General features: G+C 39.3%; 1 protein-coding gene and 1 pseudogene across 3 annotated transcripts; both read left to right on the top strand.

Moving 5' to 3' along the window:
- The first annotated feature begins 19,163 nt into the window (after positions 1–19,163).
- YTHDF3 (YTH N6-methyladenosine RNA binding protein F3) lies at positions 19,164–62,092 on the top strand. 3 transcript variants are annotated; one of them, XM_049782101.1, is made up of 6 exons: positions 19,164–19,201; positions 19,706–19,730; positions 23,563–23,708; positions 25,987–26,072; positions 37,872–39,470; positions 59,906–62,092. In XM_049782101.1, the coding sequence occupies exons 3-6, from the start codon at positions 23,651–23,653 to the stop codon at positions 59,927–59,929; spliced, it is 1,767 nt and encodes a 588-aa protein (XP_049638058.1). In that variant the 5' UTR covers positions 19,164–19,201; positions 19,706–19,730; positions 23,563–23,650; the 3' UTR covers positions 59,930–62,092. The 3 variants fall into 3 exon arrangements, with proteins under 3 accessions (XP_049638058.1, XP_049638059.1, XP_049638060.1); XM_049782102.1 differs by lacking the exon at positions 23,563–23,708; XM_049782103.1 differs by lacking the exons at positions 19,164–19,201; positions 19,706–19,730; positions 23,563–23,708; positions 25,987–26,072 and adding an exon at positions 34,183–34,207.
- Positions 37,200–37,337, top strand: LOC126021365 (uncharacterized; annotated as a pseudogene).
- Positions 62,093–72,089: the final 9,997 nt, after the last annotated feature.

The raw sequence follows: 72,089 nt of genomic DNA, 5'->3' as shown, positions 1-72,089 counted from the left end.
AATTCTTTCAAACTTTCCAAGAGGAACTACTACCAATCCTGGCAAGACTCTTTCATGAAATTGAACAAACAGAAACACTTCCAAATAGCTTTTATGAAGCCAACATCACCTTGATACCTAAACCAGACAGAGATGCTACAAAAAAAGAAAATTACAGACCAATATCGCTGATGAATGCAGATGCAAAGATCCTCAACAAAATCCTGGAAAATAGGATTCAATGCCTCATTAAGAAGATCATCCACTATGATCAAGTAGGTTTCATCCCAGGAATGCAAGGTTGGTTTAACATCCGTAAATCTATCAACATCATACACAACATCAATAACAAGAAAAATAAAAACCACATGATCATATCAATAGATGCAGAGAAAGCATTTGATAAGGTCCAACACCCATTCTTGATCAAAACTCTCAGCAAGATGGGAATGGAAGGAACCTTTCTCAATCTAGTTGAAGCCATCTACCACAAGCCAACGGCAAATATTATCCTCAATGGAGAAAAACTAAAAGCCTTCCCTCTAAATTCTGGTACAAGACAAGGCTGTCCTCTCTCACCACTCCTATTCAACATAGCACTGGAAGTACTTGCTATAGCGATTAGGCAAGAAAAAGATATCAAGGGAATCCAGATAGGAAAGGAAGAAGTCAAGCTCTCACTGTTTGCAGATGACATGATACTCTACTTAGAAAACCCTAAAGACTCTACCAAAAAGCTTCTAGAAACAATAGACTCATATAGCAAGGTGGCAGGCTACAAAATTAACACACAAAAATCAATGGCCTTTCTATACACCAACAGTAATAAGGAAGAAATGGACATTAAGAAAACAACCCCCATTCACAATAGTGCCACACAAACTCAAATATCTTGGAATCAACTTGACTAAAAATGTGAAGGACCTATACAGAGAAAACTATAAAACTCTGCTCCAAGAAATAAGAGAGGACACGCGGAAATGGAAATGCATACCCTGCTCGTGGATTGGCAGGATTAACATCATCAAAATGGCAATACTCCCCAAGGCATTATACAGATTTAATGCTATCCCTCTAAAGATACCCATGACATTCTTCAAAGAAGTGGATCAGACACTTTTGAAATTCATTTGGAACAATAAACACCCTCGAATAGCTAAAGCAATTATTGGGAAAAAGAATATGGGAGGAATTACTTTCCCCAACTTTAAACTGTACTACAAAGCAATAGTTATCAAAACAGCATGGTATTGGAATAAGGACAGGCCCTCAGATCAGTGGAATCGGCTTGAATACTCAGAAAATTTTCCCCAGACATACAATCAACTAATTTTTGATAAAGGAGCAGGAAACCCTAAATGGAGCAGGGAAAGCCTCTTCAACAAGTGGTGTTGGCACAATTGTATAGCCACTTGCAAAAAATTGAACTTAGACCCCCAGCTGTCATCATGTACGAATGTAAAATCCAAATGGATTAAAGACCTCGATATCAGCCCCAAAACCATAAGATATATAGAACAGCACATAGGTAAGACACTCCAGGACATTACAGGCATCTTCAAGGAGGAAACTGCACTCTCCAAGCAAGTGAAAGCAGAGATTAACAGATGGGAATATATTAAGCTGAGAAGCTTCTGCACCTCAAAGGAAATAGTGCCCAGGATACAAGAGCCACCCACTGAGTGGGAGAAACTATTCACCCAATACCCATCAGATAAGGGGCTAATCTCCAAAATATACAAGGCACTGACAGAACTTTACAAGAAAAAAACATCTAATCCCATCAAAAAATGGGGAGAAGAAATGAACAAACACTTTGACAAAAAAGAAATACAAATGGCCAAAAGACACATGAAAAAGTGCTCCACATCACTAATCATCAGGGAGATGCAAATCAAAACAACGATGAGATACCACCTCACACCACAGAGAATGGCACACATCACAAAGAATGAGAATAAACAGTGTTGGCGGGGATGTGGAGAGAAAGGAACTCTTATCCACTGCTGGTGGGAATGCCGTCTAGTTCAACCTTTATGGAAAGCGATATGGAGATTCCTCCAAAAACTTGAAATCGAGCTCCCATATGATCCAGCTATACCACTCCTAGGAATATACCCTAAGAACACAAAAATACAGTACAAAAACCCCTTCCTTACACCCATATTCATTGCAGCACTATTTACCATAGCAAGACTCTGGAAACAACCAAGATGCCCTTCAACAGATGAATGGCTTAAGAAACTGTGGTACATATACACAATGGAATATTATGCAGCTGTCAGGAGAGATGAAGTCATGAAATTTTCTTATACATGGATGTACACGGAATCTATTATGCTGAGTGAAATAAGCCAGAGAGAGAGAGAAAAACACAGAATGGTCTCACTCATCTATGGGTTTTAAGAAAAATGAAAGACATTCTTGCAATAATAATTTTTAGACACAAAAGAGAAAAGAGATGGAAGTTCCAGCTCACCACAGGAAGCTCACCACAAAGAGTGATGAGTTTAACTAGAGAAATAACTACATTCTGAACTTTCCTAATAATGAGAATGTATGAGGGAAATGGAGAGCCTGTTTAGAGTACAGGCAGGGGTTAGGTGGGGAGGAGGGAGACTTGGGACATTGGTGGTGGGAATGTTGCACTGGTGATGGGTGGCGTTCTTTACATGACTGAAACCCAAACACAATCATGTATGAAATCAAGGTGTATAAATAAAAAAAAAATGAAGTCACGAAATTTGCCAAAAAAAAGAAAGAAAGAAAGAAAGAAAGAAAGGAAAGAAAGAAAGAAAGAAAGAAAGAAAGAAAGAAGAAAGAAAGAAAAAAGAAAGAAAGAAAGAAAGAAAGAAAGAAAGAAAGAAAGAAAGAAAGAAAGAAAAAAAAAAGAAAGAAAGAAAGAAAGAAGAAAGAAAGAAAGAAAAAGAAAAAAGGAAGGAAGGAAGGAACAAAGGAAGAAAGGAAGGAAGGAAGGAAAGAAGGAAAAAAGAAAATGTGCATATGCTAAAGTTAACTCCAAGGTATTTGAGTTTGTGAGTTTTTTTAATGTTCTATTCTTCTTTATCATTACTTGTGTATAAGAAGGCCATTGACTTTTGCATCTTAATTTTGTAGCCTGCCACTTTAGCACATAAAAAGTAAGAACAATTATCATAAAACATTATGGGACAAAAGCTTTGCATATGGCCAATTCTGGTCACACATATAGTTCCCCAAACATTATTGGGTGTAGCCATGAGTGTTACAGCATTAAAATTGCCAAATTATCCTGGACCTAATGGGCCCTGCATAGTGTCATATTCTTACAGTTGGCCCTTTAATTGAATTGTTGGCACTGTTGGCTGAGAATTGCTGGGAGAAGACCTGGGTCTCTTGAGCACTGCTTGAAATGTCATCCCCTAAAAATAAGTAAAATGCATTATTAAATTAGAATAGAAATGTTTCTGATCTCTAAAGTACACTACTATATATAGGAGAAGAAAGACAAACTAAGACATGAGCCAGAGAGATAATACAGTAGGACGGGCACTTGCCTCACATGCAGATGGTCATCTGTGTGTACTTTGGATTGATCCCTGAACATAAACAGGTATGGCACACACACACACACACACACACACACACACACACACACGATACAGAGTAAGAAAAAAATGATTTTAGATCACATCTGGTTTAAAAAAAAAAAGGAGCTTGTATCCTAAATACATTCAGAATTAGAACCCAGCACTACCAGGAGTAATTCATGAGTGCAGAGCCAGAGTACTCCTTAAGTACCACTGGGTGTAGCCCCCAAACAAAGATATATAATATCATTAATTGCTTAATTAAATCCATAATGATAATAATAATGAACACTGCCACAATGAGGAATCTTTAAACTGATATAGAATGACCAAAATTAAATGGCCTCACAGTAACAAGTGCTGTCAATTATACAGGGCAATGTCAGATTCTGTTAATCAGAATGCAAATACCACTACTACTACATATTCCTACATATTTATCAAGAGAAATGAATGCCATTAAAATCTATGAGAGAATATTATTCTTAGTGGTCAAAACTTAAAGGAAAAAAAAAACAGAAAATAAGTAATCCTAAATGCCCATCAATTGTTAAGTAAATAAACAAATTTTGGCACATTCTTGGAATGCCAAACACATATTTTATATTAAATATAATGCAAGTTCATTCATCATAAAATATACATCAAAATAGGTGAATATTTTGTGTTAAATATACTAATGAGTGAGTAATATAAAATGAATTATCAGAAGAACTGGATCAAAAGGCTTATGTATAGTAATTTTTAAAGTTTTTTTTTGTTTGTTTGTTTTGGCCACACCTAATGACACTCAGGGGTTACTCCTGGCTATGCGCTCAGAAATCGCTCCTCACTTGGGGGACCATATGAGTGAGATACCTTGGGATCAAACCATGGTCCATCCTAGGCTTTCGCCAGCAAGGCAGACTCCTTACCGCTTCACTCCACCTCTTCAGCCCCAGTTTTTAAAGATTTTTAAAATATTTTTATTCAATATTAAATTTCTCTACAGTATTTTATTTTAGTTCTTTAAAATTTATTTATTTATTTGGTTTTTGGGCCACAGTTGGTGGGCACTCAAGGGTGACTTCTGGTTCCATACTCAGAAATTGCTCCTGGCAGGCTCAGAGGACTATATGGGATGCTGGAAATTGAACACTGGTCCATTCTGGGTCGTTGGGTGCAAGACAAACATCCTACTGCTGTGGTAATAGCTTCAGCCCCAAATTTTGAAAGATATTGTAAAATGTCATCTTTAGAGATTGAGCCAATTTAGATTTCAATCAGCACTTGTGAATATGTCTAATTTTCTATAAAATCAGCAAAAAATTAAAAAGGTTTTTGAATTATCCTAACCTATAAAGTAACTGTCACACTATAAATTTTGTACCTATAAAGTAACTGTCACACTATAAATTTTGTATTTCTCTTTCTTTCTTTCTTTCTTTCTTTCTTTCTTTCTTTCTTCTTTCTTCTTTCTTTCTTTCTTTCTTTCTTTCTTCTTTCTTTCTTCTTTCTTCCTTCTTCCTTCCTTCCTTCCTTCCTTCCTTCCTTCCTTCCTTCCTTCCTTCCTTCCTTCCTTCCTTCCTCCTTCCTTCCTTCCTTCCTTCGGTCCTTCCTTCCTTCCTTCCTTTCTTTCTTTCTTTCTTTCTTTCTTTCTTTCTTTCTTTCTTTTATTGTTTTTGTTTTTGGATCACACCCGGCAGTGCTCAAGGGCCAGAAGGTGCTCAAGGGCCACTTCTGGCTCTATGCTCAGAAATCGCCCCAGCAGGCTCGGGGGACCATATGGGATGGCAGGATTCGAACCACTGTCTTCTTCATGTAAGGCAAACACCTTATCTCCATGCTATCTCTCCAGCCCCGCGCATTTCTCTTTCTATAGAAGTTCTGATGTATTTAACAATTTGGTCATCTTGTCTGTTACCTGAAGCATTCATGTATTATTACTAAAATGCCCCAAACTGCCTCACTTTTCACCTTTCTGCCACTGCAGATAGCCCCCTGTGCTTGCAAAACCCTCACCCCAAAGTTTACTTGGTAAACACTTATTTATCCTTCAAAAAAAAATTTTTTTTTTGGTTTTTGGGTTACACCCGGCAATGCTCAGGGGTTATGCCTGGCTCCATGCTCAGAAATCACTCCAGGCAGGCTCTGAGGACCATATGGGATGCTGAGATTCAAACCACCAACCTTCTGTATGCAAGGCAAATGCCTTACCTCCAAGCGATCTCTTCGGCCCCTATCCTTCAAAGATTTTTGGTTGTGAAAATTTCCTTGAATCTCTTTGCTTGAGATAATGTTGAGTAATATCTCTTACTTTGTATCTACAACTCTATATTTCAAAATGAATTCCAGTAATTTGTCTTCTCCAATTTAAGTGGGCTTTGGAGAATTGTAAAAGGTCTATCATTAGTTCCCCGGATAAGGACTGCAACTCATTCAACTCTTTTCCCTCAGAAAGTAGTACGGTATAAGATACAAAACTATAGTGAATGAGTACTAAACAGAAAGATGTGATCTCTGTAGAAATACATATGTATCAATAAATAAATATAAATAAGAGAAATGTTCTGATAAAAATGTTTAAAAATATAATTCTGTATCTAGGGCTGGTACAGTATAAGGTAAGGTGTGACCTGACAAGAGTTCAATTCCCGGACCACATATGGTTCCCCAGCCCTGCCAGAAAAGATTACTGAATCTGAGAATCACAAGTAAGCCCTGAACATTACCAAGTATGGACCAGAAATAAAAGGGTCCCGAGTGGTGGCACAGGGCGTAGGGAGCTTGCCTTGCACATGGCCAACTAGAGTTTGATCCCTGCACAGAATATGGTTCTTAGAACTTTCTAGGATAGATCCCTGAGCAGAGAACTTGGAATAAATCCTGAATACTACTGAATATGGCCCCAAAATTAACAAATAAAAAAAGAAAGAAACAAAAACAAAAAGTTGTATTTAAAACTTTTTCCCTGACAACTCACATCTTAACTTCTTCTTACAACACTGGTAATCACAAAGCCTCACATATTCAAGACAAAAATTCTTTCCTGATATGAACTACATCCTTATAGATAATTTTTTTTGTTGGGGCTAGAGGGGATAGCAGTGCTCAAGTGTCACTCCTAGTGATATGAGTAGGGACAGTTTTGGGGGTATCGAACTCACACAAAGCATATGCTTCAGTTCTTTCAGTCATCTTCCCAGCATGACATATACATTTTAACCAATAAAATGAATAACCAGTAAAATGAGAGTCAAGCATCTCTTACAAAATATTTTGAAATACTGTTATGTAAGAAATTCACTATTTTCTCTGACAAATAAAGGCATGGCAAATAGTTTTGGTGATATAATAAAACATGATCAGAGGCCTGAGAGAATATGTAGCAAATGTATAACTTTGAGATTTATCTCAATTTACCTCAACTTTACCTCATGCTAAGAGATTTAAAATGAGAGCAGGTGTCTGGAATGTGCCTTTTAGAGGTTCAGCATGCATTATTAGTTTGAACAGCTTTGTTTATAGGGCCCTGCAGAAAGGGCCCTGTAGAAAGCTTGCATTGTTATCAGAGCGATATCTCAATGGGGTGGTGATGTCTGGTTTGTATACAGTAGGCTCAGGTGTCATTCCTGTCACTGCATGGTCCTCAGTACACTATTGAGAGTAACTACTGAAAATGTTCCAGAACTGCTCGGTGTGACAAGAAAGAAAGGAAGGAAGGAAGGAAGGAAGGAAGGAAGGAAGGAAGGAAGGAAGGAAGGAAGGAAGGAAGGAAGGAAGGAAGGAAGGAAGGAAGGAAGGAAGGAAGGAGGGTGGGAGGGAGGGAGGAGGTAGGGAGGGAGGGAAGGAAGGAAAAAAAGAAAGAAAGAAAGAGAGAGAGGAAGGAGAAGAAAGGAAGGAAAGGAAGGAAGGAAGAAAAAAGAAAGAAAAGGGAAGGAAGAAAAAAAGAAAGAATGAAAGGAAGAAAAAGGAAGGAAGGAAGGAAGAAAGAAAAAGAAGAAAGAATGAAAGGAAGGAAGAAAAAAGGAAGAAAGATAAATAAAAGAAGAAAGAGAAAGAAAGAAAGAAAGAAAGAAAGAAAAAAAAAAAAAAAAAAAAAAAAAGAGAAAGAAAAAAGAACAAAGAAAGAAAGAAAGAAAAAAGAAAGAAAAAAAGAAAGAAAGAAGAAAGGAAGAAAGAAAGAAAAAAGGAAGGCAGAAAGAAAGAAAAGAAAGAAAGAAAGAAATGGAAGAAAGAAGAAAAAAGAAAGAAAGAAAGAAAGAAAGAAAGAAAGAAAGAAAGAAAGAAAAGAAAGAAAGAAAGAGAAAGAAAGAAAAAGAGGAAGGAAGGAAGGAAGGAAAAGAGGAAGGAAGGAAGGAAGGAAGGAAGGAAGGAAGAGGAAGGAAGGAAGAAGGAAGGAAGGAAGGAAGGAAGGAGAGGAGGGAATGAGGGATGGAGTTCTTACATGATTCCCTCACTTATGTGACAGATTCAGGTAAAAAGGCCCACATTGTTTACTCATCAAAGAATATTGTGTTTGAAACTATATATACTAATATCTCATATTCTCAGGGACATATCTTCATATCCTCCATGATCAGCACTTTTGCAAAACTTGTATATAATAAATTAATAAAGAAAAAGCATTTCTTTACATTTTCTTGTTGTGGTTTCTGTTTTTCTGTAATGCCAGGAAATGATAAAATAACAAAACCATTTTTGCAGATGGAGGGGAGCTTCTAGGTGATATTCAGGAGACCAGGGCCATTGCCAGCAATACTTAGCCCACAAGGACACATTCCAGTGCTAAGGCCTGAGAATGTAGGGCTGATTGGGACTCTACTCCTGGGGACACCCAGAGGCACTTGTCTAAACCCAGTAATGATGGGGAAGTCAAAAGTAAGCCCTGATAATTTCCAGTTTTGGCCATAAACAGTTATCACACTTTTAAAAAAAGAAACATTTAAAATATAATGTTTTCCAAAAAAATATTTAAAATTTAAAATTCAGTTCTATTTATGATCATAAAATGCTATGAAATACAATATTATACAAGCCATGTCTCTAAGCCCTCCAGAGAATTTCATCTTGACATATGCAAAGCTATAAATAATGATGAGAAATAGGTGTAAGATATAGGAATGAAACAGTTTTACTGGCACCAGAGTGATAGCACAGGAGTAGGGCGTTTGCCTTGCATACGGCAGACCCAGTACCAACCAAGGCTCAATCTCTGACTTCTCATCTCGTCAGTCCCTCGAGCCTGCCAGGAGTGATTACTAAGCACAGAGCCAGGAGTAACCCCTGAGCATTACTGGGTATGGCTTCCCCAAAAAACAAAATAAATAAAAAAAAAAGAAGCAGTTTTACTCCCAAAAAATAGTCATTAGAAGTTGATATAGAATATTATGATAGGATGTTATTTACTGTATATACTCGAGTATAAGCCAAGTTTTTGGCACAAAAATTTGTGCTGAAAAGCCTGAACTTGGCTTATACTTGGGTCATGCAGGTTATTTGATATGGTGTGCACACCAAATCAAATACACAGAGTCTCCAGTCATTTGCCGTCTCTGAAGGGGCCGGTGATTCAGCTCAGTCCACAAGTCGTGGCTGAACTGAACTGTATGCCACTGAACTATTTAACTCACAATATTCGCACTTTGTATGAGACCAACAGCAGTGACGATATCTGCGAACTCCGTGATGATGACAATGTCTATGCTGATTCGCTTACATCAGATACAGCTGAAGATCTATTAGGACATACAGATGATGATGATGAGGAATTAAGTTTTGAAAGATTTTAACCTTTGTGATTTAGCCTCATTATCTGTTAAGCTACAGTTTTCTGCACTTTAGGGCATTTTAAATTTTAGTTATTATTATTACTAGTTTACAGTCTTTCTTTAGCAATACATATTAAAAAACATTTATCTTACTGATTCCTCATTTGTTGTAATTGTTTATGGTATGTGTTTTTATTTTTGAATTTACCAGTGGCTGCTATATTTTCCACCTCGGCTTATACTCGAGTCACTAAGTTTCCTCAATTTTAGGGTGAAATTAGGGGGGTCGGCTTATACTTGGATCGGCTTATACTCGAGTATATAGGTACTTTATTTTGAGGTGTCAGAGATTAAATCCAAGACCTCACAATACTTTGAGGAGCAAAGACTTTCTCCTAAGCTACATAATTTAATTTAAAATAGAATGTTGGGGGCCCGGAGAGATAGCACAGCGGCGTTTGCCTTGCAAGCAGCCGATCCAGGACCAAAGGTGGTTGGTTCAAATCCCGGTGTCCCATATGGTTCCCCGTGCCTGCCAGGGGCGATTTCTGAGCATGGAGCCAGGAGTAACCCCTGAGGGCCGCTGGGTGTGACCCAAAAACAAAAAAACAAAAAAACAAAAACAAACAAAAAAAATAGAATGTTGGGCTTGGGAGATAGTTCAGAGGTGGGAGTACTTGCTTAGCATTCAGAAGTCCCAAATTCTGTGGTTGGAGTCACAGTATAGCTAGTAGGACATTTGCCTTGCATGCTGCCAATCTGAGTTCAATCTCAAGCCTCACCAGTAGCTATCCTTGTGCACAAACCTGAGATTAAACACTGAATACTGCTAGGTGTGGCCCCTAGAAGCATCTACCAGTACAAGACCCTGGATCGGCACCAACTAGTCTGGACTTTCCTCTCTATACCTATAAAAGTTCTGGAAATTGGAGTTGAGACAGACCCCATTCTAACAGAAAATTCCTACAGAGGACGAGAGTCTCAAGATCACTTTATGGCTCAAACTGTTTTTGAGGATAAAATTTCCAAGGACTTTGAAGAAAGACTATAGGTTAGACAAATTACTGTGCCTGGAAATCGCAAATGGCACTAAGGCAGGATGCTTCGTGGGTAGGGATACCATGATTTTAGACCAAAAGTTTATTTTTATTATGTTTTTTCATACTTTTGCTGCACCTATGCAATATATTGCACTGGATTTCCTGAATCCATTCTTGTACCTCTTCACTGTGTGAATTATTTCCTGTGGATATCTTTTGGTTTTTGGGCCACACCCGGCAGTGCTCAGGGGTCACTCCTGGCTGTCTGCTCAGAAATAGCTCCTGGCAGGCATGGGGGACCATATGGGACACCGGAATTTGAACCAACCACCTTTGGTCCTAGATCTGCTGCTTGCAAGGCAAACGCCGCTGTGCTATCTCTCCGGGCCCTTTCACAGTAATATTTTAGGTACATATTGACATTGAATCAGGGGAATTCCCACCATCAAAGTTGTACTCCCGCCACCCCTGTTCCCAGCATGCATCCCATATCCCCCTCCCTTACCCCCCAGGCTGCTAGTATAAGTGGTCCCTTCTTTGTCTAGCTTGTTGTAGATTGGGTATCGATTCTGTTGTTGTTGGCTTTGGATTTGGTGTTTAAGTTCAATTATTTTTATTACTACTTAGTGATCATACAACTGTTTGGTCTTGGTACCCTCCATTATTTCCCCCTCAATTTGGGAGGCGGAACAAGACGGCTCAAGTTATGTAAATCTATTTGAAGAAAAGAAAACAATCAAATCAGATAAAAATCAAACAAGCAAAAAATGGGCGGAGTCCTCCTAGAAGCTATAAATATCAATTTGAGAGAAGAAAGGGAAAAAAGGGAGAGAAACACAACAACAATCAAAAAGAAAAATCAAACAAAAAAAATCCAAAAAGCACTACAGCAATAAAGACAACATCACACAATAACCATGGTCCTGAAATAAAAAACAAAACAAAACACAAAAAAAATGAAAACAACAACACCAATAACAAAACCAAAAAATTTATTTTGTGCTGCCTTTTTTTTTTTTTTTCCTGCATAGGCACAGTAAATATTGGGGAAATTAGAAAGGGAATTCCCTTAGCCTAAGAGATACAGGGTTTCTCCACCCTTGAAGTAAATTGTCATGGGAATAACTATAGACTCCATACATGTTCATTTACTCTTCTCTAGGTCCTTTTGTGGTGTATGGGAAACTTCTGCTCCATCATGGATGATGAAATCAGACCTCTGTATCTAGAGCAGAACTGAATTTTTATGACTTAATGTCTATTTCCAAAGCAGTCTTCTACCAGATGCATAAAACTATTTCCTTTCTCTTTCTCTTTAAGGCTCACATAAAACCAGGATATTGAGATGAAGGTTATTTATCTTCAGTGTCATCTGTTTCTTCAGTTGAGATGCCAATTTCCCTTTTGGACATTTGGGGTTCATCCAAAGTAGTTTACTGTGGTGACTTGTTTCTTCTGTGATGCCTTTGAGCTGATGTTTCTCTTCTCAATCTATCTCCATCTACTCTTGGGCCTACAGGACCTAATTTTTCCACCTTTTGTACTGCAATGGACACACCAGGCAGTCACTTCCTGTGGGTCCTGCTTTCTCCTGGAGTCTTCCTCAGGCAAGATACAGAGATTCTGGATGGTTCAATCTTTCCCTCCAGGACTGCTGCTACCTCCTGTCAAACTACTGAGACAAAGTTTTCTCTAGGACCTTCCCATATATCTCATCTGAAATATCTTGGATATTCTTGTTTGTCCAGTATGTAGAGGCAGAACGAGAGAGTATATGGAGTTATAGCTTTAACACAAAAGAGGGAGACTTGGTCAATGCTATTACCCCACTCTTTAGTGCACTTAGTTTCTCCTTGATAAAATTAGATTTTTTTTTTAAAGTGAAGCAAGGTAGTTTTGATTGAACAAAAATTTTTGCTAAGAAAAGATGTGAGAGGAGAGATAAAAGGGAAATAAATGGTCAAGAGAGAACAAGGAGAATTTCTCCAGAGTGGAAACAGCAAGCAAGGAAATAATTGCAAGGGAGATACGTGTTCAAGGGAAAACATGCGTTTACAGTGCAAACCAAGGGTGTCTTCTTTTTTTGTTTTGTTTTTCTTTGTGCTACAGCTGGGGGTATGCAGGGTTTTTCTAGCTCTGTATATCCCTTCTGACAGGTTCAGGGGAACAAATGTGGGGCCAGGGATAGAACCTAAGTTGGCCCATTAAAAGGCAAGTGCCCTTTGTGCTGTATTATTCCTCTGGGCCATCAGAACCCTGTGATGCTCAGGGGTTGCTCCTGGCTATGTGCTCAGAAATCGCTTCTGGCACGTTCATAGGACCATATGGGATGCTGGGGATTGAACCCAGGTCCACCCTGGGTCGGTCACACACACACACACACACACACACACACACACACACACACACACACACACAAACACACACACACACACACGACAAAACAAAAGAGCAAAGTTGTTGCTTAATTATGAAGAAAGGACCAAGAGGGCAAAAGAAAATGTTGAAAAAAGAGAATGTGGATTAATTTGGGTAAAGAATTCGGATGAAGGGGCTGGAGGGATAGCACATTGGTAGGGCATTTGCCTTGCACATGGCTGACCCAGGGTGGGCCCACCTTTCTTTCTCTAGGCTGCCTTTTTATTATTATTATTGTTGTTGTTGTTGTTGTTGTTGTTGTTATTGTTATTATTATTATTTAGTGAAGCAATATATTTTTTATTGACACTTACTTTGAAATAAGTAAGAGGAGAGAAAGGGAAAAGTGTTCAAGAGAGAATATAAATTTGGGGCTGGAGTGATAGCAGAGCGGGTAGGATGTTTGCCTTGCATGTAGCAGACCTAGCAACCCACATGGTCTTCCATGAGTAACTCCTGAGTACTGCCAGGTGTGGTATAAGAAAAGAGAATAAACTTCTCCAGAGCTGAAATAATCAAAGAAACTTAGAGGCAAGCAAGAAAAATATATATTCAGTGGGTGGGGGCAACAGCACAGCCGGGAGGGCTTTTGCCTAACATGCAACCAACATGTTTGATCCCTACATCCCATATGGTCCCCCAAGCCTGCCAGGAGTGATTTCTAAGCACAGAGCCATGAGAAACCCCTGAGCACTTCTGGATGTGGCCCAAAAGCAATATATGTATATATATATGTGTATATATATATATATGTATATATATATATATATATATATATATTCAGAGGAGAATACGGACTAGAAGAGCAAGCCTCTACATTCCATTTATAAAAGAAAGATACTGGGGCCGGCGAGGTGGCGCTAGAGGTAAGGTGTCTGCCTTGCAAGTGCTAGCCAAGGAAGGACCTTGGTTCGATCCCCCGGTGTCCCATATGGTCCCCTCAAGCCAGAGGCGATTTCTGAGCCCTTAGCCAGGAGTAACCCCTGAGCATCAAACGGGTGTGGCCCGAAAAACACACACACACACACACACACACACACACACACACAAAGGAAGATACTAAGTGTTAAATAGTTTAACTTCACATAAACAGTAGGTGGTTTAGTGAGATATTTTTGGCTTTGTTTTCCGGCTGTACAGGTCAGAACTTAGGGGTCACACCTGGTGGTGCTTGGAAGGTCATGTGAGGTGATAGAGTGTCAATCTGGAGTCATCCATATACAAGGCAAACTCTTATCTTCTGTACCATCTCCTGACTCCTGTATTTCCTCATATAAGGATACCAGTCACATTATATTAAGAGTCTATCACAATCCTATATTATCTTAACTAATTACATTGGTCATGGCTCTATTTTTGTTTTTAAATGGTAAGAGAACTTCTAATTTTATATCATTTTATTGTTAATATGTTTGCCTTCATAGCTTAAAGTATTTATATTACCATTTTTTTGTTCTTTTTTTTCTTTTTATCTTACTTACCTTGCCTTACCACACTGTTCATGATAGGATTCTTTGCATAAAATGTTCTAGCACTCTGTTCTCCACCAGAATGACCTGTCCACCATTATCTCAGGGTCCCTCTCACTCAATCACACACACACACACACACATACACACACACCCACCCACCCACCCACCCACACACACACATACACACACACCTCCTGCCAGAGTAAACTCAGTTCTGTATATCAGTTCTCAGCATTCAAAGACTGTTATTGCCTTTGGCCATTTGTTATTGTTTATAATAATAACAAGAGAATAGAAAAGAGAGGGATTGGAGAGAAAGAGAGAGGGACAGAGGAGAGAGAGGAGGGAGAGAGTGAGGAGAGAAATAGGGAGAGAGAAAGAAAGGGAGGGAGAGAGAGAGAGAGAGAGAGAGAGAGAGAGAGAGAGAGAGAGAGAGAGAGAGAGAGAGAAAGTCTGCAGACCAGCAGGCTCCACCTCAGTCTTTTCCCTGGGGCCCCCTCATGGCTCTATTTCTAAATAAGGTCACATTCAGAGATACTACTGGTAGGCCTTAATACATATTTTTTTTTTTTTTTACTTATTTTGGCTTTTGGACCAAACCTCACAGAGCTCAGGGGTTACTCCTGGCTCTGCTCTCAGGAATCATTCCTGGTAGTTCTGTGGGACCATATGAGTTGCTGGAGATCAAATCAGGCCAGAGGAATTGCAAAGTAAAATGTCTTATCCATTGTACTATCTTCCTGGGCCCTTTAATCTATATATATATATATATATTTTTTTTTTTTTTTTGTGGTTTTTGGGTCACACCCGGCAGTGCTCAGGGGTTACTCCTGGCTCCATGCTCAGAAATTGCTCCTGGCAGGCACGGGGGACCATATGGGACGCCGGGATTCGAACCGATGACCTTCTGCATGAAAGGCAAAAGCCTTACCTCCATGCTATCTCTCTAGCCCCTAATCTATATTTTTTAAGGGACAAATTCAACCCAGGATAAATAAGTATTCCTAATTAATTTAAGATTAAATTTTTATAAGTACAGTCATTATTTTATACACAGTGGATTAGTATCTCCTAAGGAATATCCTCACAAATGTGACTCTTTTTGGGTGTGTGTGTGTGTGGAAGGGGGCCATATTCAGTGGTGCTCAGGACTTACTCCTGGACCCTGTAATTTTATTGTTTAATTTTTGTTTATTTAGGGGCCACATCTAGACTTACTCCTTGCTCTGCATTCAGAAATCACTACACAAACAGGGAATCACATATAGTGATCCCTCATTTTTCGCGATGAATGGGGACCAGAATCTTTAGAGAAAGCTGAAAAGTCGCCTAGTTGAATTTACACCTAGGAATTTTCGTGTATGCCGGTATGAGAATGTTTTAAATATATAAACAGTATTTATACTTTACATTTAAGACAAAAATCACAACAATATACGCATTTACTCAACTTATCTCTTTATTTGACATGCAGAAATCCTTCTCTCATGCACATCAACATGAAACAACGCTCCTTTCCGCAATGTGGCTGCTGACAAGGTTGCATTTTTCATTTTTATTTTTTGATGAATATTTTGGAAAAACCTGTGAAGCACTGAAGTCGCAAAATATGAAGCACGAAGTGGCGAAAGGGAACACTATAGGATGCCAAGAATTGAATCAGGTAGGCCGCATGCAATGGAAGTGCCTTACCTACTGTGCTATTGCTCTGCCCATCCCCTATATTTAACAGTTTTGGGGCCTCAAATTGTGGTGATCAGGGTTTATATTCCTGGCTCTGCACTCAGTTTACTACTTCAGGCAGATTCGAGAGACGGATGGGAGTGCTGGGGATTAAATTTGGGTTAGGCTGTATGCAAGGCAATTACCTACCAGTTGTACTATTGCTTTGGCCCTAAGGGCCTTGTAGGTTTTTTGTTTGTTTTTTTGGGCCACACCTGGCAGAGCTCAGGGGTTACTCCTGGCTCTGTGCCCAGAAATCATTCCTGGCAAGCAGGGGGTGGGGGTTTGGCATATGGGATGCCCAAGATAGAACTTGGGTTAGCCGTGTACAAGGCAAACACCCTATTCACTGTGCTATTTCTACAGGCCCCTATAATTTTAAAACATTTAAGCAGGATCTTTTTTTTTGGCGGGGGGGGGGGGGGGGGGCACATCCAGCAGTGCTCAGGAGATACTTCTGGCTCAGTGCTCAGGAATCTATTACTCCTGGTGGGCTCCAGGGACCATATGGGATGCTGGGAATAAAACTCATGCAAAGTAAACACCCTCCCCACTTATTACTCAGGCCCAAGGTTAACAGAACAGTTGGCAGTTTTTTTTATGCTTTTGTTTTGGTGGTACCAACGATTAAACCCAGGGCCTCATATGTACCAGGCTGAATGTCATCCATGAAACTCCTCAGCCTAAGCAGGATCTTAGTTTCAAATAGATCAGAAGATATGTCAGACACTCTGTGACACTTTTCATTAAATACAAGTATTTGCTTAATTTACACATTGCTTTTAATATATTTAGCTAGTTCAAAGGATCTATATTTTATATTGAAATACTAATATAAAAACTTATTTAGTTAACTAGTAGTATAAACTATAGTTACAGAAAGGGACCCTTAATTATCAAATTGTGGCTCACAACGCTTCTCACAATGCAATTAATCTTTATTAGTTCTAGTGTTTGTTTCTGCAAATACCTACTTACTAGTAACCCCCAATCCAGTAAAACTAGTAACAGGTGAGTGAATCGGGGTTATCAGAGATACACAGACCATTGTTAACTAATCTTCTCTTGCTATCGTTTTTTCTTCTTCCTTTGTAGTTGTAAGCCTTTTGGATTTTAAGTGAGCAGGACGACGTGGAACATATTTTCCAGTACTTCGTCATCTACACTTTTTCAGAAGCCATTGATGGTCTTCGTAATTATGAGGCAGGTAGATAAGAGTAAGCCATTAAGATTTTAATAGCAGTTTCTTGTCTATTCTCAATTTTCCCAATCATGTATTAGTAAACTGTAACTTTGACAATTTGTATGGAAGTGGGTGTGTGGACTGGACAGGTTGAGAGCAACAAGTGTGGGTTTGGGGGGAAATCTTGGGATAAGCCAAGGTTGTTTGGGAAGGAGGGAGGGAACCTGGAAACCCTGGAAGGATGGAAGCTGACACTAGTGGTGGAATTGGAGTTCGAACACTGTACCACGGTCTCTCTATTACTAACAGCTTTGTAAACCAATTAAGTAGCCTGACTTAAAAATAACTTCTGGGATCTGTGACAAAATGGTTGAGTACAAAAGAAAGACTAGGCCAGGAAACAAAACAAAACAAAACAAAACAAAAAAAAGGCAGTTGTATTAACTCTAGCCTGAGAGTCTAAAAATACAGCACAATTCAAAACTAATTCTAGAACTAAACTTTTTACACTTTTACTGTTTTCACTGAATCCCTTTTAAGTAGACGTTTAAATCGTTGAGTGTTTATTTATTTCAGTACACATCCAACTGTGAATGAAGTGTCTTGCTTAACAACAGTTTTGTTTCCACAAAACATCCCAGTCTTGCAAATGGTGGTTCCCAGGGTCCTGTTTGATTTGCAGAAAAAAAGGATCTTGACTAGTTCACAGGGACATTTCTCCTTCCAAACTCCTCCAGCTACTACAATCCTTTTCCTAGATAAATTTCATGCATTCAAACAAAAATCATTTTTAACGTCTGGGATGGGTTGATCCAGATGGATTCCAGAGGCTACAACTGCATTGGAATCCTAGGCTTGTACAAGAGCTGCTCAGAGCTCACACTTGTTTATTTTTGTTTGTTGGGGTGCTGTTTTGTTTTTAGGGCCACACCCGGAGATGCTCAGGTTTACTCCTGGCTTGGGGAGGAACCATATGGGACATCGGCGGGAATCGAACCCAGGTCCGTCGTGGGTTAGCGGTGTGCAAGGCCAACGCCCTACCGCTACCGGCCGCCCCTGGTCACTTTCACAGCTTTAAGAAGTCCTGAGGGTGGCAAACTCACGTTGCCGCCCACGTGACCTTGGGACGGCCTCGTCCGCGCGTGCGCGAGCGAGCCGGGGCTGCCCGATTCACCCTGCGGCGGCAGCACCCGAGGGCCCGCCAACACTACTACACCACCACACAGCTGCCGCCGCCTCCAAGCCCCAGACCCCACTTCCGGTCGGGCGTGCGGGGGAGGCGCTTAAAGTCGCGCTGGGGTCGCGTCGCCTCCGAGCCGGAAGTGCCGCGAGGCGTCCTGCAGGCCACCGAGCATGCGCGCGCGTGCGCAAAAAAAAAAAAAGCTTATCCGCGCCTCCAACTCGGGGGACGTGGCGGCGCGAGGGGGCGGAGCCTGGCTAAGGAGCGGTGGGCGGAGCCAGCGAGGGGGCGGGCGCTCGAAGCGTGAGGTGAAGGCGGACGTCAGAGTCGCGGAGAGCGGAAGGTCAGGCGGGCGGGCGGGCGGGTAGGCTCGCGGAGCGGAAGTGAGAGCCGCCGGGAAGCCTGGTCCGCCATTGTGGAGCCGAGAAGCGGCGAGCGTGTGAGGGGGGGGGAAGGCGAAAAAAAAAAAAAACAGAAAGAGAAGAGAATAAAGCGGGCGCTTTTTGGGTCCGAGCGGGCGGAGGGCCCCCCGTTGTCTTCCCCTCGCAGAAGTCTCCCAGCGAGGCGGACGCGGCCTTGGCGTCTCCTGCGGCGGCGGACGGAGCGCGCGGCCTCGTCCAGCGGCGGCGGCGGGGCCAGACCGGAAGTGGCTGAGGGCGCCGCGGACGTCGGGAGGGAGCGAGCGGAAGCGCAGGCGCCAGCGCGAGGCCCGGGCAGCTGCTCCGGCCACTGGCACCGCCACTGCAGCCGCACTGCACGGCCCAGCCCGAGCCGCTGCGAGTGGCCCTGCAACAGCCCCCTCCGCCGCAGCGGCAACCGCCCGGCCACTGCCACCGCCGCCGCCTGTCTCGGGGGCCGTGAAGAATGTCCGCCACGAGCGTGGATCAGGTGAGGCGGAGGGAAAGCGACGAGCGAGCGAGCGAGGCCTCGCTGCGGCCCTGCCTCCGCTCCACCCTCTCGCTCCTCCTCCGCCCGCGCCCCGTCGCCCCGTCGCCGCAGGCCGGGGCAGACACCGACCCCGGAGGTGCGAGGCCCGCTCGCTGCGGTGCAGTGCGGTGCAGTGCGGTGCGCTGCGCTGCGGTGCAGCGAGGAGGCGCGGGCTGCACCCCGTAGCTTCTGCCCGCCGCTTCCCGGGGGCTCCTCCCTGGGCTTCGCATTCCGAAGGGCGGGGGCACTCTGGGGTGGAGGCCAGGCCGGGGTGGTGGGGGTTGGGGAGGGAGTTGGGGGGATCCCGTCCCCCCCCAGCGCACGGTGCTTGCAGACAGACGAGCCTCCGGGTGGGAGGACGCCTGCCATTCACACTTTCTCCCCTTCTCTCTCTCTCTCTCTCTCCCCTCTCTCTCCCTCTCTTCCCCACCCCCGTCATTACCACACCTTGCGTCTTGCTACCAGAGACCTAAAGGGCAAGGAAATAAAGGTGAGTTCCGACTCTTTCTTCTCCCGCCACTCTCCCCCCCCCCCACCAAAAAAAAATAAATCCAAAATAAATCACCCTCCTTGTGTCCTTATGTCGCCTGGATGTGACTTTGAAAACTAGCTCAGGTGGTGGTGGTGGGGGGGTGTGGAAAAATTGGGGTAGGGGAGGGCGATGGGATGGGATGGGATTGGGGTTTTTGTTGTTTTGTTTTTTTTTTTCCTCTGTCATTTTTTTTCTTCTTCTCTTCCACCCCTGGGGTCTTGGAGAGAGGCTCCTCAGGGTCCCCCTCGAGCCAGATGCACACCCCCTGAACTTTGGTAGTTTCTTGCATTTTTTTTTCTTCTTTTCTTTTCTTCTTCCACGCCATGCCACTTTTTCCCCAGGCACCTCAGTGGTGGAAGGAGCCAGGACTGTTTCTTAGTTGTGAGTCGCTGAGGGGAGGCGACGGGACAGGACTCTGGGGCCTCGCTCTGGGCAGGCCGTGTTCTCTTTAAAAGGCCGCAGAAACTCCCCCAGATGATGTCTGGATTCCTGGTCTCCTTTCTTTCTTTTCTTTTTTTTTTTTATTTACGAGGGATGCATCCAGATTTTCTTGCAATGTCCCCAGCCACCCTCCTCTTCTTCCCCCATGGCCTCTAAAGGGGAAAACTGGGCCTGGCCCACCTTGGCCCACCAGGGTTTGGTCTCAGCTTCTTGCTGTGAGCCACTTGATTGCAGAAGTTGATAACGGAATAGCCACGCCACTCAGCCACAGTAGTTTGCATTGCATGGGGGTGACTCAGTCTGGGATATTTGAGGAGGAGGAGGCGGCAGAGAGAACTGTTTTGTGAAGTTTCAGGTCAGGATAAAAACTGAAAGGATGGCGTGCCTTTGAGGTGCAGTTTTATTTATTATTACTTTTTTATGATTAGTGTATTCTCTATTTCTATGGAACAATATGGTCAGCTGAGTGAAAAACCATTATGACATTAATCATGTGACATGAGTAAGTATAGAACAATAACTGCTTTCTTGGGACAGTGCCAATTAAATAACTTTACAGCATATTATATATTTATAACGTTTGGTAACAGGCTTGAGAAGACACTAAATGGAATCATGTTTCCTGTTTTTTAGTGCCATATGAAAGCATTACCTAGAAAATAAGATTTGCTGTAACCCTTTTGCTGTAATTTCAAAGTGTTTGTATAGCTGCCTTAGAATTTTTGTTTGAAATTCAAAAGGAATGGGTTCTGTATTTGATCATTTTAGTTTTCTTTGAGTTATATACTTTGAGAATCTTTACATGTCAGAAATATGGCACTGGTTTAGGTACCAATTTTATTGCTTTGGGTTTTTTCTTTGTAAAGTTGCATAGATGAGTTATTGTCTGTTGTAAGCATAACCTGATTATTTTAAATGAGCTTTGGGAAATGTATTATAAATTTGAAGAGTGAGCATTAATTTCATTTTTTGCTGGCCTGTCTATTAAGTATATAGAGTTGGAGAAGTTGTGAAATCTGTGGTCATTATTGCCTAGCGTAAATTATTTTATCCTAGATCTGTGGGGAGGTGGCACTTTGCAAGGCTATTTGAAATGCTAAGTGTTTTGTATTACCTGCTTATGTAAGGTAAGTATCCCAAGTTCCATGAAGTATTTAATTTTTTTTTGGAAAAGCAAAATTGAACATCTAGAATTTTGTAAGGCACTGCTATATTACTGTAATTTTTATTTTTGACAGTAACTTCACTTGGGTATGTCAAGTTTTAAGCAATATTGTAAAAGAATTACAATGTAAAAAAAAGAATTACAATGTTTGGACTTAAAGTATTTTAATCCATTGATTGCTATTACCTGTCAGATGTATTTAGGCACATAACAGATACTTGGATATTTAACTGCTTCTAGAAGTACTTCCCTCTCCCCCTTTTATCTGCAGTTCATGCTTTTACTCATCAACAGAACTATGAACTGGAATTTCTATAAGACCTATGTTCAAATGCAACCCATGTCTTACTAGTTAACATCCCAAATAAGTTTACACAGTGCACTTTTTCGTCAATTTCTCCCTTATCTGTAACATTTAAAGAATAGTTCCAATCATATCTATTACAAGTTATTAAGATGGGTATAATTACTGTAATTATAGTATACTGCTTTAGGCTCCATGTATTTGCTGGATTTCTTTCTCACCTTGTCTGCTAAACTTGCAGAAGTCTTTAAATCAGGGGTCTCAAACTCTCGGCCAGCGGGCCCCAAACGGCCCTCCATACAACATTTTGTAGCCCTGCCCTAGAGGAATCTTGTTTTGTTTTGTTTTAGTTGTTTGGGTCACACTCCCCAATGTTCAAGGCTTACTACTGACTTTGCACTTAAGGATCACCCGACTTTGCTCCTGCTGCCCCCAGGTAAATTGAGTTTGAGAGACCCCTGCTCTAAATCATGGCAGGAGGGAAAACTATTGGCCAAAAAGTTCTGGCCATTATTTAAAAGTCTTTAAAATCAGGTACTATTTGTGCAATTATACATGCACATTGCTTATATTTTATACCTGTACAGGGAGTTACATGGTAAAGATCCAACATTTTGAATGAATTAATATATGTAGCTATTCTTGTGTTTGAGAAAAACTAGTCCCCTTAGCTATGTTAGTTTTCAAGCTGGTACAATTGGTTTTTATAATCATTTACTTACATAAAGCAGAAAGTAAAAGTTACTTTTCATGTATTGAGGCTTCAGTATTGTAATATTATAAGTACTGAATTCAGATCTTAATTAAACTTAGGAAAATATTTGTTGATATGGAGTTGATGTCAGCTTTGAAATCATAATTCTTATTAGTTGACGTAGATATTTTTGAGATGCTTTATTTTGTTTCTGGATTATTTTAGATTGACAGCATTAGTCAACACCTGGCTTTTTTGTGTTTAGTTTTCTATTTTTTTTTTTTTTTTGTTTAACTTAAATGATGTAAATACACAAAAGAGTTGAAACTAAAGAGAAGGCTATTTCAAGCCGCTAGAAGCAAAAATGCTTTCGTAGCATAATTGATTTTTGGTTTACTTGTTTGTATTAAGTTTCAGTTCATTTAAGTAATAGATTGTTCCTATGTTAAATATCAGAACATTTTAAAATTATACTTGGTCATGGGACTACTTCAAAATAGTAGAAATATAAAGGTAATAATTTTTTTTATCAGTTAGTTCAAGATTTGACTTCTTTTTTTTTTGGTTTTTGGGCCACACCGGCGGTGCTCAGGAGCTACTCCTGGCTGTCTGCTCAGAAATAGCTCCTGGCAGGCACAGGAGACCATATGGGACACCGGGATTCGAACCAACTACCTTTGCTCCTGGATCAGCTGCTTGCAAAGCAAACGCCGCTGTGCTAACTCTCCGGGCCCAAGATTTGACTTCTTGAAATCTATTTTACTTAAATGCAAGTAGGACTTTTGCTTGCTGGAATAAGGGTCAGATTTTATACTCCATGAAGCCTCAGACCTCCCTACTTACTTTCTTTATTTCGTAAATTGACGAATAGGTAAATAAATGGAGAGGGATTTATTTTTTCTCTTTTCCATCACCTTCCAAAGGTGGAACTTAATGGGCGTTTTAGCCTTTTTTTTTTAGCTGCAATTTAAGATGATTAAATTTAATTTGGCTTTATTTTAATATTTCAGAAAAAGTAATGGGAAATGCCTTATAATTTGGCAAGATTCTTTTGTTTACTCTTGACCCCTTCGGGAAATTATTGCAAAGCACTTGACTGTCATTTTTAGGCTTCATTTTATTATTAATCCTCAGAACATTCCTATAAGGAGATAGAGGGTATATGGTATTGTCGCTGTTTTTGTAGGTGGGAAAACATGATGCACAGATCTGTTGACTTTCCTTACTTGATGTAGTCAGGACCAGAGCAAAGAATCACCTGGCTCCTAAGGCCCATGTTCTATCTTGATTTGACTCTGCTTCATAGAGCAGAGGAAACAGGCGAAGAATCATGTAAGTCATCTGTTCTTTTTTCCCTGGAGATCTTGTACAGACTATGGAACTGGCTTGGATTTCATTATTATTTAATGGTGTTCAGTCTTCAAGACATTATATTGTCATTAAGTGATGTTCAGAAACTCAAGTCTTTAAGAGTTGAATTTCTTAAAGATGTGCTTCTGAAACTCAGAGGCTAGCTTCTTAATTCAAATTCTAATTTAATGCAAATTGCTTGTCAGTATTCGTGAAATAAAGTTAATTAAACATTTTCCCTTTAGATTGACGTATTCCTTGAATAACGTTTTAGACTTTTATGCATCACTTATAAATATAGACAGTATCCAAGTATGAGAGTATTTTTGTTTTTTGTCATGATCTCTTAAAAGAAAAAGAATAGAAGAGGAAATGAGTATGAGTAGCCATGTAATAAATAGTTGGAAAAACTTCAAGGTACTATGGATTGTTATTAACATTATCGACTAGATTTTTAAGAATTTAATGTTTATGAGCAATAGATGTAATTTTGAAATGGGTCGCGGTTTTATTTACTATGTATTAGTGCAATAGTCAGTGGTAAAAGAGAACAGTATCTGTCAGAGTATCTTGGACTAAAATATGACCCCACCAGAAATAACCTGATTTGCCTTTTTCTTTATTTTCATTTCTAACAGCTGTTAGAGATTTAAGTTCTGGGGCTCACATTTAGCTCAGCACTGGCTCTTGAAGCAGTCCTTATCAAACAAGTTAAACTACTTTAATAAAGCCAGGATCAAGTTGACCTTCAGGTTGTTCTTAGTAATCTTTGATAAACATTGTATCATAGAAGTCCAATTGAGGCTTCACAGAGTAGCATGGATCTTTGATTGTTGTTGCCTAGTGGTGACAACTCAGAATGTTGGTGATCTGATCTAATCTAAATCTACGAAATTTAGAAAAATAAAAGTATTTTCAACAGAATTTAAACTATTGCCTCAAGTTTGTGATAATGTATACTTGTTTTTTTTTGTGTGTGTGTGTGTGTGTGTGTGTGTGTGTGTGTTTGTGTTTGTTTGGGAGTCATTCCCTGCTGTGTTCAGGGTGTGTGTGTGTGTGTGTGTGTGTGTGTGTTTGTGTTTGTTTGGGAGTCATTCCCTGCTGTGTTCAGGGCTTTCTCCTGGCTCTGTACTCAGTTCACTCCTGGCAGACTTGGGAACTACATTGGTGCAAGGCAAGTACCTACTCACTGTTATTTCTCTGGCCCTGTGCCAGTGTATTTTTAAGCAGTGATTATTGATACTGATTTTTTCCTGTTTCTATGAGTAGTTAACATTCATCAGAACCTTTTAACTTTTGTCTTTCATTTCAAATTAGTGTAGATCAGTACATCTGCATTGACAGTGCTACCACATCACATTTTGGTCTTAACAAACTTTTGGATATGCAGTTTTAAGTCATTTTTAGTTCTTTTGGACTTTGTGGTGTTTTATGTGATGATAATATCCAGCATTGACACTGAATATTCAGAAGAGAGGAAAGCACTGTCAAAAAACTTGAGTAGAGAGTAGTCAGAGTAAGCCTGTCTTAATGCAAGATCACCCAGCTTCTTATTCTCGGTCTTGAGGTTCAAACCAGGATCATCTTATCTCAGTTCTGCTCAGAAGCACACCGAGAACAGTGTCTAGAAAATAACAACTTTATAACATCTTTAGAAATGCTCTCTGAACAAACGTAGCATAAATTCTTCTGATTTTTCTCATGTTTTGCATGGGATGACCATGGCTATCTTTAGTATCTTAATTTTATTTGTATTTGAATGTGAAAGATTTTCTTTTTGGTTTAGATCAAAGCTCTTTATTTAGATTTTTATAATATATAATTGATATTGCTTTATGTAAATTTCAGCCACAAACTTTGGAAACATAATTATTATAAGAACTTTAGTTAACAAAAGAACTTACTCTTATTGGGCCAAATCATAGAAAGATTTAAGCAAACAGAACATTCAGCTATAGTTTTGTCAAACCAGCTTACATTTTTCATTTTACTATTTGATTAGCAACCTTGAAATTGGCTTTTATAATGGAAAATGTATATGATTGTGGTTGTGGAATCTTGGGCTTATATATCTTAGATTTTGGTGATATGACATAGTTATCTGAAAATAAATTAATCCTTGAGGATTTTAAATGAAAAGAGCAGGATAACATTTTGTGATTTGGTTTTAAATCAAAGTAAAATGAAGAATGTTAGGGAGGTTGGTCTGTAAATTGAATAAAGATAATTACAATACACCTAATGCAAACATATTTTTTAGTTACAGTACAAAACGGTTCGATTCATCAAAAAGATGCTGTAAATGATGATGATTTTGAGCCATACTTAAGTAGCCAGACAAATCAGGTAAGTCCTGTATTTAGAAAACTACCATTCATTAACAGTGCTTTTTAAGATAGGCGTTGGAAGTAAATCAGATTAACTATAACATGAATTAAACTAACATGCTTGCATATTAGTAAACAGCAGTTGGGTTCGTGGTATAAGAAAGTTCTTAATTATTGATGGCTGAAACTAGAAACAAAATACAAGGATTTAAAGATGAACATTATTTTTATTACAGCTAGAATATGAGTATTATGTTTTGGTGATCAAAGGGCTAGAGCTTTTTTTTGCCATGCCTAGGTTCTGAGTTTTAACATGGTACTGCCAGGTGTATCTCTCGTGGTCCCCATTTATGTTGAATAGCACCACTCATCAGTGGGCCCGAGTACTTAAAAGCTGGGCTTAATATTCCTGGAAGTGGCTTGTTGAATCCCCTAAGAAGTACTTGGGATCCTCCTAGGCTCCAAAAGAAGAGTAGTACCTTTTTTTTCTTCTTAAAATATTTAGTTTCTGGGGCTGGAGAGGTAGCACAGTGGTAGGGTGTTGGCCTTGCACACAGCTGATTCGGGAACGACGGTGGTTCAAATCCTGACATCCCATACAGTCTCCCAAGCCTGCCAGGGTGATTTCTGAGCACAGAGCCAGGTGTAACTGTAATCCCTGAGTGCCATTGGGTGTGACCCAAAAACCAAAAAAAAAAAAGGAAATTTGAATTTCTGTTATAACTACATTCTTAATTATAACCTGAATATATAGGAAATGGATAAACACACTCGTATATTGTAGTAATGAGAAATTTCATGTGCAAATCAACTTGTATGGCTTCTGAGGTTCATTTGTGTTTAGTTTTTATAATACAAATTTGGTTAGTTTACACACAGGATTTAGGTTTAAATATTAAAAATGGCATTGGTATCCAAGTACCAGTTCTTTTCATCCTTAGAATTTATTTATAATTAAAAAATAGAAATTGTATAAAACCTAGTTTCCAGGCTGGAGAGATAGTACAGAAGGCAAGATCATTTACAGCTATACATATGTCCAAACTTGGTTCCATTCCCCACCATGACAGGAATCACTTTCAAGCATGAACTAGGAGTATTCCTTAGAACTATTATTTGGCCCCCAAACCAAACTTAGTTAGTGGAATATAGAAGTATTTTTAGGATTGTGGAGGACCATAATTTTATTCAGTCATATCTATCTCCTGGTTATTTCTCTAACCCCCATAGCCACTCCTCCTCTTAGCTGCTGTGTTATATTCCTAGCATATATTGTAAGGAAATATATATAAAATTATGAAAGTTTGATTACTAAAGACAGAGAACACTTGTTTCATACTTTTTTTTTTTTTTAATATTTGGACTATACCCAGTGGTGCTCAGGGGTTACTTCTGACTCTGGAGGACCATATGGGATACTGGGGATGAAACCCTGGTAGGCCTCATGTAAGGCAAACACCTACCCGCTGTACTATCACTCAGGCCCCTCTACTAACTACATCATGGATATGATTCTGGCAGTGCTCATCTATGTTACATTTCTTCAGTAAAAAGGGGTCATTTCTAGTGAAGAAATACTTAATCTTAAATTCACTCAGTATATATATTATATCGTGTGTATACCTGTTTTGAGGAATTCTGGGACTAAATTATAGTTTCCCCCAAAGAATTCATGATTGCATTCTTTCATGATCATAAGTCTTAGGAATTTATTCAGTCTCAATAGGTTTTTATTTAATCAATATTTTTTTTTTTTTTTTTTTTTTTTTTGTTTTTTTTTTTTTTTTTTTTTGTTTTTTTTTTTTTTTGGTTTTTGGGTCACACCCGGCATTGCTCAGGGGTTACTCCTGGCTGTCTGCTCAGAAATAGCTCCTGGCAGGCACGGGGGACCATATGGGACACCGGGATTCGAACCAACCACCTTTGGTCCTGGATCGGCCGTTTGCAAGGCAAACGCCGCTGTGCTATCTCTCCGGGCCCTAATCAATATTTTTTTATATCTGCATGTAAAATGGGTTCCTAAGATTGAAATATATCATGAAAATTCACCAATTTAAATTCTGTTTCCAGTGAAATTTAATGGAATGTATATATTTGAGATTGCCAGTTGTAAGACTTTGTTTGGATGGGGGAACTCCTGGCAGTGCTCAGGGCTTAAGGGAAACACTCCTAGCAGACTTGGGGTTCCAGGGATTGGACCTATGTTGCTCTTTTGTGAGGGAAGTGCTTTACCTAGACTACTAGACTTATCTCCATCTTCTCCAGTTAGAAGAATCCTTTTCTTTGTTGTCTAATAGTTACTAGACATCTGTTTTGGGGTCTTAGAACTATGGTTTTTGCATTCTATAGTGGTGCTTCTGGGTCTTCCTATAAAAAGACCAGGTAAAGCACCTAGAGTTCATCCCCACATTTTTTTTTTTGTGTTTGTTTGTTTTTGGGCCACACCTGGTGATACTCAGTCTTAGCTATGCACTCGGAAATCACTCCTGGCTTGGGGAACCATATGGGACACCTGGGGATCCCAGGCCTGTCCTTATCCCTTGTGCCACCACTCCAGCCCTGTCATCTCCACTTTCAATTTAAGCTATGCCTGCTTTTTTATGTTAGGTATATGGAAATTATGCAGAATGTTTTTTTTTTTTTTTAAAACATAAGTGTTGTAAAGCCATTATTTTTCTACTATAAAGGCATCTAAACCATTGGATACAATTTTCAAGTTGTATCTGTAAAATTTTGTTTGTTTTGGTTTTTTATTTTTGGGTCACACCCAGCAGCACTCAGGGGTTGGTTACTCCTGGCTCTGCTCAGAAATCGCTCCTGGCAGGCTCGGGAGATCTTATGGGATGCCGGGATTCGAACCACCGTCCTTCTGCATGCAAGGCAAATGCCCTACCTCCATGCTATCTCTCCAGCCCCAGTGTCTGTAACATTTTTATGTTCAATTAAAAACACCTGTAGTTGAGTTTGATATTTAAATAGTAAAATAGTAAGATCATATTGGCTTTATTTTGCCTTTTTTTTTTTTTTTGGCATTCCCAGGGGTTGAATGTGGGGCTGAATATGCAAGGCAAACTGCTTTACTGCTGAGCTGTATTCCATCTCTTTTAGTATTTCAGTTCATGATGTTTGAACCTTATATATTCATGTGATACTTGGAAAAAACTGTCACCAAGTTTACCAGTAAAACTTTTTTTTTTCTTTTTGGTTTTTGGGCCACACCCAGTGTTGCTCAGGGGTTACTCCTGGCTGTCTGCTCAGGGGGGGACCATATGGGACACCGGGATTCGAACCAACCACCTTTGGTCCTGGATCGGCTCCTTGCAAGGCAAACGCCGCTGTGCTACCTCTCCGGGCCCAGTAACACTATTTTTACCTCTTTCCTTGCTAATACTACTTTTTCCATAACACCAAAATAATGAACTCTATAGGCCTGCGAGATAGTATAGTGATTAAAGCACTTACTACTTGCATACCACCTGACCTGGGTTGAATTCCCTCACTGCATATGGTCCTTAGGCACTGCGAGAAGTGATCCCGGAGTAGAATCCACAGAAAGCCCTGATCATTGTTTGGTTCAACCCCCCAAACAGGAAGAACAGGGAAATATCTGTAACCAGGGTTTAAATTAAATTGGTCCTATTCTTGGAGAATTATGTGGAGGCCTGGGTTCTATACTTGCATACAAAGCATGTACTTTGCCCATTATGTTATCTCTCAGGCCCCTAATTGACTTTTTTATTACCACTGGATGGGTTTTTTCTTTTTAAGGAAAACCCCTCTGATTATGTTTGTCATGTTAAGGACAAAAAGAATTGCCACAGCAGGCTGGAGAGATAACACAGCAGTAGGGTGTTTGCTTTGCTATGGCCAACCCAGGACAGACCTGGGTTCGATTTCCGGCATCCCATATGGTCCCCCAGCCTGCCAGGAGAGATTTCTGAGCACCACTGGGCTTGGCCCAGAAAAACAAACAAACAAAAAGATTGTTACAGCTTTAAAACCAAGAAATGTCCTAAATTAGCTGTATCCCTACCACATTTTATTCAATTTTTCCCATCTTGGTTTCTTGGAAAATATAATTTAACATGATTATTATTTTTTGGTTTTAGGATTGTGTCTGTGCCGTGGGACTATTACTGGCGGTGCTAGGGCACCATATATACCACCAGAGATTATTAAATACGCTGTTTTATTCCTAGCTCCTAAACATTTAAAAAGTTACCAGTATATATTTTCAGTTTTAGGATTATATCCAGTGGTGCTAGGGGATCAAACCCATGTACCACTCAGATAGCGCTTATAATCAAATCATTTTTCCCACATGTAAAGCATGTTCAATGTGTTGATTATTCATTTGATTAAATACTAAATTTTTTTTTATAATATATACAGTTTATACACACAAAGATTCATACCTATCACTTCATAAATTTTTCAGGTAGGAGCAGCAGGGCTTACTCCTGATTTTTGCTCAGGGATCACTTCTGATTGTTCTCTGGAGGCTGTGTGCGACTCTGGTTATCAAACCCTGTTTGACTGCATGCAAGACGATATATTCTTTCCTGTTTCAACTGCTGAAATGTTTTTCAAATTCCATCAGTTACTTGCTGCTCATCCTTTGTGTGTGCATTATGTGTCACACATAATAGCCATTCCTTGAATATTCTATATACAGATAAAATTTTCTGCTATAATTACAAACCAATTAGTTGATGAGGTGTTAGGTTTAGTATGATAAATACTTTATATATATAGTCCTTTTTAAAAATTATTGGTATTTTTTAAGTTTTTGGCTTTTGGGGTCCACGTAGCAATGCTCAGGGGATATTCCTGGCTCTGCCCTCAGGACTCCCTTCTGGTGGGGACTCACATGGATGTTGGAGATTGAACTCAGGTTGGCCACGTGTAAGGTAAACAATCTACCTGCTGTAGATTCTGGCTTCCACCTGGATTATACCTTTTAAATAGTACAATAGTATTTTGAAATTATTAGTAGGAAATAAGGGATTGGAGGGATAGTACAGGGATTAAAAGGCTTGTCTTACTCATGTAAGGTGTCATATCTCCAGAGTCTCTTCAGGACAGATAAATTGAACACACCAGATGGCTACAAAAGCACAGTATATTCAATGAAAATACATTAAAAGTATTGAGTTGGGGGCCGGAGAGATAGCACAGCAGTAGACTTTTCGCTGCATGCAGCCAATCCAAGGCGAACAGTGGTTTGAATCCCAGCATCCCATATGGTCCACCAAGCCTGCCAGGAGAGATTTCTGAGTGCAGAGCTAGGAGTAACCCCTGAGTGCTGCCTGGTGTGACCCAAAAACAAACAAAAGTATTAAGAGTTGGAGTGAGTTGCTTTTCATGGTGGAGACCTGGTATTCGTTAGTTCCCTGAGCACTATTAATGATCATCAGGCTCTACACTTAGAGTAAGTATCCTCTGGGCACTAGATGTGGTCCAGAAAACAAAATCAAACATTAAACATATTAATGTAAAAGAATTTTTAAATCACCATGAGATAGAGTTAAAAAGTGTTGGTAGTTTACTAGGTCATACAGTCTTCCAACACCCTTCCCTTCACCATTGTTTATTTTCTGCTATGATGTTCCCTAGTTGTCTTCCTGTCTCTGAGCCTTCATGATACTAGCTTTGTATTCTTATTTCAGAAGTCAGTCCTAGTATTTGTGAAGTACTTCATGTTCTTTATGTTAAAAGATTTTTTTATTCCTGTAAAAATATTATAACAATGTTTTGCTCTAGTTAGTATAATACTTTTTAAATTCATAATTGAAATTAGGTAATTTGCCTATTATATCAGATTAAGAATATTTTTTTTTTTTTTTTTTTTTTTTTTTGTGGTTTTTGGGTCACACCCGGCAGTGCTCAGGGGTTACTCCTGGCTCCATGCTCAGAAATTGCTCCTGGCAGGCACAGGGGACCATATGGGATGCTGGGATTCGAACCGATGACCTCTTGCATGAAAGGCAAACGCTTTACCTCCATGCTATCTCTCCAGCCCCAGATTAAGAATATTTATAATTGATGGTTTAAGGAAACATGGGATATTTTCTATTTTGGTTCACATTCTGCAGAACTTAGTGCTTATTCTTGGTTCTGTTCAGGGATCACATCCTGGGGAATTGGGGAGACTACTATTTTTTTTTTTTTAACCACACCCAGCAGTGCCCAGGGGTTACTCCTGGCTCTGTGCTCAGAAATTGCTCCTGGCAGGCTCGGGGGACCATATGAGTTGCCAGTGATGGAACTTGGGTCCTTCCTGGGTTGGCTGCATGTAAGGCCAATGCCCTACCGCTGTACTGTCACTTCAGCCCTTAGTTTGTGCATTTGATAGAGATTTGAACTGAGGCTAGCTATATGTAAGTGCCTTAATCCATGTACTATCTCTGGCCCAATCAAATTATTTAAATATTTGTATTTTGGTTTTCAAGGGAAATAACTAAAAGTTTTAAGTATTTTATGGCAACATAGCTCTTTGTAAATATGCAAATAAGATTTTAAAAAAATCTTTGATTAGAGCAGTAAAAGACACAGTTTTTAAGGTCATATTTTTGGTTATCTCACTATGACTTTATGCTTTCATATTTGGGCAAGATTTGCAACTACCAACTTTTGTTTTTTGTTTGTTTTGTTTTTGGGCCACACACATTTACACTTAGGGATTACCCCTGGCTATGCGCTCAGAAATCACACTGTGGGATGCAGGGGGATCAAACCGTGGTCCATCCTAGGCTAGTGCTTGCAAGGCAAACGCCTTATAGCTTGTGCGACTGCTCCTGCCCTTTTCTTGTTTTTCGTTTGTTTGAAACTACCACCTTTTAAAACACAAGTTACATGGGCCCAGAGAGATAGCACAGCGGCATTTGCCTTGCAAGCAGCCAATCCAGGACCAAAGGTGGTTGGTTCGAATCCTGGTGTCCCACATGGTCCCCCGTGCCTGCCAGGAGCTATTTCTGAGCAGACAGCCAGGAGTAACCCCTGAGCACCGCCGGTGTGGCCCAAAAAACAACAAAAAACACCCCAAAAGTTACATTATTTTGTTGGTTAATTTGTACTAGGTTTACTTTTTACTTTATTTTTAAGAATTTAAGCAATTTGATTGCATTTTTATAGCTGTTAGTACCATGACTTCATTTCAAAATTTTTATTTTTTTGGAGGGATCGCATCTTTAAGTGCTCAGGATTATCCCTGGCTCTGCACTCAGGAGTTTGTTCTGGTAGAGCACGGAACTATAGAGGATTCCCGGGGAGTCTAACCCAGATTGCAGCTTGCAAGGCCAATTCCCTACCAGCTATATTATCTCAGGTCCCTCTTAAATGTATGCTATGGGTAAACTGTCTAGATCTGTTCTCATTGTATTCTAATTATATTTGTTATTTGTTGATTATTGCATCACTATCTTTACATAATAGTGTTATATGTTCTTTGAATGTGAGGGAAACATTTACAAGAGGGAAGCATTTCATGACACCTTGTTCAAGGTTGTAGCATAACTTTTTTTTTTTTGGTGCCAGGGATTGAGCCCAGGGATTCACATATGCAAGGCAAGTACTCGACTTACCATTGAGCTACCTCTCCAACCATGCCATAACTTTGAAAACCATGGAATTTCACTATTACCAATTTCAGTAATCAATTCGTGGCTTATAACCTAATTTATAAATAAAGCATAAAGCACCCCTCCCCCCCATTTCTCCCTTGCCATTTTTTCTTTTTGGGCTATCAGCTGTGCTTGGAGAACTATGTGAACCTGTACCTCTTGCATGCTAATCTTCCACTTCAACCATTTGAGCAGTTTCCCTGGCCTATAAATTGTTGATTTTCTCATAACCAGAAATTCATATATACATGTAAAATATATGCCTGCACATAAACATAGAACGAATGCTTTTCTTCATTGTTATTGTTAGTTTTGGGGCCATACCTGGGCTCAGGATATCTGAGATGGGGTACCTATATGTGGAACTGGGAATGAACCCAGGTCAACTAAGTACAAGGCAGTTAGTTACCCTACTTGCTGTATTACTGCTCTAGCCTTTCTATTTTATTTTGAAAATTTCCTCCCTCTGTCCTTCATTACTGTTGATAATGTTGGTGTGCTGCTGCTACAATGATGGGGCTCACCCATGTCTGTAAGTGATATAGTATATTTCTAGCTGCAGTGCTTGCTAGGGGTCTTGTAGCTACTGTAGTGTTTATACTTTGGGCTGTGGTGCACGCTGAGGTTTGTGCTCCTTTAGCTGTGGTGCTTGCATACATGCTTGCCAGCATTTGCTGAGTTTAACATACGATCACAATGGTTATGCTTCCTGACCACGGTGTTTGCACATCTTTTAGTGAGGTGCTTGCCAGGGATTGCATCTCCTTCTATACTTACCATACTGGGGTACAGCCAGAAATAACTTATGATGGCAGACAGTAGAAATGTCACACTCTAATTGAGCTTACCAGATTCTTGCTCAGCACATGTGGGTACCATGGATTTGAATTTATGACCATACTCTTGCAAGGTTGATTTTCTAAGCCATGTGCTATTGCTACGGGCCCTCATTACTTGATTTCTAGGAAAATGGTGGAAGAATAAGGTATGAGTTATTTTCCATCAGTAGGGCTTTTGTTATTCTTCACTATCAAGCTATATTCTTACTGTGTTTCTTCTCAATAGTTTAAAAATTTTGGGGATGGGTTTTTCGGCCACACCCAGTGATGCTCAGGGATTACTCCTGGCGATGTGGTCAGAAATTGCTCCTGGCTTGGGGGACCAGATGGGATGCTGGGGGATCAAACCTCAGTCCATCCTAGGCTAGTGTGTGCAAGGCAGACGCCTTATGGCTTGTGCCACTGCTCTGGCCTGATAGTTAAAATTTTTATGAAAACATAATTTAAAACTAATTATATAACAACTAATTATAGTTGAAATTCTGATAGAAAATATTTTGAGCATAGCTTTTAAAATTCAAATTTTCTACTACCTCGCTTAAAACCAAATGGAAGGAAACAAAACTTTTGAAAGGAGACTACTTAAGTTGCTTTCATAGAAAAAAGGAAAAATAGCTCAGGAACTGGAGAGAGCTTAACAGGCTAAGCACAGATTTGCTGCATGCCTTTGAATGGAAGCCTAGTTTTTATTACTGGGACCACATGGTCTCCTGAGTACTACCTTGAGCAGTTTCTAAGCACAGATCCATTAGTCCCTAAGCACTTGTCTGTGACCCTTTAAACAAACAAAAATGAACAAAAGATGATTCAGCTAAAACTGCTGAGTAAGTTAATAGAATTGTTTAATAAATCATGGGAAGCAGGCCATTCATCAGATATATTAAAAACTCTTTTAGGGGACTTGTATACGAGTATAGTGGGTAGCACGCTTGCTTTGCATGTAGCTGACTTGGGTTCAATTTCCTGTACCTCATATGGTCCCCAAACCTACAGTTATCCCTAAGTGCAGAACCAAGAATAAGCTGATTACCACTGGGTGTAGTCCAAAATACAGTAACCTATTCATACACATGTGTTTTACATGCTTACAAAATATATTCAATCAGAGTGTTCGCTTGAACAGGAGTACATGCAGAGCTGAGTTTCATCTCTGTCCCCAAGTTTAATCCCTGCAACTGCATGGTGTCTCCCACCTCCCATTTTCCTTCGTGGTAGACTTAGTAAAACCTGAGCATTATCTGACTTGGCCAGCTATCCCTGGAAATGGCTTCAAGCTCTCCAAGCATAATTGAGGGGAAAATTGACCTAAGGAAGTATTTCTTATATTAGGTTCCTTAGCCTTTGGGGGGGGAGGGGCTGACAACTAACAGTCCTCAGGGGTTACTCCTGGTGTGCTCTGGGGAACATATGGAATGCCAGGAATTGAACCTCAGTTGACTACATGCAAGGCAAGCACCCTACCTATTGAGCTATGCCTGATTTTACCTTGTTTAATTTTACAGACCCATAAAGTTCTGTATATACTTTAAAAACAACACCTAAATCAAAGAATGGAAAGACTTTTATCAGAGTATATAAGAGCTTTGGAGCCACATAGGATGATACTCTTTGCAACATTTTTTTTTTTTAGTAATTTGAGTAGGTCTTGGAGTGATAGCACAGCAGGTAGGGCATTTGCCTTGCATGCAGCTGAACCTGGTTTAGTCCCTGGCATCTGCATTTCTTATGTTCCCCCAGCCTTCCAGAAATCATTCCTGAGTACAGAGCCAGGAGTTACCCCATGTGCCAACAGGTGTGTCCCCTCCCTCCCCCCTACCACCCCCCCCCCCCCCGCTCCAAATCTGAGTAAAGTGCCCACTCCAGGGACTGAAGAAATATTGCAATAGACTGTGATCTTATCTTGCATGTGGCTAACCAGTGTTAAATCCCCAGAACCCTCTATGACTTCTAGTCCTCCAGGAGTGATCCCTGTAGAGCCCTGAACACTTGTGGTGTGGTTCCAAAACAAACAAACCATACAAAAGCCCACAACTTAATCTGTTGCTATAGAAACTAAAACTTATCTATGGATGATGATTTTCTTTTCCTTATAGGGAAGCAACTGACTTGCATCATTATTATAATTATGAAGTAGTCAGCCTGGTGGTTGGTTTGATTTACATGTTATGAAATCATCACCACAATAGTTAACAACATTGTTCTTATAAAATCAGTAAAAGATAGAAAATTTTTTTCACATTTACTTACTCTCTTAACCTTCCTATATGTCATCTTAAAATATAAATTTTTATATTTTACATTAGAAAATTTTACCTTCAATAGAATTTAGTAGTTTAATTTTCTTAAGTTTTTTTGGACCACACTCTGGGCTTTCTCCTGGTGGGCGTGGGTATTGGGCACTGAACCTCGGTTGCCTGCATGAGACAAATCCATCACTTGTGTTATCCTCTGGCACAGTGACTTTTTTTTTTTTTTTGACAGAATACTAAATGAATTATTAATATTCAGAATAAGTTGTTTTAATTGTAATTTTGAGAAAAGTCACAGCAACTCACTAAAATCTGACCAGAAATGTGATAAGTTTATTCTAAGTTTTGGGAAATAATAATTTAAATAAAGATGTTATGGATATTGTATTTGAAAACTAGTAACAATTTTATTATTGTCTTCAAAATTAATTAGGAAATGCCCTAAATTTATGAATAAAGAAATAATGATTCCCAAATCCTCACTGTTAATGTAGACGAATTTTTGCGCTGGTAAAGGTTGCCTTCCTGGTGACCTGCCTACTTTGTGGGATGCCCAAGTGGAGCCATCTGCTTGGAAAAAAAAAGAATTAGGGAAAACAAGAAAAAATTGGGATTATGCTCTAAATATACTCTTGATTTCTGGTTTTTCTTTTGAGTTTGAGCATTTCCCCACTCTTATAGAGCACAATTTTATTGCTGTACTCAATTCTGTCTCATAACTATATTAAATTCCTCTGTAATTTGGCATAGTTGCCAGTTTATTTAGTCCTTCCACGTAAACTTTCTGATGCACCTGGTTAATTGAAAGTGTTCATTTTGTGTCACAAAGTTTATAAAAATCAACTTTTTTGTAAAAATTGTTTCTTTGCCTTAGGATCTGGCTCTTAACATCAAATAATCCCCATCTCTGTGCCTTTCCATCACAAGTTTTGTAACTTAATTTACAAAGGTAAATTTTGCTTATTTAAAATTAAAACACTGATTAGTTTCAGACAGGTATATTTCTGTTTCTATTCATTAAAACCATTTTAGTTTTTATATTATGTCTTTTTATCCATGTAATTTCAAGAAAACATTGTAATCTTGATTGTGAACTTTTGTTTTCCAGAGTAACAGCTATCCACCAATGTCAGATCCATACATGCCTAGTTACTATGCTCCATCCATTGGATTTCCATATTCTTTGGGGGAAGCAGCATGGTCCACAGCTGGAGACCAACCTATGCCATATCTGACAACCTATGGACAAATGAGTAATGGAGAACATCATTATATACCAGATGGTGTGTTTAGTCAGCCTGGGGCATTAGGAAATACTCCTCCATTTCTTGGTCAACATGGATTTAACTTTTTTCCTGGTAATGCTGATTTCTCTACGTGGGGGACAAGTGGATCTCAGGGACAATCAACACAAAGTTCTGCTTATAGTAGCAGTTATGGCTATCCACCTAGTTCTCTTGGGAGAGCTATTACTGATGGACAGGCTGGATTTGGCAATGATACTTTGAGTAAGGTGCCTGGCATTAGCAGTATTGAACAAGGTATGACAGGACTGAAAATTGGTGGTGACCTGACAGCGGCAGTGACAAAAACTGTAGGTACAGCCTTGAGCAGCAGTGGTATGACTAGCATTGCAGCCAATAGTGTACCCCCAGTTAGCAGTGCAGCACCTAAACCAACGTCTTGGGCTGCTATTGCCAGAAAGCCTGCCAAACCACAACCGAAACTTAAACCCAAGGGCAATGTGGGGATTGGGGGTTCTGCTGTGCCACCACCACCTATAAAACACAACATGAATATTGGAACTTGGGATGAAAAGGGGTCAGTGGTAAAGGCTCCACCAACCCAGCCAGTTCTGCCTCCTCAGACTATAATCCAGCAGCCTCAGCCATTAATTCAACCACCACCATTGGTGCAAAGCCAACTGCCTCCACAGCAGCCTCCGCCACCACAACCACAACAGCAACAAGGACCTCAGCCGCAGGCCCAGCCTCACCAAGTGCAGCCTCAGCAGCAACAGCTACAGAATCGTTGGGTGGCTCCTCGGAACAGGGGTGCTGGTTTCAACCAGAGCAATGGAGCAGGTGGTGAAAACTTTGGTTTAGGTGTTGTTCCTGTCAGTGCTTCACCTTCTAGTGTAGAAGTGCATCCAGTGCTGGAAAAGCTAAAGGCCATAAACAACTATAATCCCAAAGACTTTGATTGGAACCTGAAGAATGGACGAGTGTTTATCATTAAAAGCTATTCTGAGGATGACATACATCGTTCTATTAAGTACTCTATTTGGTGTAGTACTGAGCATGGTAATAAGCGTTTGGATGCAGCTTACCGTTCTCTGAATGGAAAAGGCCCACTCTATTTACTCTTCAGTGTGAATGGCAGTGGACATTTCTGTGGAGTGGCGGAAATGAAGTCTGTTGTGGACTATAATGCATATGCTGGTGTATGGTCTCAGGATAAGTGGAAGGGAAAATTTGAAGTTAAATGGATCTTTGTCAAAGATGTTCCCAATAATCAATTACGGCACATTCGCCTAGAAAACAATGACAACAAACCAGTTACCAATTCAAGGGACACTCAAGAGGTACCCCTAGAAAAAGCTAAGCAAGTGCTTAAAATAATTGCTACTTTCAAGCATACCACCTCAATCTTTGATGACTTTGCACATTATGAAAAGCGTCAAGAGGAGGAGGAAGCCATGCGTAGGGTAAGAGAGCAATAATTTTTGTATATAAGGACTTGTAATTGGGGTGGTATGCATGGATGGGTTTTCCTCAGGTATCTTTCAGTATAAAGATCTGAATTGTAACAACTATGGAGGAAACCATGCTTACATGGCACCAGACAACTTTACAACTCCCTTGAAATTCTTTGTTGCCATATTTGAATAATTTATTTAGGGTAGCCCTTCCTGCCTTGTCTTCACATACTCATTTGACTTGGGTTCAACTCAGTGAGTTGTGCATTTATATTTAAGCAGATTTGTGAACTGAGTGACTAGTCACTTACATTACGTTATGGGCAAATGTTCAGCTTTAAAATAACAATCATTTTTTTATGGAAAAGAAAACAGATTCCCCTTTGGAAACTCCTGAAGTATTGTAATTTAAGCATTTAAAGTGCCATTAAGAAATACAGTGAGGGGGCTGGCGTGGTGGCGCTAGAGGTAAGGTGCCTGCCTTGCCTGCGCTAGCCTAGGACGGACCTAAGTTTGATCCCCCGGCTTCCCATATGGTCCCCCAAGCCAGGCGCAATTTCTGAGCTCATAGGTAGGAGTAACCCCTGAGCGTCACCGGGTGTGGCCCAAAACCCCCCCAAAAAAAAGATACAGTGAGGATTAGATTTCAGGAAGGCAACTTAGAGTTAAGACTTGGGCTTTAAATTTGTAGTACAGAATTTGATTTCTTATGGTCTATCCTCTGTGAGACATTTAAGGGGTGACTTTGCCTTTGAACTTACACACTTTGCTTGCATGTTGACCAGAATTTGATCGTGGGGCACTTAGAGTAAGAAAACAAGGGGTAATGTTCTTCTCTAAACTGCAGGAATAAAATGGGATCTTGTTTTTTGGAATGGTAAGAAGTGAATATATGGAGTAGACAAGTAGTAGGTTTTTCTTTTAGACTGTATATTTGCATTTTTTAAAAATGAAGCCAGGGATAAAGTTAGAAACTTTTCAATAAATTATGTTGGTTACTATGGAAAACTTAGAAATTAAGATACAGCAGGATCTATTAAAAACTAACAATTTATTTCTGTATGTCTTCTCTCTTGGTTCTTTGCACAAGAGAGGACTATTTTAACTGATTACTCAGTGGTGAATGTTCAAATTTTAGGGCATAGAAATGCCATTTGGGGTGCTCTTTGAAGGTACATGTACTTGAGTTCACCCACCTCAAGAAAATTTGTTGTTCTAATTGGGCCTGTTAGTGTATATAATTTTTTTTGTCTGTGGAAAAGGTCACATCCAACAGTATTTGGGAGCTATTCCCAGCTTGTTGCTCAAGAATTCATGCAATTTTGAGGATTAAGCCCAACCCAGGCCCTCTGGCATGCTAGTTCATTTAATAAGTGTTTTCGTTTTTTCTGATCCTAGTAATTGTTACATTGAATTGTTAGAACTGGATGATAGCGTATGGACTAGAATGCATCTTTGCCTACTAGAGGTGGCACATCATGAGTCCTTGGGAATGGCCAGACGCAACATCGTGGCACCAAACTGGAAAGGAGGTTTCTCTGAGCATCTTCTGGGAATAATTCGAGGATCATTAGATTTGTTGTCTTCTCTCCAAAGGTATAGGGCCTCCATGGCGAACCTATAGTACGTGTGCCAGCTGTGGCATGCAGGAAGGTCCGCAATTAAGATATGAGGCATGGCAGGAGGTGAGTGTGCCGGTGTCTGCTTTGCCGCTCACCTGGCAACTGGGCTGGACTGGCCATTGAGGACCGGGGATTGTGCAGCAGTTTGGGCACTCGGACTCAAAAAGGTTAGCCATCACTGGTATAGGGCAAGTCCAGTGCCCTGCCTGATGTCCTATTGCCCCAGCCCCTAGAAGTTAGCTTTTTTGTTTGTTTGTTTGTATGGGCCTCACCTAGCTCTGCTCTACTCCTGGTAGACTTGGGGAACTATATGAGATGCCAGGGATTGTGGATTGGCTGCGTGCGATGCAAATGCCCCATTCATTGTGCTATTGCTCCAGCCCCCAACGTTAGCATTTATGATTAAATAATCTCAATAATTACTTGAGTTATTATCATAATTTAAACTGCCATTTTTAGGGGCCAGAATTATTCAATGGTAGAATGCTGGCACTGTGTGTAAGTTTGCTGAGTTCAGTTGCTGACCCTTGTGAAACTAAAACTAGGATTACTTCTAAACTTTTAAGTTTTACGTTTGCTTTATAGATTACTGCTAATCTCTAACTTTGAACATCTTTATCTTATTTTAAGTTAATAACTTTTTTCTTTTCTTTTTTCTTTTTGGATTTTGATGTCACACCTAGTGGCGCTCAGGAGTTACTCCTGGCTCTGCACTCAGAAATTGCTCCTGGCAGGCTTGGGGGACCATATGGGATACCGGGGATTGAATTTGGGTAGTCCTGGGTGGTCTGCGTGCAAGGCACATGCCCTACTGCTGAGCTATTGCTTCAGCCCCATTAAGTTTTCGTGAAATACTCATTAAGCATTTGGTGAAATACTTGAGTAGGTCTGCATTAAAATGTCTGTCTTTGGACACACATCAGCAGTTTACCTGGTATAGAATTCTTTAGCTATGTTTTTTTTTTATTCAGGTGTGTTTCATAGTTTTATGTTATGGAGGAATCTTGATGGCTACATTTTTTTTGTTAGTAGTTCATTTCTGTGGATGCACAAAAGAAAATATCTTTGAATTTTTAATATGTATTATATGGAATGTATAATGTAGATTCCTGTTATTTCTCTTGATAGTTTCATTTTATTTATATAAAATGTTAAAATATGTTGAGTAATTGTTACTTTCCTTGCATTTGGAATCTTTAAATTTGAATTCCCATGTCATTGATTTGCTTTGTATAGATTTTGTGCTCTGTAGTTTAGATTCTTTGCTCACAGTATTAGTTTGCTTACATTATAATCTCATCTGGTGTGTCTTTACATCTGTTTTATCTTAATCCTTGATCCAGAGTTCATCTTGATTTCATTGTGTAAAATAGCTGACTCTACAGCTTATTTCTACATTCTATGATTATCACTTTTAGAAACTTATTACTATTATTGTTTACTTTCCTCTTAAAAATTTTTATGCAGTGAAATTGTAAAATTCCCTTTTGTTGTATTTCTGTATGTAAGTGATCCACAACTACTTCTAGAATTCCTTCTAACCACTGAGACTTTTTCCATAATATACAAATGGATTTTATACTATGTAATAGATAAATTTGACTTTTTTTATTCAGTGTAACATCTTTGCACTTATGTTATTCAGATCAATTCTTTGTTCCTTTTAATTTACTAGTTTATTGTATGGATTTTCCAGTTTAACTTTTGAAAGGATAGATAAAAATTGGTGTATATGATTTTGGAAAACATGAATAAAGCTCTTATAAGTGTGTCGTGTACATATTTTTTAGTTTTTTAAATCATACAGTAGCAGGGTTAGTCTTAAGAATTTTGACACATTTTAACAAAGTGACATCACTTTGTTTTTATATACTTTCATCATATCTAAATCTGGGTAACCATGGTCTGGAATCATATTTCTGTTAGTATAATTTTTTGGTGAAACATTTAAAAATTTGTTTACCTGTCATTGAACCAGAAGAATTATCCAGGCTGGGTATTTACCCCCAAACAAATGGGTTTTGTTTTTTGGGGAGGCGATGGGGGTGATTATTACTAAAACATGTTAGAAATCGGACCAATTTGAGCATAACAGGTCAAAGATTAGTACAAGAATATATAAAGATAAGAGATAATCTTAAAGATACAAATATTAGCCTTGGGTTCAGCATCAGGTGCAGAGAGCTCCTCTCGGGAACCAGGGCAAGGCTGGAAAGGCCGCTGCCCCCTCACCCATCAGATGTTCATGGGGCACCTGGTGCTAAACCATTCTTACACGACCTGGTCAGGGTTTCATATACAGCAGAGCAGCTCCCTCGTTGCAATCTATTGAAAATCAGCCCTCGACACAGGGGTTTGTAAAATTCTTTAAAAAGGAAAATGAAGGAAAAAAAAGATACAGATGTTAGTTATGAGTAGACATTTTTGTACCTTTATATAAGTTTGAAAATTTTATATAAACGTAAGAGACTTAATATACCAGAATATATACAGGAATGTTTCTAAGAACATGAGAATAACAAAACAGAGAACAACTCAGCTTTCCCAGTTGTGTGAGAACTTATATAAATGTTCGGGAATATACCCATCCAAGTATACTGGAACAGTATTTATTTATTTATTTATTTATTTATTTATTTATTTATTTATTTATTTATTTATTGGTGGCCACACCCAGCTTTCTCCAGGTTTATTCCTGGCTTGTTTTCTGAAATCACTCCTGGAGGGCTTCGGAGGCCATATGGAATGCTGGGGATCAAACCCAGGTCAGCTGCCTGCAAGGGCAAATGTCCTACCCGCTTTGCTATTGTTCCAACTCACTGGAACATAGTTTAAGTTCCATATATTATATTACTTTGTTTTGTTTGATTTTATTTGTTTGTTTGTTTGTTTTTGGGTCACAACCAGTAATGCTCAGGGCTTACTCCTGGCTCTGTGCACTGTCTGTAATTATGCCTTCCAAGGTTTGGGGGACAATATATGGTGCTGAAAATTGAACCTGGGTCAACTAAGTGCAAGGCAATAATTGCCCTACCCACCATACTCTCTGGCCCAAATGTATATTTTGTAAGAAGATAGCTTTACATAGACCAATTAAACCACTGTTATCTGGGTAATCCACAATTGACCCTTTTTTCTCTTTTCTGCCTTAAGATCCAAGATGAAGGAAATAGAATAACAATACAAATTTAAATATTTTTAGAAGACATACCAAAAAATCTGGTCTTTAAATCTGAAAAAAAATTGAACTTTTTTCCTTTTAGAATGTGGGAGCTTGACATGTAGAGTATGCCCTTTCCCTTAGATCTGCATGCCTGCTTTGGGAAGTCTTCCCCTTCCCCCATATGTTTAACAGAAATTTGAAGACCAGAGAGATTGTACAGTATATAAGTCACTTGCCTTACATGCGCCCAACTGGAGTCAATCTTCAGTACCACATATGCTCTCAAGCTTCACCATGAGTGATCCCTGAACATGGCGTCAGACATATTCTCTGAGCACCTCTGAGTATAACACCTCCCAAAATTTATAGTTGAAAGCTTTATGCATTTAATGTTTACTATAGCTTCCTCTTTTTCTCATATTTGGGCCATACCCAACACTTGGGTTAGTACTTTTGGCTCTGCTCAGAAATTACTCTTGGCAGAGTTAGCGGACCATATGGGATGCTGGGGAGTAAACTCAGGTTGGCCATGTGCAAGTCTAACACTACCCACTATGCTATTGCTCTGGCCCTTGAGATTACTGTAGCTTTTTTCTTTACACTTTTTTTGATAGTTTTTTAATGTTTTCATTAAACTGTTTTTTTATTTTTTAATGTTTTCTTTGTATTGTGAAGCAATGACTTAAACGTTTTGTAAGTTTGGTTCTGATTACTCTGATAATAGGAGATATCTCTAGAAAGTCAATTCTTTAGGGTGGGAGGGTAATTGGTGAAATTTAGACAATTGATGAAATCTATGCCATTTATTATAGTACTCAACTGGTTTTTCATTTTTTGATTTGTTGAGCATATGAGTAAACTTATATTAAGTAAAATTACTTCCAACTGGTGCACTTCATGGAGCTGAACTTAATTTAATGTAGTTGTGTGTTTAGGGGAGAATTCCTATGTAAAAGGAATAGGAAACTGAAAAATTCCCACAAAACTACTTGAGATAGAAAATAAAAATGTGGAAAGGGGGGGGGGCATTATATCTTTTAAGGGAATGCTGGAAGAGTTTGGAAAATATAAAAGAAAGTTTTCAGAGTCAAAAAAGACATTCAAAAAGATTGGGTGCATTGATTTAAGATTATATAAATCTTAAAAGCTTTCTGAGCAAAAGACAAATTATCTTGAAAGCGAATCAGTATAATCAAAATTCTCATAGACTGAATCACATGTAAATTTTAGTTCAGAATAGAAGAAAACAAACATTATTATTATTGTTATTATTATTTTGTTATTTTGGGGCCATACTCACTGAATCTTGGGTTACTTCTGAGTCTGTATTTAGGAATTAACTCCTTGTGGTGATTGGGGACCCTGGGATGCCGGGGATCAAACCTGGCTTGGAACCTCTTGTAAATTAAATACCCTCCTTGCTGTACAATAGCTCCAGAACTAGCATTTTCTGATGTTTACATTATATATTATTGAGGTGGGAATCCAAGAAGAAATTTCTAAGTATACTATATTATCTGCATTTTTAGTCAAGTTTTCATTGACTATAGTATTTCTCAGAATTTAAAGCTTCTCATTGTTTCTAAATGATACTGACTGTTTTGTTTATGTCTTGGTAGGGTACTCCCAATTGGTGGTCAGGGTCTACACTAGAACCATTACTCTTTGGCAGTATATGGGACCAGGAGGTGTGCATGGTTTTGAACCTGGGAAATCCTGCATGCAAGCAAAGCATATGCTCCACCTCTTTGTATTAATCTCCTTGGCACTGGATTTTGAAACCTGACAAAAGAGTAGCCCTCTGCTGGGAAAACCCCCTCCCCCCCTTTAGGGAATTTTTAACCCTGAAGAAGTGAGGGAAATTAAAAAATGAAATTTTCTTTTTTCACTGAAAGTTTTCTGGAAAATGAACTTTTTCTACTAAATTCTTCAGTGTTTTATCTGTTATACATACACTTTAAGTTAATATTTGTTAAAGAAGCAATTACTTTGAGGAGTTTTTTTCCTTTGGACAGTTTGTCACACATTTAGCTTGATTCAGATGGGCTTTTTCTCCCAAACTTTGCCCACAACAGAGCGGTTGCTCCATCTTGATTCATGTACCTCTATTCAAATTGGTGTTTTTTAAGTTCAAACTCTGGCAACTGCCTACAGCTGCTTTTGCTGGTCCCTCACACCTCAGGTTACAAATCATGATTTTGATATGCCAAGTTATGTATATAATTTGTACCTTTCCCACTGAAGTGCCCAAGACCTTTCAACATTATCCTGATTTCATGTTACTTTTAAGCCCTCTTCTCTTCCCTTTGTGCATATGCAGCCTCTCTCCCTGCTCCTCACACCACCCCCCTTATCAGCTCCTATCTGCCTGATAATCTCACTTCTGCAAAGACCAAGAATTTATCTTTTGATACCTTGTTTTACTTCTCTATGCATCAAGTGAGAGACTATGTGGTATTTGTTTCTGATACTTAATGTGATGTCCCTCTGCTTCTATTTACGTTGCAGAAAACTGCACTTTTCGTCTTTTTTATAGCTGTTTGTAGTTCCATTACACACACACACACACACACACACACACACACACACACACACACACACACACACCAATATTTTTTTGTTTTTGGGCTACCCAGGGGTCTCAAACTCCCAGCCCATGGGCTGCAAACAGCCCTCCTTAAAACATTTTGTGGCCCTGCCCTAGCGGAATCTTTCTTTGTTTTGTTTTGTTTTAGTTGTTTGGGTCACACCCCCCAATGTTCAAGGTTTACTACTGACTTTGCACTCAAGGATTACCCCGATTTTGCCTCCTGTGGCCCGCAGGTAAATTGAGTTTGAGACCCCTGGGCTACACCCAGCTATGCTAAGGATTTAGTCCTGGCAATGCTCAGGCCACTGTGATGCGATGAATTGTTCCGGAGTTGGCCTATATTGCAAGGTGATGTCTTAGTGTACCACAGTTTCTTGTATCTGGTACTGGGGCTTTGTCTATATCTTGGCTTTTAAAATAAGCACTAAGATTAATATAGGTGTATGTATATCTTGTTGAATTAATGTTTTGTATGTTAGGAAGTAGATACCAAGAAGTAGAATCTCTAGGTTATATAGAAGCTCTAATTTTTTATAAGTATCTTAATATAATTTTTATGTAGGAACTAGTTATATAATACATCAAGTTATAGAATAAATCCAGCTACCCAACTTGGACTAGGATATACAAATTTTAATTATGGTCAGAACAAAATATAAAATTGAATAGGAAGGAAAAGTTTGAGGAAGGATAAATGCATTACTGCGCATAATTAGCTGTTTATTTTTCTTCTTTGGCCACACCTGGTGGTGCTCAGAAACTAGCTGGCTTCCCAGTGGTCAGGTGTTGCTCTCAATGGTTCTTGAGGTACCATGAGATGCTGGTGGGATAAATTCCTGCCCCTTACATGCTAAACTTCCATTGCTGTCCATTGAACTGTCTAGCCTCTTACCAATTTTCTTTTTATTCAACAAATTGGTATGAGTATTAGACACTGAGGAGAGAGGACACAGATCAGAGGGCTAATGTGTATGCTTTGCTTGTTAGGAGTTCAGATTCTATCCCTGACCCCAGAGCATCTCTGAGAGCAGAACCTAGAGCACCACTGGATATAAGCCCCCAAACCAAAATACACATACAGAAAGATTACCAGTAATTAAAGATTACCAATAAGCCACTACAGAAATATTCTTTCTCAGTAAAACTGCTTGGAAAGACAATTTTGTGCTTAATTGTTTTTAAGTGTGTGTGTGTTTGCGCATCTCTTCAGACAATTTCTTTTTTTTTTTTTTTTGCATTTTATTTATTTTTTAAAATAATATTTAAACACCTTGATTACAAACATGATTGTGGTGGGTTTCAGTCATATAAGAGGACACCCCCCATCACCACTGCAACATTCCTACCACCAATGTCCCAAATATCTCTCCTCCCCACCCTGCCCCCGCCTGTACTCTAGACAGGCTTTCTATTTCCCTAGAGCCACATGTGGCTCTTTACACTTTTAATTTGGCTCTTCTGTGTGCCGGGCGGCTGCTCCAGGAGTCGACTCTGCTCCTATTCTCTGTCCGTGCGCGCCCTGTGTGGCTCTCAAAATAAATTTTAATCGTGATTTTGGTGAGATTTGGCTCAGATGAAAAAAAAGGTTGCTGACCACTGCTCTAACTAAACTCATTACTCTTTGTGGTGAGGTTCATGAAGTGGGCTGTAACTTCCAGCCCTCCTCTCTTTTGTCTCTGAAAATTACTGCAAGAATGTCTTTCATTTTTCTTAAAACCCATAGATGAGTGAGACCATTCTGCAACTTTCTCTCTCTGACTTATTTCACTCAGCACAATAGATTCCATGTACATGCATGTATAGGAAAATTTCATGACTTCATCTGTTCTGACAGCTGCATAATACTCCATTGTGTATATGTACCATAGTTTCTTTAGCCATTCATCTGTTGAAGGGTATCTTGGTTGTTTCCAGAGTCTTGCTATGGTAAATAGTACTGCAATGAATACAGTTGTGAGAAAGAGATTTTTGTATTGTATTTTTGTGTTTCTAGAGTATATCCCTAGGAGTGGTATAGCTGGATCGTATGGGAGTTCAATTTCCAGTTTTTGGTGGAATCTCCGTATCACTTTCTGTAAAGGTTGAACTAGTCGGCATTCCCACCAGCTGTGGATCAGAGTTCCTTTCTCTCTACATCCCCGCCAACATTGCATGTACTCATTCTTTGTGTGCTAATCTCTGTGGTGTGAGGTGGTACCTCATAGTTGTTTTGATTTGCATCTACCTGATGATTAGTGATGTGAAGCATTTTTTTATGTGCCTATTGGCCATTTGTATTTCTTCTTTATCAAAGTGTCTGTCCATTTCTTCTCCCCATTTTTTGATGGGATTAGATGCTTTTTTCTTGTGAAGTTCTGTCAGTGCCTTGTATATTTTGGACATTACACCTTATCTGATGGGTATTGGGTGAATAGTTTCTCCCACTCAGTGGGTGGCTCTTGTATTCTGGGCACTATTTCCTTTGAGGTGCACAAGCTTCTCAGCTTAATATATTCCCATCTCTGCTTTCACTTGCTTGGAGAGTGCAGTTTCCTCCTTGAAGATGCCTTTAGTCTCAGTGTCATGGAGTGTTTTCCCTACTTGTTCTATATACCTTATGGTATCAGGTCTGATATCGAGGTCTTTAATCCATTTGGATTTTACCTTCGTACATGATGTTAGCTGGGGGTCTAAGTTCGCTTTTTTGCAGTGGCTAGCCAGTTGTGCCAACACTTGTTGAAGAGGCTTTCTTTGCTCCATTTAGGATTTTTTGCTCCTTTATCAAAGATTAGGTGATTGTATGTCTCTTCAAACAATTTCTTTACTGGCATTTTGTACTGTGTTTTCGGGCATATAGGGCATATAAGTCGACTTTTGAAACGAAAAAAAAAATAATCTAAAAATCGGGCGTCATCTTATACGCCGAGTATATCCTGAAAAAAACGTTTCGATATGCCGCTAAAATCGTCTGGATATTGCCATGAAATGAATTTTCCAACTAGATCCTGCACTCACTGCAAGGCTGCTCCCACCGCCTCCAACTCAGCCAATCCAAGCAGGCTTGTTATGCATGCAAATTAGACAATGTTCTGTACCTGAATCTACACTGTAAAAAGCCTGCTCAGATTGGCCAGAGTTAAAGAGGAAGTCTATGACAGTATAACCTTTGAACCTTTGCTTGTTGTGATTGGCTCACTGTGGTACGTACAGTTGCAGCACAGGAATGTTCTGTCTTACACAGCGAATATAGGCCTAAACCTACATTTTAACTCAAGGGTCTCAAACTCGCGGCCGGCCTTCAAATATCGCAATATTCGCGATTATTCGCTTATCGAATAATCACAATAAAAATCCCATTAGTAAGAAAAAATTGCATTAAATATTTGCATACTCCGAGCAGTTCCGTTTGGGGTATGCATATGTTTAATGCGATTTTTTCCTTACTAATTTGATTTTTTATTGCGAATATTTGGTAAGTGAATAATCACAAATAATTTGCACCTAGCGCAGGCGTCATTTCTGCTGCTCCTGCTCGCTGTCCCTTGCATTATCGGAGGCCTAAGGGAAAGACGGGAGAGAAGTTTATTACAGAATTAGATTTTGTCATACCTTCATCATGACTTCATCAAAGCCTGCAGTGAAGAGAAAGATTGATGACGAGCACAGACAATTTCAGGAAAAGTGGGAGACACAGTATTTCTTTGTTGAGCACAGGGGCATCCCCACATGTCTTATTTGCTCAGAGAAAGTTGCATTGCACAAGGAATACAACTTGAAACGCCATTATTCAACTAAATATGCTGAGTAATGTGCAAAATATCAAGGAAATGAGAGAGCCAAGCGGTTGCCAGTCTTAAAGCATCTCTAATGAGGCAACAAGATTTCTTCAAGAAAGCAACCGAAGAGAATGTTGCATCAGTCGAAGCTAAGTTACATGGCTAGTGAGATGATTGCTAAGGCAGGGAAACCATTCACAGGAGAGTTTGTTATAAAATGCATGTTACAGGCTGCAAGTATTATCTGTCCAGAAAAGAAAGGTCAGTTTAGCAAAATCAGCCTTCCTGCCAACACTGGCAGAGTGCATTTCTGACATGTCAAGTGACATTTATCTTCAACTGTGTGAGAAAGCCAAATGTTTTGATGCATGCTCAGTTGCTCTTGATGAGGGCACAGATAAAACAGACACTGCGCAGCTCACAATTTATGTCCGTGGTGTTGATTGCAATTTTGAATTGACAGAGGAGCTGCTCACAATAATTCCAATGCATGGCCAGCCCACCGCTAATGAGATATTTCGGCATCTGTGTGATGCCATTGAGAATGCAGGTTTGCCATGGAAGAGGTTTGTTGGAATAATAACTGATGGAGCGCCATCGATGACAGGGAGAAAAAATGGACTGGTGGCACTTGTTCAAAGAAACTTGAAGAGGAAGCTGTAGAGAAGGCCATTGCTCTTCACTGCATTATCCATCAGCAGGCCCTTTGCAGTAAATGCCTGCTGTGTGACAATGTGATGTCTGTTGTTGTGAAATGCATCAATCAGATCCAGGGGCTTAAAGCACAGGAGGTTTTTAGAGGAAATGGAGTTAGAATATGAAGATGTGCTCTATTTCACGGAGGTATGTTGGCTCAGCAGGGGAGATGTCCTGAAAAGATTATTTGAGTTGAGAGAAGTGAAAGCCTTCATGCAGAAGGATGGGAATGCTGTTTCTGAGTTGAGTGATCACAAATGGCTCATGGACTTAGCTTTTCTTGTTGACATCACACATAAGCTGAATGTACTAAACAAGATGTTACAAGGCCCGGGGGCAGCTTATCAGTGCTGCCTATGACAACGTGAGAGCATTCTCCACAAAACTTGTATTATGAAAATTTCAGCTCTGTCAGACAAACCTTTGCTATTTCCCAGCATGCAGGGAACTTGTGGATGCAGGCATACCATTCAGTGGTGAGAAATATGTTGATGCTATTTTTAAGCTAGAGAAGGAATTTGATCACAGATTTGCAGACTTCAAAAAGCACAGAGCCACTTTCCAAATTTTTGTGGACTCCTTTTCCTTTGATGTGCAAGATGCCCCTCCTGCTTCAAATGGAGCTCATTGACCTGCAATGCAACTCTGATCTCAAAGCCAAGTTCAGGGAGATTAGTGGAAAAGCAGACATGCATGGGCAATTTTTGAGAGAATAGCCCCCCAGCTTCCCTGAGATTTGCCGAATGTTCAAGCGTACCATGTGCCTTTTTGGGAGCACATATTTGTGTGAAAAGTTATTCTCCACATTGAACTTCAGTAAGTCAAAGGACAGGTCTAGACGACTTAATGATGATCATCTTCAAGCCATACTGAGGGTCTCAACTGCTTCCTCTCGAAAGCCAAATGTGGTTCAGATTTGTGAGAAGAAGCGCTGTCAAGTCTGTGGCAGCAAGGAATAGGCAAAAGATGCCATGTTCAGAAGAACTGTTCGGGCCGGGCGGTGGCGCTCGAGGTAAGGTGCCTGCCTTACCTGCGCTAGCCTAGGAGACGGACCGCGGTTCGATCCCCCGGCGTCCCATATGGTCCCCCAAGCCAGGAGCGACTTCTGAGCGCATAGCCAGGAGTAACCCCTGAGCGTCACCGGGTGTGGCCCAAAAACAAAAAAAAAAAAAAAAAAAAACAAAAAAAAAAAAAAAAAAAAAAAGAAGAACTGTTCATGATCGTCACTCAATGTTTATTCATGTTTAGAAGAAATAATTAAAACTTTTAATAATGATGTTTGAGGACTTTTTTTTTTTTTTGTGAAATCCCTTATGCGGCCCTGCCTTATCCCGACTTTGCCTCCTGCGGCCTCCAGGTAAGTTCAGTTTGAGACCGTTTTAACTGTAAAATTAGGGGGTTGTCTTATACGCTGGAAAATACAGTACTTATTGTTTTAGACCAGTGAGTATGGTTGTACAGTGCTTGAGCATCTCTTCACCAGTTTCTACTTCCCTCCACCACTACTCTCCCTTAGTTTTTTCCTCCTGGGCTCCAGATTGCTCTTTTTTTTTTTTTTTTTTGTGGTTTTTGGGTCACACCCGGCAGTGCTCTGGGATTGATTATTCCTGGCTCCAGGCTCAGAAATTGCTCCTGGCAGGCATGAGGGACCATATGGGACGCTGGGACTCCAATCGATGACCTCCTGCATGAAAGGCAAACGCCTTACCTCCATGCTATCTCTCCGGCCCAGATTGCCTTTATGGCAAATAGTTTTTATTTTTTTAAGGCTTTGTATTTGCAGTGGTCTTGTTTATGTTTTGGTCCACTCCCGGCACCACTCGGGTTACTCCTGGCTTTGTGCTCAGAAATCGCTCCTGGCAGGCTCTGGGGACCATATGGGATGCTGGGAATTGAACCAGGGTCAGGCCTTGGTTGGCCACGTGCAAGACAAATGCCCTATCACTGTGCTATTGCTCTGGCCTTGTTTTCAGTGTTCTTACTGAGAAGTATATCACTTCCTTTCTGCACCAATTTTTTTTTTAAAACAATTTTTATTTTGATCAAAGTGGATTACCAAATCTTTCACAGTAGTATTTTAGGTACATAGTGACATTGAATCAGGGCCATTCCCACCACCATTCTGTCCTCCCCCGACCCTTGTTCCCAGCAAACATTCCCACACCAATCTGCCCTCCCCCGACCCTTGTTCCCAGCAAACATACCTATCCCCGTCTTTTGCCCCCTGGGCTGCAAGTATAAGTGGTCCTCTCTGTCTAGCTTGTTATAGATTGGGTATCAGTTCTGTTGTTGTTGGCTTTGGATTTGGTGTTTAAGTCTGATCATTTTTTATTTCTACTCAATGTTCATACAGCTGTTTGGTCTTGATACCTTCCATTGTTTCCCTCTCAATTTGTGAGGCGGAACAAGATGGTTCAAGTTACGTGGTTTTATTTGAAGGAAAGAAAAAGAAAGCGGGGGCACAAAAATCAAACAAGCAAAAAATGTGAGGAGTCCTTCTAGAGGCTATCAATATTAATTTAAGAGAATAAAGGGGAAAAGGAAGAAAAACATAACAATACAAAAAAAATAAAACAAAAAATCCGAAAAGCACCGATTTACTAAGCTGTTAATAATTTAGTCGTTTCAAGACATTAAGTGTTCAAACACCAATCCTACAATCAGTGTAAACTTCCCTTCATTAGTGTCTTCAGTTTCTCACCCACCACTCCAGCCTTCAATCTTGCAGGCAAAAAAATTATTTTAATCTATTTGTTACAACACAAAGGCAAATGGAATTAAAATAGCTAAATAAAAGTCATTTTTTTATATTGTTAAATCTCCGAGTGGTATTAAAGTCATTGAGTTACTGAGCTGCTTGGTGCTTATTGAGTCTTTTGGTGAAGTAAGATACTTTTTTTTGAAACTTAATTAGAAAGATGGGGCCGGCGAGGTGGCACTAGAGGTAAGGTGTCTCTGCCTTGCAAGCGCTAGCCAAGGATCAGGACCACGGTTTGATCCCCCGATGTCCCATATGGTCCCCCCAAGCCAGGGGCAATTTCTGAGCACTTAGCCAGGAATAACCCCTGAGCACCAAAGGGGCGTGGCCCGAAAAAACAAAAAAGAAACGAACAAAAAAAGAAAGATGTGCTGACAGGGAGAGAAGATCATGTTTAAGAGAGAAAATGTACTTTTCTCCAGAGTAAAAATAAGCAAAGTAAAAGACAGGCAAGCAAGATAGGTGCCCACAGGAAAACACAACATGAAGAGTAATCCTAGTTGAGTCCTCTGTTGTTTTTTTTCACTGAGCTTGGGGTCTTCTATGCAACTTTACCATCAAATTTTCTGGCTCTTACTGGGCCATCATCAGTACTATGAACTTGGGGGTGTTATTTAATGGCTGAGTATGTGGCCATACTTGATGAGGTTCACTTGTGGAGCTGAGATGTTTCTATGTCAGAGGGTGTGTGTTTGGGTATTGGGTGCTTGGACTTTCAGGCAGAAAAAGGAATCCATTCCACTGCTGAAACTTAAATCAACATGGTTCCATTTGAAATAGTTTTCTCCATGGTGTCACTAGAATCTTAAGGTTTTACTGGGCTGTGGTTGAAGCTAGTTGATCCTTCTGTGGTACTGTTTAGGCTCACTTAACTTGGTAGATTTCTCCAACTTTTCCATCAGATTTGTGGTGATCTTACTGGGCTGACACTGCTATGATATTTTGAGGTGTCAAAATTGCAGTTAGCTGTGAGGTTCATAGATATGAAACAGATATGGTGGCTTGTCAGTTTGCTAAGGTTGAGTTTGTAGAACTCAGCATTTTTGTTGAGGATGTTGGGTCTGGGGATGACTGCTATGGCTTCAGGCAGTAAAGATCAACCTGGACCAGATAACCTAGGAAGAATCAGTGGCCATTATTATGGGGTTTTTTTCCTGAAATTTGGAGATCGTTTTGGTTTGGTTTTTTGGTTTTGGGGCCATACCCAGCAGCGCTCTGGGGTTTACTTCTGGGGAATATTGCACTGGTGAAGGAAGTGTTCTTTTTTTTTTAAAAAAAATTTTTTTATATAACTGAATTCAACTACAAACATATTTGTAATCATGGTTTTTAAAATAAAGATCTTAAAAAAAATCGCTCCTGGCAGGCTTGGGGGACCATTTGGGATGCCCAGGATTGAACCCAGCTCTACTGCTGTGCTATCCCTGCTGCCCTGAAGCTTGGAGTTTTCTACCAGGAAGTTGGCAGGTGTGTCACAGAAACACTTAGCCTCTACTCACACCTGCCAACTTCCTGGTCTGATATGGCCTCAAACTTCACTATTTCCCTGAGGGAAAAAAAACACAAGCTTTTTTTAAATCATTGTCATTTAATGGTTCTGGATAAATGTCCAAACTTTTGCACAACTGGGGAGTTTTATCAAGATCTATGTTGCCTTTATTTTCTCTAGCATACATTTTTCTATTTCTACATTGAGCTTCAGATTTCATTTTTGATAATTTTTGTTTTTTTCCTGAAGAATTGAGGTGAGTATATATTTGCTTTCATTTATAGGTCAGCTATATACTCACTTTAAAATATGTACTCTCTCCCTTTTTAAGAAATTTAAAGTTAAGGGGCCTCAGTGATGGCGAAGCGGTAGTGCAGCGGTAGGGTGTTTGCCTTGCATGTGGCTGACCCAGGATGGACCTCAGTTCCATCCCCAGCGTCCCCCAAGCCAGAAGCGATTTCTGAGTGCATAGCCAGGAGTAACCCCTGAGCATCACTGAGTGTGTTCCACCCCCCCCCCCCAAAAAAAGAAGAAATTTTCGGGGCCGGAGAGGTGGCGCTAGAGATAAGGTGTCTGCCTTGCAAGTGCTAGCGTAGGACAAACCACGGTTCAATCCCCCTGAGTCCCATATGGTCCCCCCAAGCCAGGAGCAATTTCTGAGCACATAGCCAGGAGTAACCCCTGAGCGTCAAATGGGTGTGGCCCAAAAACAAACAAACAAAAAATTTAAAGTTGATATTTCATGGGTTTTAAGCGAGTAGGTGTAAGAAAAGCTTCCAAAGGCATTAAGGAAAAAGAACAGTACAATCATTTAAATACTATGGAGACAAGGGTTTAGTGGTAGAGGACATGTATAAGACCTGAAGTTTCTTCTTGGTTCCCCATGTATGTTTTCCTGAAACTGTTGGGAATATACTTCCACCTTCCAGTAATCCTCGAATATATATATACATATATGCATTCATACACACTTATACATGCATATTTCATAATTCTGAAGGAATTATATTATGATATATTATAATTATTATATTATAGGAGTTATATTTTCTATTGTGAAATTTAAATTTGCAAAAATACTGTAAAGACAAAATATGTAGTTTCTGTATTTCTAATCGTACCTATATATAAGACATTAACATTGAGTTACCTCATTTTCATTGTTTCTGTACAACAAACAGGAAAGCAGCCTACATAATCTCTGATGCATGAATTGATACAAAATACTTTGGTGCATATAGAGATAATAGAATAGTTCAACCATGGCAAAGAACAGAATCTTGCCTTTTGTGATCATGTATACAGATCACACTAAGTGAAACAAGTCAAGATAAAAAAGAAAGTTAAATGGTATTAGATGTGATATCTTTCAAAAGAAAAAATATTTGACATTGATAAAATATTGATGATGGGTTTCTTTTTAATCTCATTAGTTCTCCTCAATATGGCTTTTTTTTTATCTCGATTTAAATTATCTTTTGAAGAGCACTGGTCAGTTGTTACAGAAGATGTATCTTTTTTTGTTGGTTTTTTGGCAGGGGGCCACACCTGGCAGCACTTAAGGGTTACTCCTGGCTCTGCACTCACAAATCACTCCTGGTAGGCTCAGGGGACCATATGGGATGCTGAGGATTGAACTCTGGTCACTTGCAAGGCAAACGCCATACCCACTGTGCTATGCTCCAGCCCCCAGAGTATAAACCAGAATAGCTTTGGTTTATCTATTAGGTTGGCAGGAAATCACATAATTTACCTTCCTAATTTCATCATTTAATCTATATCTTGGTGATACTAACTTTGATTACTTGTTCCTGTTTGCCTGATTTTTCAGTGCACATATCCTTCATGATTTTTTGCATACTTTGTTGTTAGAAGCACATCAATATTTCTAGCCATTTGGCAAGTTGCATTATGTTCAGAATGTCTGATTATGTCCACCGAGGTACATATGTAAAGAGGTGAAAAGGCAAATTCTACCTCCTCCAGGGAGAAAAAGAAGTCACATGTTTTCTTTTTTCTTGGTGTGTTTGTGTGTGTTAGAGAGAGATGGTTGTAATTCCCTATAATTTCTTTCCCTTCTTCTAGAACATTTGTCTTGATCTATTCTCCAGTTCATTAATTTTTTAATTTTCATCTTTTATTCTGCTCTGTAATTTGAGTTGCATTTTGTCCCTTATTGTATACATCAAGAGTGATGCAGTGCTCTTTTTAATGTGTCTATTGAAAATTTCTACTTGAAAATCAGATCTCAAAGCTATAAAAAGGTTATAGTTGGCTTTTATTTTTTTGTCTTTGTTATGTTTAGATCTAAGTTGTTTACTAACTAACTATTCCCTTTTTTGTAGGTCTTCATTGTCTTCAGCATTCTACTTGAATGCATTTTTGAGTGCTTAGCTTATATATTTTCTTCATGGTGTGGTCCTTTAGAAAGTTACCTTTACATTGTGACTAAAGTTTTCCAAGTTTGGTTTGTGAGTGGATGTTTGTGGAGATAAATCTGATGGTTAAGTGGATGTAGCTATTGAGCTTTCTGAGAACACGGAAGACATTTTGTTTTCTGACTTTTCCATTGTTGCTTTACTGTTAGGGAAATGTTAGCTGATCTAAGGTTAAACTCCGTAAAAAAGGCTGAGTTGTCTGTAAACTCTATCCTGTAGTTCCGTCTGTATGTACCTCCTAAACAATTTGAGAAGCCATCAAATCTTTTTGTTTTTTTGTTTTTGTTTTGGGTCACACCTGGCAGTGCTCAGGGGTTGTTACTCCTGGCTCTATGCTCAGAAATCACTCCTGGCAGGCTCAGGGGACCATATGGGACGACGGGATTCGAAAACTGATGCGATGACCTTCGGCATGAAAGGCAAACGCTTTACCTCCATGCTATCTCTCCAGCCCCGAAGCCATCAAATCTTAAAATTTTCCAAGCTAAACCTATTTCTTTTAATGGAAAATGCAGACCAAGGGAAGGAATCCCTCTACAAATCATGTTTTGAAATATCTGTCAAAATAATGATCTACAGCTGATAACACTCTTCATAAACAATTTGTTGGGGGGTCGGCGAGGTGGCACTAGAAGTAAGGTGTCTGCCTTGCAAGCCCTAGCCAAGGAAGGACCGCACTTCGATCCTCAGGCGTCTCATATGGTTCCACCAAGCCAGGGGCAATTTCTGAGTGCTTAGCCAGGAGTAACCCCTGAGCATCAAACAGGTGTGGCCCGAAAAACCAAAGGAAAAAAAAAACACAAAAACAATTTGTTGGAACTAATATTAGCAGTACTAGGTGTGTTCTTAGTAATACAATACCAGTTTTTGTTTTATTTTTGTTTTGGTTCTTGGGTCACACCCAGCACTTCTTTTGGTTCTGTAGCCATCATTCTTAGCAGGTCTCAGGGAACCTTTTAAGGTGCTGGGGATTGAATCTTTTTAGCACCATCCAAGTCAAGTCTTCGACCACTATTTCTTATAGGCCAAGCATAAACTGGGAGTTTGTAATGTGATTTTCAAAGTGCAGTTCCTGCACCAGCAGTGTCTGGATCACTTGTAAACTTGTTTGGTCCTTTGAAAAAGGATCAGCTTTTTTAGGGTCTGGTAATTAGTGGTATCACAAATCATCTGGGTGATTCCAGAGCTTGTTACTACCTAAGTACCATGAAAAATTACTAAGATTAATATTTGCTAAATGTTTTTTTTGCATTTTTAGAATTAATAAAAATACTATTTTACAAACAGGGATGTTTTGGTGGTATTCTCAGCACTTACACATAGAAAAGTGAGGTATTAAGGTTTTGTTTTTTTTATATATATATTTTATGTTTATTATATATTATATAAAGAGAAGAAAATCATAAGAAACAACATCAACAAAAAAGTAGCAGTCACCTATAGATCTATGGATTTAGGCCACAGAACTAAGCTTTTCTTTTTTTTTTAAATGTGGCCAACGGTATTAAGGTTTTAATCACAAATATATGTGTTATGTAAAGGTTATGCTCAATGTGAGAATATGAAGTTTGTGATATTAATAGTTTTTATTAACTCAGAAATTCAATGTAATACTTTAATGTATTAAATTCTGGTCCTATCATTTGATTGTTTTTAATATCAGAAACTCATTGCAAGGTCTTGAATGGCATCATTGTAATGTTATCACTTTAGAAAAAAATTCTTGGTAAAATAGTATTGTACAAAGAAGCACTTGTACTGTACTGTATAGCCTTTAAAATTTTGTTTAATTAACATGTGTAACGTGTGTGTTATACAAAATATTTTAGACTACTTGAATTAGAAGGATTTTTTTTATGAAGGCTCACATTATATGTGCAAATAATGTAAATCTATTGTATTTAAAATGATATATTCTTTGTTTTTCTTTCAGGAGCGAAATAGAAACAAACAATAACTATATGAAGATTTCCTGCTAGAATTACAACACTAATGATGTAGACTCTGGAAATGCCTAATAAGTCAAAGAAGACGTTATAAAGCTTTTTTTCTTGCTTAAGGTGACATCTTTGAACTCTTTAACACAGAATTGACTCTTCTTGTAATGGTTTTCATCAGCGCATCTGCCCTTATATTCTCACCAAACACACTTGAGAACTGTAACTTCGTCAAGCACTTTCTGTCCTGAAGCTTTTGCCAGTATCTGCTGTCTTTTGTAATTATGCATCCTAGCTAAGGCACAGAAGACTGAATGAATGCAAGGATTCATTAACTCTTTGAATTTGTTAAATACTAACAGTTAACCATTAGAAGTGGTTCAATGATGTAATTGTCACACTGCTTCAACTTTTTTTCTTTGTTGTAGTTTTTAAATTTCAATTTTTAGCTATTTGACAGATTAAAAGCAAAATAATCATGCCATATTTAGTCCTGGAGTTCAAGTCTAAATGTTTATGTGAAAAATTATTGTAGTAAACTTTTAATATGGCAAAGCAACCTTAAGCTCTATTTTAGCCAAATGAAACATAATCTGAAATTATATTAGAACATTTCCCTTGTCTTCAAACTGTTTGGTGTAACAGAATATTGATATGCAGCTTGGTGGATCTCACCAGTTAATGCACATTCTTCTCCCTTCTTTCCCCATTAATATGTATACTGAAAATGTGCATTTGTCTGAGGATTTATTTTGTTTGCTACCACTTAATGAATCTCAAAATTTTGAGTAAACGTACCTCAGTCTAATCAGACTTTTTATGACCTTTATAATTACATTTAAAACCCTTAATTCCTATTTCTGGGTGTTTGCGAGCCTGATTGCTATCATGAAGTAAAAATTTATAACTCTTAGGTATTCACTAGCTAAATAAACATAGTTCTTGTTTAGCAAGTATATACTGTTCCTCACCTTTTTTCTCCAGCTTTTGCAGTGTCCTGGCATACTTAAAATACTTTGAAAATATGGCCTTGATCCATGGATTAAATCAGTATCTAAGTGAATGTGTTGATGTTTTATTGATCAGATCTATATAAATGGGAATACAGCATATATCTGGATATTCATATAGTTATCTTTTTAACTTTTTTTCATTAATTACATATCAACATTAATTTTGTATCTTGAAACAAATTGATTTTGTATAATTAAATGTGTTGAGCATCTGTATTAACTGATTTGATGGCATAAGGTTATGAAGATAATGTACTGCCCCTTATATTACTGTCCCAGAAAGAAAAAACTATGTAGAAAAATATGTTAAGGGTAACAATAGCAATATAGTAGATTTGAATACCTTGATATTTTGCATTACTTCATTTATGTTTACATCATGTTTAGAAATGTTTTCATCTATTTGGTCTTTGATCACTTCAAAAATTTAGTGACAGCTATTTCTTTTAGGCTTTCATTTATACAATTTTTTGTACTATGTTTTCTTAAAATGTACAAATACTGTATTCAAGTGAAAAATAATGCAGTATTTGTAGATAACCACAGCTACTTCACAGTTCTTTGGTTGTCCCAGTGTAGTTATATCAGTGTTTACTGAAGGGAACATCAGAATAGTAATGGTATATTTCAAAATAAAGACTTTCTTAAAGGAAAATTGCACCTATTTTCCCTTTTTTAAAGAGTAAGCCATGAAATCTTGTAACTGTCTATAACTATTTGTAATGAAAATTGGCATTTGGATCTAGTCACCACAGCAATGTCCTACATCCCTAGGATTATATCAGTAGCACATGTCAGAGATGACTTGTCACACTGGAAGACCTATCAGAAAACTGTCAAGGGGTGACCTTGCAGAAAGGATCTGAAGCCTCTCTCTGAGGTTCTTTTTCTTGGTGCTTAATTAGCAACTCTAAATATTTTTATAAAACTAGTTATGTTATGAATGGACTCAAACTTTACATTATTTAATTTACATTATGTTTCTATAAGAAATGTCACAGAAACACTTAGCAAGCAGACCGATTGCAATAGCCGATTTAGAAATAGCGAATGTAATTGAGAAGTTCTTTGTGGTGAGGTGTACATCCCAGTGCCTTTATCTTGGATTTTGAATATTAAGTGAAATGGGTGCAGCATTCCTTTGGAAAATAAAACCTTTTTCTTTTTTCATTGATAATTTTGTTTTTCTCATTGAAGTTATCTGCAGAAAACCTGCCTTCTCTTCCCTTGGTCTGTCAGACTGAAAATGTTTTTCTTCCAAGTGAAATTATCACAGGTTGTCTCAATAGCACAACTAACTGAATGTTTCTTAACTGTAGTGACCAAAAGGGAGAGAACTTGGACTCTACAGCAGGGTTATATAATCAAATGCAGAATAATTACTAATTAAGACATTATTGGCCCAGAAAAATCTTATTAATGTTTTTCCAAAATCTGGTTTGAATGTTTCTTATTAAAGTTATCTTATGTAGGTATTTTATTTTGAAAGGTATTATAGTTTGTATAATTAACAGTAAGGGGGGAAATGTAACCAAAATTAGTATTCTTTCTATATACATATTGGTACTTGAAGATTCCTTTCAAAAGAAACCCCAGACCTTTTCTAATTTCAATACTTAATTCATTTTAACTTAATGATTTTCTAATTCAAACTATGTTCTTTTGAACACCATGCATGGGGGTTAAGCTGATGTTAAAACGGTTTGCAATAAAAAAAATTCAGCTTAAATCATTTAATCATTTCAAGTGCATTTTGCATCCTATAAAAATAAGTTTTAAGAAATTTAAGAGAATTGTGTTTTCATTAAGTTTTGCATATCTTTTGTTATGCCATGTAAAATCCCTTTTTCATATGATTAAAGGAAGGTTATGATAAAAATACTTAGTTCATTTACATTCACTTGTAGCAATTACATGAGAGTTTGAATTTTGTCGTGTTTGGGTTTGTTCATTCCTGTGAATGATGGTACAGTTAGGTGAGATTTTCTGTTAATGGTACCCAAACTCACCACTTGGTCCTCTTTAATCTTTGAGGGTTTCAATAAAAATTGTTCACTCGTATTGGTGTTCTTTCTATTTAATCTTATAAGTGTGTGTTTCCTGTCAGAAAGCAGTAAGTTTTGTCTTTTGTATTACGGATTTCTTCATTGATATATCTTTTAAATAAAAAAGATTATTTTAGTTGGCCATTTCTACAGTTAGGTAAAGATTACTCTAGCATATTGAGTTCCATGGTCTTGAATGGGTCTTAACGCAAAAGATAAAGAGACCTATTTACTTTTGTTTAATAGGAAGCAGAGGAATCAGTTACCTATCCTGATTTCCCTTCCCACTTTGTTACTAGAATGTAACATTACATTACTAGTATACATTACTAGAATGTATATATTACTCTTTGTGATGAATATATTTGTGTACATAAGATCCTGGTGACTGGATTCATTCATGGTTATTGGGCTCTTTATATCTAAGGTGCTTGATTGCATGGATGAAACCAAATAACTTAGTTTCATATTATTAAAACTCACACTGCTGGTCTTTGATCAGGGTGGTTTTATAGAATATCCCCAGTGGTCTTCTTTTCATTTATCTCCTAAAGGGAGAGTTTACATCTCAGCATGCTAATATCTGAAGCTATGGTAGTGATCAGACCAATTCATTCCTTATCATTGATAGCATATTTAGTAGTTCTTTTTTAGGATCTAAAGTGTTACTGTGTTCAAAAGTAACTGGCCAGCTCAAGGTATGATTTCTACTCAAATTTTGAAATCGTCTTGTATAATCTTGAAGTGAATTCATTCCTTATCTCTTATGTCATAGTGAGAAGCAAAAAAACATATATTTTACTCTAGTAGTTGTTGCATTTTGGGTGCAGTTTATTTTATAATAAATCATACACCGTATAATTAGAATATTATAGAGTATATAACACTGGGACTAAGTATAAATAGTTCTTGAGGACCATTGTCTCAGAACATAGCTCCAGTTGTCCTTTTTTTGTTTTTGTTTTTTTGGGGGGCTAAATCTAGCGACGCTCAATGTTACTCCTGGTTTTGCTTTCAGAAATTACTCCTGGCATGCTCGGAACCATATGAGATGCCAGGGATCAAACCTGGGTTGACCAACTGCAAGGCAAACACCCTACATGCTGTAATATTGCTCTGACTTTGTCTTGCGTGCATATGTGAGCACTTGAAAAAGAAAATTAATTATTTTTGTTAAACAGTATGCTAAAGAAGATATTAATACAAAGACTTGTGGGTTCCCTGTTGTTTGTTGCCATCACTTGCCTCCTAAGAACACTCCTTATATGTTTAGATGTAACTTTTATATACCAGAATATTATTTTAAAACATTGGATATTTTGGATACATCTCTTAACAGATTTTATTTTTTAATTGGAGAAAGAGCCAGAGCAATAGTACAGCAGGTAGGATGCTTGTCTTGCATGTTGCTGAACCAGGTTTGATCCCTGGCATCTCATGATTCCCTGAGCACCTCCAGGAATAATTCCTGAGTTCATAATCAGGAAAAAACCATGAGCATAACTGGGTCTGGCCCCTAAACCAACTAACCAAAAATGAATGAATGGAAAGATTAATTAGAGTTGGGAGCTCAAATCTAAATTCTAGTCATTTCTTTTTGGAGGGGTCACATCTGGTGGCACTCAGGTTACTCCTGGTTCTGTGCTTAGAAATCGCTCTTGGCAGGCTCCGGGAACCATATGAGATGTTGGGATTCAAACCATCATCTATTGTGGATTTGCTGCATGCAAGGCAAATGCCCTACCACTGAGCTATCTCTCAGGCCCCTAGTAATTCATTTCTAATTGTAACTTGACACTCAATAAAATTATTTTTATTCATGTATATGTAAAACCAAATGGTTGAAATAGCCTGCATCAAACTTAGCAATTTTGAAATTTATGATTAAAACTGATTAAATGACTTTGTAGAGCATGACTCAGCTAAAATAATAATTGTTCTTTCAAAGATAAGTTAGGAATAATAAATGTTCTTTCAAAGATAAGTTAGGAAGCCAATATGGTATAGTTATTATTGTTTCATTATATTTGACCATGTATTGCTAGTATCTCAGTGTAATGAATTTTAAAGTATAGTGGTATTAAATTTATATCTTTTTGACAATGTTGGTAAAAGGAAGTAAAACAATTTTACCCCTCTAACATACTTTACATTCATTCATTTTATGTTTCCCTTGTTACAATTATTTTTACTTTCACAGAAAACATAATGAGCTCTCATATACCTTGAATCCAGATTATCTTATTAACATTAGAGTGTACATTTTAAATCTGGACCAAGTATTGATGCGTTACTATGATTTTAGATCATCTTAATTTATGCTTAATTCTTTTCTCCCAAGATGTTATCATGGACATTGTAATTTTTTGTTTGTTTGTTTGTTTTGTTTTTGGGTCACAGCCAGTATTGCTCAGGGGTTACTCCTGGCTCCACGCTCAGAAATCACTCCTGGCAGGCTCAGGGGACTATATGGGATGCCGGGATTCGAACCAATGACCTTCTGCATGAAAGGCAAACGCCTTACCTCCATGCTATCTCTCTGGCCCCAGGACATTGTAATTTTAGTTGTCTTAGGTCCATCATAACTGGGATGGGTTTCTCAGAGCATGATGACCTTGACAATATTGCATACTGGTTATATTTTGTAGAGTGCTCCTGCCTCTCCTGGAATTTATCTTAAGCTTTTCTATGTTTAGATTGGGTGTATGAGCTTTTGGAATAAAGAACAGAAATGAGGTCATTTTCATCATGTCTTAAGGATACATGCCATCAACATGTTAATTTTGATCATAATTATTTGAAGTTACACTTAGAGTTCCCCATTGTATTTATTTTCTTTTCTCCTTATTATGCACTCTTTAGAAGGAAGTCATAGTCTCCCAGGAATGGGTAATTACTCTTCTATCTTTAAAGAGGGATGGAGTATGGATCAACCTTATCCAAATAGGCTTCTTTTCTTTCCACCCACTTCAGGAATTTTACTAAAGTTGTGCCTACTTCCTGAATATTGTGTGTAAAACAATTTTAATAAAGTGATTGCAGATGAACTAAAAATTTAAATAATAGCCAAATTGCTTGCTCTTACTGGATTTGGCCAGGCTCTAGGTTTGACCAGATTCTAAAACCCTAAGTAGGAGATGGTGTATTATTAGTTTGGTGTCTTCATTTAAAAAAGAAAAAGGGGAGAGGGTGTGTGATAGCACAGCGGGTAGTGTGTTTGGGTGTTTGCCATGCATGTAGTTGACCTGGATTTGTTATCCAGCATTCTATATGGTCCCGTGAGTCTGGTAGGAGTAATTTCTGCTTGGCCCACCCCCCCCCCAAAAAAAAAAGTGAATTAGAAGTTACTATTTAAAATACTTCTAAAACTATAATCTGGCTAACAGCTAGAATCTTGGAGGCCTATAGAACTGTTCTAGAATCCTGGGCCCATTAAACAAACTTCAAGCATAAATTTTCTTATTAGCTAAAGAATTAAATAGATAATTTTGAAGGTACTCTCCAATCAATGCTTAGGATTTCTAAGGCTGTTCACAGCAGTCAATATTTAGTGAACTGTTCATAATAGGTTTAGGATGTTGCTCAGAGGCCCCAGGACTACACCTGGAAGTGATCAAGGTGCTATATGATGCCCAAAGTCCAAGTCAAAGGTCTTTCAGGACATATGCCCTTGTCCCCTCATATATTCTGGACCTGGTGACAATATTTTAGGACTAAATGAAACATTTTTCACTATATACTATAGGGGCCGGAGAGATAGGATGGAGGTAATGTGTTTGCCTTGCATGCAGAAGGTTGATGGTTCGAACCCCGGCATCCCATATGGTCTCCTGAGCCTACCAGGAGTGATTTCTGAGCATAAGAGCCAGGAATAGTGAGCACTGCTGGGTATGACCCAAAAATAAAAAAAAATGTACTTAGTATAATTTCTGACTTAAGATTTCAACTGTTCACTATTACCCTCTTATGAGATTTAAAAATAGTCATTGAAGAATTTTTAGAGTATGCTTAGATTTTTTTTTTTTTTTGGTTTGTTTTGGGACCACACCCAGTGGTGTTCAGGGATTACTCCTGGCTCTGTTCTGAGAAATCACTCCTGGCAGGATCCAGGGGACCGTATGGGATGCCTGGGATCTAACCTGGTTGGCTGCATGCAAGGCAAATAACAACCTATCTGCTGTGCTTTCACTTCAGCCCCCTATGTTCAGGGATTACTCCTGACTCCGTACTCAGAAATCACTCCTGGCAGGCTCCAGGGGACCATAAGGGATGCCTGGGATCTAACCCATCGATTGACTGGGTGCAAAGCAGTAAACACCCTATAAACTGCTATCACTTTGGCCCCCTGCTTAGAGGTTATAGAAAGTTGATTACTTTAAACTCATTGTTGTCATTGAAGTACTTGGGATATTTATTGCCTAAGTTAATGATTTCAAGTGGTTTTCAGCAAACATCAGCCATACAGATACTTCCTCCCTCCTATCCTGTCCTTCATTCCAAACCTACTGTGCTCAGGTCTTCTGAGTTTGATCAGATGTCTCTCCTGGAAGTACTTGCAGACTGAACTGGGATGAGCTGCATACATGGCAAGAACCTCTATAGCCCTTATACTATCATCTTTCTAGTCTTTGGGCCATACTCTTTCTAAGTAAAAATGTAGTAAGAGTTTATTCTACTAAAACAGGAAGTGTGGTGGAAACAATGGTAAATTATATACTTTCTTTTCATTTTGGTTTAGGGCCATACCCAGTGGTGGTCAGGCATCACCTGGCCCATTTGGAGAACCAGGTATCTGACCAGGTTGACTGCAAGGCAAACACATTACCTGTTGTACTATTTCTCAACATCCAGATTAGATTTTTTCTTTTTGGGCCATACCCTTAGACGCTCATGGATTACTCCTGGCTATGCTTTCAGAAATAGCTCCTGGCGGGCCAGAGAGATAGCATGGAGGTAAGGCATTTGCCTCGCTTGCAGAAGAACGGTAGTTCGAATCCCAGCATCCCATATGGTCCCCTATGCCTGACAGTGGCGATTTCTGAGCATAGAGCCAGGAGTAACCCCTGAGCGCTTCCAGGTGTGACCCAAAAACAAAACAAACAAACAAAAAAAGCTCCTGGCTTGGGGGACCACATGGGACGCCAGAGGATTGAACCGTCCTACTTTAGATACATGCAAGGCAAACACACACTATAGCTTGTGCCACCGCTCCGGCCCCGAAATTAGATCTTTCTAAGAGAAGAGTATAAGTAAATTTACAAGCAATAGATGAAAATTAAAGATAAAAAGTTAGGTTAAGAACATATTTTCACATTGCTTATTACAAGTGTCCCTTTACTGCTTCCATATTTTGAGTAATAGTACTCTATAAGGAAGAAATAATTGACATAGGTAAAATGAGGCAGTTATCTATGTAGTTTGGATGGCTTTTCCAGATAAACTTGTTTATTTTTCTGTAAAACTAAAGAATCCTCATTCCAGACAATAATTTTTTGGTTTTTGGATTTTTATTAATTTTTGGGGGAAGGAGTCACAGCAGTACTCAGGAGGTTACTCCTGGCTCTGCACTCAAGAATTACTCCTGGTGGGGCTATGGAGGCCATGGGAAGGAGGGGCTTGAACCCAGGTTGGCCATGACAAGACAACTACACTGTGCCCTGTACTGTCATTCCACCTTTCCAGAGAATATTTGAAAGTTGATACATTAAGAAAAATGTATGTGTAAGTACAAATTAAATCCTTATTTTTATCGGTATTTTCATAGGCAGCTAGATTACAAGACCCTTCTTGCTGTTGTAAGGATGGGATGAAGGTGTGGGAAGCAAGTCATGAACTTGATGCAATTTATTCTACAAAAGTTGCACACGTTTCATTGCTCTGCTGAGGATTGCACTCATCAGTTGTGTTCACATGCTCATGCGCATCTGATTGTAGCACACAGAAGATCCCACCATTGCAGTACCAGTGTCCCAGACAGCAGAGCTATAGAGGATGTACTCAGCAATATGGGGGGGCATCAAACTCAGTCTCCCATTTGCAGGGCAGTTTTGCCATTGAGCCATGTCTCAGACACAGCCTTCTAACAAAGGATACAATTTTTAAAAAGACATTAATGCTGTTTTATTCATCTAGAGAAACAGTTCCCTTCCATTTTATAGTTTGGCAAGAAATAATTCACAGTGAAAGCTATCTCACTATGTAATCATAATAGTTACTATTCACAAGTGAAACCATAGCTTTCTCGACACAGGACCCTTCATGTTTCATTACTACACAGTGGTCCATTGTAGACACAACTTACTGCCGTAGTACAATTCTTTAATGAGTTTCTAAATGGTTGGATTTACTGTACCAGTTGTTTGACTCTAAGAGGATCTCCTAATTTGTTAATAAGATTATTGATAGGGACTGGATCACAGTCTTTGCTTCTAAGAGGCCTTGATTCATTCCCTGTACTGTATGGTCCCTCGAGCACTGCCGAGAGTGCTGCTGCAGAAATAGCCCCAAAGCCCCACCATGTGTGGCTACAAAACAATACAATGACTTATAATTTGTAATATTTACATGTTTGCAGATTGCACTGCAGTACTTAAAGATTTTAGTTTCAGTTACAAAATATTGAACAATATTCATAGAGTTTTTGTTCATGTGGGTTAAGTTACTGATAGCTATCATTAGAATTTAGGTGTTTTAAAACATTCAGTAGCAGCTGGGATTTTTATCTTTCCTGTATTCATCCTGTAGGGAAAAAAATGTTATTTTAAATAATTGCTCGAAGACCAGAATTGGGGAATACATATGTAATGGTGTTCATCTGGATATCCTTTAACAAGCCTGTTGAATTACTTATGCATCCTTTTCTTGACAAATCTCTACAGTACACATACCTGAGCTCTCTGCTATATAGCATCTGCAACACTAGTCTTGTTCTGTTAGCAAAAAGTAAATAAGGGCCAGAGATTGCACAGCACTAGCTAGGGCTTTTGCCTTGCAAGTAGCTGATCCAGGACTGATGCTAGTTTGAATCCTGGCATCTCATATGGTCCCCTATGCCTGTCACGAGTGATTTCTGAGCACACAGCCAGGAGTAATCCCTGAACGCCACTGGGTGTGACCCAAAAACAACAACAACAAAAACGTAAATAAGAGTTCAGTGAACTTATCAGGGGCCTATTGATTTATAACTTGGCAGTGAACTTATTAAATAATTTTCTTAGCTGATCAGTGCCACTAGAACAACAGCAATAGTTTTAACATTCAAATGTCTTATTACACGTAAGTTTTTTATTTTTAAAACATTTTTTCCTACTTTTTCCTGCTGAGCCAGCCTAGAGACACCAAGGACCATAATCTCTCCAGGACCCACACCTGGTAAGATGTCCCCACCCAATGAATGTGGGGCTGATTCCTGTCGTGTGATTGGGCACCCACAGACTTAAAAAGGACAGCGGCCATGCTCTCTGCCTTTTTCCTGCTGAGCCAGCCTAGAGACACCAAGGAGCATAATCTATCCAGGACCCACACCTGAGAAACGGGGTCTCCGGTCCATGGCCATGCTTATCTTTTAACCCCTGAATTTCATTTCTCCACATTGTAAGAAGCAATCTACAGCCTTACCAATGGAGAAATTTTGCAGAACACCCCCTTGTTTAAAGAAATCAATATGGCTGCTCTGATAATCTAAAAAATAGTAAACAGGGCCCGGAGAGATAGCACAGCGGCATTTGCCTTGCAAGCAGCCGATCCAGGACCTAAGGTGGTTGGTTCGAATCCCGGTGTCCCATATGTTCCCCCGTGCCTGCCAGGAGCTATTTCTGAGCAGACAGCCAGGAGTTACCCTGAGCACCGCCAGGTATGGCCCAAAAACCAAAAAAAAAAAAAAAAAAAAAAAAAAAAAAAAGTAGTAAACAGCTAGGTATTCTCTCAAATTAGAAGTTTAGAGTAAAATTATGGAACATGTTCAGGGAGCTCAAAAAAAGCATCGATATGCTTGACTAAAGCACAATTAAGCATCAAGAGGATTTGACGACTGAAATTAGAAATTTTTACACTAAAATAACAGGTCTGAAAAAATGAGCTTATGCAACTCTTGCCAGGCATGGGGTTTGGGGAGACCCCATGCCGGAGGCTTTATCCCTAGTCTGTGGAGTGCTGGGAGGCTTGGCAGGCCCCACAGCCATTCCCCTCTTTTTCCCCTGGACTCCAGACACTCTCTGGGTGCCGACTCAGATGACTAGAAGTGGGTTCAGTTGGATTCTTAGGGGTCCTCAGGCTTCCCTCCTTCCGTACTCAGTGGGGAGGTGAATGGGAAGGAGGGTGGGCAGACATATGGCTTCCAGTTTCCTCTGATTCTGGAGGCCAGCTTGACAGGTATGGGGTTTGGGGAGGCCCTATGATGGTGGCCCTCTCCCTAGCCTGGGCAGTTTGGCAGGCCCCCAGCTGTCCTAGTCCTTTTCCCCTGACTCCAGGCCTTCCCTGGGTGCCAGCTCAGATGACTAGAATGGGTTCTGGTGGACTCTTAGGGGCCCTCAGGCTTCCCCCCCTCCATACTCCAGGGGGGGGTAACATGGGAAGGAGGGCGGCCAGATATCTGGCTTCAGGTTTCTTCTTTGATTCTGGAGGCCAGCTCTTGCCAGGTATAGGATTTGGGGAGGCCCCATACTGGAGGCCTATTCCCTAGCTGGGGAGTGCTGGGAGGCATGGCAGGCCCCCAGCTGTCCCCCTCTTTTTACCTGGACTCCAGGCCCTCCCTGGGTGCCGGCTCAGATTGCCAGAAGTGGGTTTAGGTGGATTCTTAGGGGTCTTCAGGCTTCCCTTTTCCTTCTGTACTCCAAGGGGGGAGGTTCATGGAGAGGAGGGCGGGCAGATATATGGTTCCAGTTTCCCCTTTGATTGATTCTGGATGCCAGCTCTTCCCAGGTATATGGTTTGGGGAGTCCCCATGCCGGAGGCCTTCTCCCTAGCCTGGGGAGTGCTGGGATGCTTGGCAGGCCCCCATCCGTTGTTCTCTTTTTCTCCTGGACTTCCCTGGGCGCCAGTCCAGGTGGGGTCTATAGGGGTCATCAGGCTTTCCCCCTACCTTTCCCTACAGTAATGGGAATGCGCTTTGGGAGGAGGGCGGG

Source organism: Suncus etruscus, chromosome 10, assembly GCF_024139225.1.
Source record: "Suncus etruscus isolate mSunEtr1 chromosome 10, mSunEtr1.pri.cur, whole genome shotgun sequence".
Lineage (NCBI taxonomy): Eukaryota > Metazoa > Chordata > Mammalia > Eulipotyphla > Soricidae > Suncus > Suncus etruscus.
This window is presented reverse-complemented; position numbering and strand designations above follow the sequence as displayed.

Coding starts and splice junctions, on each gene's coding strand:
- YTHDF3 (XM_049782101.1), top strand. CDS start 23,651: ATGTTCTATCTTGATTTGACTCTGCTTCATAGAGCAGAGGAAACAGGC. Junction 23,709..25,986: donor GGAAACAGGCGAAGAATCAT/GTAAGTCATCTG, acceptor CATATTTTTTAG/TTACAGTACAAAACGGTTCG. Junction 26,073..37,871: donor TAAGTAGCCAGACAAATCAG/GTAAGTCCTGTA, acceptor TTTGTTTTCCAG/AGTAACAGCTATCCACCAAT.